This window comes from Triticum aestivum, chromosome 1A, assembly GCF_018294505.1.
Source record: "Triticum aestivum cultivar Chinese Spring chromosome 1A, IWGSC CS RefSeq v2.1, whole genome shotgun sequence".
Lineage (NCBI taxonomy): Eukaryota > Viridiplantae > Streptophyta > Magnoliopsida > Poales > Poaceae > Triticum > Triticum aestivum.
In genome coordinates this window covers 155359045-155431133 of record NC_057794.1, presented here as the reverse complement: position 1 = coordinate 155431133, position 72089 = coordinate 155359045, and the positions used below count along the sequence as shown (strand labels likewise).

Sequence of the window (72089 nt, the reverse complement as noted above, 5' to 3'; positions counted from 1 at the left end):
CGCTCGGGCACGTAGCCGGAAGGTACGATAACGAAAGCAAAACGATGATTAACAGCAATAACCCAAACACGCCCCCGCGGGGCTCCACACTACTGTCTTTGTTATGCAGGAAAAAGGAAAAGAAAGAACAAATCTGGTGCAGCTCGCCTCACACCGGCCCGCAGGGAAGGCCCGAGCTGCCTCTGGAGCTCAAGCGGACTCCCTCTCGCGCTTCACCAGGGAGCGACGGCGGGCAGACACGTTGCCACCGCCCAAGCAGATACGGTGGCATGGAGGCTGACCGCGGCCACCGCTAGAAGAGTCGCCGCCCGAAGAAGAACCGGAGAAGCTTGAGGAACCTTGAGCGCCGCCAGCCGCGCGCGCGTTGCCCTCTCCATCATCGCGGGAGCTGGGTTCCCAGCCGCGGTCGTCATCCTTGGGGCAACACCCTGCGCGGCGACCATCTTCCCCAAACACCCTCACGTAGAGGGTGGCATCACCATCGAACTTGAAGTGCAGGGTGAACCGACGGCTCAGGCCACGTGCGCGGGCAAACGTCTGCCAACCGCGGGCCAGGGACAGGCTCCCGCCCGCGGAGACCTCTAGTGAGACCCATGAGGCCCGGCTGCAGCAGCCGTCGGCCTGGAGCCAGAGGCCGCCCGGGGCGCCGGCCGGGAGCTCGCCAAGGAGGAAGCGAGGAAGTGGAAGCCGGGTGCTAGTCGGCTCCGCCGACCACACGACGAACTCCGGCAGCACTTCAGCAGCGCGAAAGCGCGGCCTAGGGGGACGCGCAGCCGGAGCGCGCCCCCGGCCGCAGCAATCCGCCCGTCGCTGTGCTGAAGATCGCCTCCACGGCCACGGGGAGCCACCATGGTGGCCACAGGATGTTTGCGAGGGCGCCCTCGGCCGCGCTTGGGTGGGGGAGAGGCGGGCTCAACCTGGCGAGCCTTCCCCTTCTCTGCGGCCGAGAACCTCCTCGACGGGGCCATGAAGAAAAAGGAGAAGCAAGGGGGGATGAACCGAAAGGGCGCGCGCCAGTCCGTGCTTATAGCTGGCGATGGCCAACCAACGGCCCCCACGATCGCAGGTAATTATGACCCACTTTGCATGCAGGGACTTGTCCAATCCGTGCAGTTGCCGAGGCGCCATGGGGAAGTGGAGACACCCACGTCCCATCAACCGCCATGCGGCTCCCAAGGCCGCAGGCTGTTAGGGCCCGCAGCGCTTCGCTCTTGCCCTTCTGCCTCCCTGCACGGCCAAGCCCAGGCGCGCCTTGGGCCCGGGGCTACTGTCGGCGTGCTGGGAACGGGGGTCCCCAAACTTGCCTGCCTGTGGCCTGCGGCGTGGCTCAAAGGGGGGCCCAGCGCGGCCCATCTTCACCAACACAAATCCAAGACCCTCGCGAGGGGCCAAGCCTCGCGGGGCGGACGACGCGGAGCTTCCTCAGGCACGGCCTCGTCATGCTGGCTCACGAGGAGGCGAAGAGATCAAGGCGGGGTACCTCACGAGGTGCCCGTGACGCAAGCCATGATGACCGAGGGCGTCAGGCGGGTGCCAGCCCGCGTAGTGTCCTCCTTTCCTCTTTGGTGCAAAGGGGGCAAGCGCAGCCACGGAGTACCGAGGCATCAGGCAAAGGTTGCCATTTCGGTGCAATGAGACCAAGACTAGGAGGACTACGAGACGGAGGTCACCGTGGAGCCCAAGACGACGTCATCACCAGAGCTTTGCGCAGGCAAAGACTACTTTTGTCAGGGTAGCTAGTACTAGCCGTCCCCCTTCAAATTAGCCCGCCATTGTTGGCTCCCTTCCCGCTCGATATTTGGGAAGAGGACCAGGGCCTCTATAAACAGGATCAGCCACTCGCTAGAGAAAGAAAGAGAGAGAAAGGTGACTGAGCTCCTCCCAACAGTTCATCGCCCCAGCCAAGAACAGACCCTCGCGAGGTTGTTCTTCCTTATATTGTTCATCATCGTCAGCCCAAGAGGCAATCCACCACACCACACACTGGAGTAGGGTATTACACCACAACAGTGGCCCGAACCAGTATAAACCATGTGTCTCTTGTGTTGTTCTTGCCATAGTTAGATCCTTGCAAGGCGGGGGGTGTAGGTAGGCAGGAGGCGAAATCTCCGCGCGCACCCCAGTGTTCGAACCTCAAGGGTCTACCAGAACCTGAAATCCGACAGCAACAACAGCAACAACAACAACAACAACATCAACAGCAACAGCACCACTAGCAGCACCAGCAGCAGCAGCAGCAGCAACACCAACAACAGCACCAACAACAGCACCAACAACAGCAACAACAACATTAACAACAACAACAACAACAACAACAACAACCTGTTTGGATACTCAACTTAGCTAGAGGTTAGAGTTAGTGTCTAGCTCATTATTAACCTTGAACTAACTCCATCCAAAGAGTTGTTTGGATGGCAGGGTTAGATTGACAATAAATGCACTAGGAGAACTAGCTCCAATTAGCACCTCTTGGGTTGGATAGTTTTTTTTGGTGGGTTATAGATGCAACTAGCTCAAACTATCCCTCATGTTTCGATATACTTTAGGGCTATTTGAGCCCGAACTAGCTCAAACTAACTGTAACCCCTAGATACAGCAGCAGTTAATCATCCGATAATTTGTAAGAATGCACTAAACTCCTTCCGGCCCATAATATAAGATGTTAATTCATCTAATACGTGAGTATATTGGATGTTATAAGATACTCCCTTCGTTCCTAAATATTTGTTTTTTTAGAGATTTCAAATGGACTACCACATATGGATGTATATAGACATATTATAAAAGAGTGTTGTACTACATCATTGTGCAATTTTTGTTTAGCTTCTAATATTAACTTGGTGCTTTTAGGTACATATGTTATTGGTAAAGATCCGTACTTCGACCCTTTCTGCGTATGGAGCAATGAGATATCGATGAACCAGCATCAAGTGAGGAAGCTGATAAAGATTGTTAGTAAAATGGGTCCAAAGATGGCAAATAAACTATTTGTTTACACTTTATCCAAGACAACACTGAACTGCAAGATGGTAAGTAAGAACTCAACATCCTTCTTTTTACTGCCCATAATGAGTTGTGTTAGATGACAATGTCTGAATCTTTTTCCTTTGCAGTGGTTGCCAAAGTAGTTTACTCAAGATTACCTCTCAAACTACATGATTGGTGGGTATGCAAAGGTTAAAGTATTTCTACCAGAACATGATGATTATCTAGATGTTCTCATAAAGACCGTGAAGGATGGGCGGTCGGCCAACACAAGGGGTTGGACTAGAGTCGTGCATGCCTTCTGCATGGAGGACGGCACAATATGGGCATTCCGCTTCACCTTGTTCAACAACCATAATATATTTTGCCTCTTTCTTTACCGTCTTTAATAGTACAAGTATACAACTGTGGTTCATCATTCTTTATTTGGTTCTTATGTACTTCTTGAACATATGTACCTATGAATCGAGAAATGCATTAGTTGTTTGAACCTGATTGATAGGAATAAAGTTGTAGCATACATTCAAATTCAAATTCAAATCCGGTACAATTTGAAATAGCAGCAATTAAATTACAGTGAAATTACACTCTCCAGGTTGTTACAGCACACACGGTTGGTAAAACACAAACGTTTGTGATATACACCATAATTCGAGACGGTTCACAAAGAGGAAACTTGTGCAAGCATGCATACAGTTGCCATTTCCGAAGCGTGTGCGATGTCAGACAATATCACAAATGGTGCAGGCAAACTAAATGTTTGTGTTAGTTTCCTTATCGTACACGATTCGCAACCATGACTGTTTCTGATGAAGTATGCATCGTAAACGTTGCACCACAGAATAGTGTGTGCGATAGTTGTCATGTACGACGATGTTACGACGGTCCGACATTTCGTAATCTTGTCTGACACTCGTATGATGATTAGCTAATCTTCTTAACAGTGAACCGTTTGTGATGGGCCGCGCATCATAGACGTTCTATAATAGTGAGTCGTTTGTGATGGGCCACACATCATACATGTTCTATATTAATGAGACGTTTGTGATGGGCCGCGCAGCGTAAACGTAGCACCACAGAATAACGACTGTGATGGCAATGCGAGCAAAAACGAGTAGGAGTATTGTAGGGTCCCTATCCCCGACGTTTTCTGGGTCGTGTGGGAAGGACCCCCCTATCGCCCACACTCACTTGGTGACGGTTCGAAATGCCGTCGTGGAAAGGGGTTAAAAATGTTTGTTTAGCACCGATGCGAACCAATGTAGGTAGCATTTCACATCAAAATTATCTTTTTTATCATTTTCCTGCTCGAGGACGAGTGTAACACCCCGGGAATCATGGTACAGTAACCTCACCCTAATGTGCCATCTCATCATGTTTTATTAAGCCAATTTGCCACCTAATAAAAATCAAACAATAATTCAAATTTGAATTGCAAGTCAACATATTATTTCTTCAAACGATAAAACTAAAATGTTCGCACTATTATATAGGTTCCCCTAATCATTTCTCATATTGAAACCACATCATTTGACTCAACGAATAATCGCTAGTAAATTATGAAGTGGGCCAACAACATCGTAATGGACCATTTAAATACAAACATTTAAAAAAACATTACAAAATGGCCTCACGCTTTATGTGCCATTCTAGAATAATGTGCTTGATTTATATGCCAAGTTTCAACTATAGCAAAAATCACTCGCTGCATAAACTAAAGGCAAAATGGTGGTAAAAACAAATAATAAGACAGATAGGAATAAAACAAAAGGACACTTATGTGCAATTGTAGCCTACTGCTACAGTGGTTGGCCCAGCCCACCATGGGCCTTTCCCCTTCTGTACAGGGAAGGAGGCACAGGCCATGGCGTGGCAACCATCCAACGGCGCCATGGCCGGATGGCCACCACGTCGCCTCCCTCGGCCTATAAAGACGTCCATCGAAACCCTAGATCCCGTCTCAATCATTCCCCCTCGATCCCCATCGGCCCCCTTCCCCTCTGGATTGAATCGAGCTCGTGAGATCCTGCGGTGACCGTTGCCCCGTCGTCGTTGTCATGGCCACTGGCCTCTCCGGCGTGTGGGAGGACGTCTAGGAGTTGCACCGCGCTCGACTTCATCGGTTCCGGGCGCCGCATGAAGCCGGGGCACTGCGTTGCCGATGCCATCATCTTCTTCTTCGTACAACCGTCTCTATGTCGCCGTCGCCGTCGTCCCTCCGATCCACCGCAACCTCCCGCGAGCTTTCCTGCGGCCTCCCCGTGAGTCCCTCCTCTGAATCCCCTCTGTTCCCTCTCAATGCCGTGTCGTACGTCTCCTCCCTCAAGTTTGGTCGTCATGGCAGGGAGCCCGAGCTCCTCGCCGCGCACTGACCGGCGGCCTGAGCCCGCCGCTAGCCAACGCTCGCAGTTGAGCCCGCCTCGCCTGGCCGCGCCCCTGTGCCTGCAGTCGTCTGCCGCGCTGCACGCGTCTCCTCTTGCCGCTGCTCCTGCTCTATGCGGCTGCTTGCTGCTGCTCTTTTGCTACTGCTGCTTAGCGCCACTGCTTCTGCTGCCGCCGTTGCCTACTGCGCTGCTGCTATGCACTTGCCGCTGCTACTGCTGCCCCTCTTGCCGTTGCTACCCATCGTTGCTTTCACTGCCATCATAACTGATGCTGCTATTGGTTGAGGCCGCTGGCACATTCAGGCCTCATGTGCCGTGCGTAGCCATGGCCCAGTGCCTTTGTGCATGGCCGAGTGGTGGCCAGCCTGTTACTTTAGTTTAGTTGGACTACTAATTAGTGATTAGATATAGCCAGATGACACGTGGCCCCTGCTGACAATTAAAGGTTAAATCAAATAAAAATATATGTAAGCCTATGACATGCGAGACCCACTTGTATTGTTCACATGTTGACCAGTCAAATGTTGACTGGGTCAACTTAGCCACTACACCCTACTTGCAAGCCACTGTAGCTAAATTGTTGTTTTGTGCACTTAGCCTATCTTTTTTAAAATCGAATTAAAACAAATTCTGAAAATGCAATAAACTTTGATAATTTGTAGAAAATAAACCGTAGCTTGGATGAAAATAATTTATATATGCAAAACGATCAGAAAAATAAGGCAAATCCGTTTGCGACATCCACATACATGTCACATGTCTCTAACACAGCGAACGTGGAACCATCCCCTCTGTATCGCCTGTCCAATAATTGCCCGGAGCCGAGGAATATTCCCGGATATTTTCCGCTCCGTCTGTAACGCGTAGCACTGCGTTAGGTTGCCCCTAGCACAATGTTTTCCATGTCTTTCTTTGTGATGCAATTGTTTGCTTTGTTATTTATTTTGTTCCTCCTCCGTTACTTCCTTTCCGGTAGAGCCCGAGACCGATGTTGAACCGGTGATCAACTACTTCATCGTCGAGGATTCGAGTCTTTCTAAAGAGCTTCCAGGCAAGCCCCCCCCCCCCCCCCACTTGATCACCAGATATCGCCTATTCATTCTCTCCATTGCTTGCATTAGAGTAATGTAGCATGTTACTGCTTTCGATTAATGGTATTCGGCTGCATAGCCTGTCATTGTTGCTATAGTTGTTACCCTTATCTGCAATCCTAAATGCTTAGTATAGGATGCTAGTATTCCATCAGTGGCCCTATATTCTTGTCTGTCTGCCATGCTATACTACCGGGCCATGATCAGTCGGGAGGTGATCACGGGTATATACGTACATACATATTATATGATACATGTGGTGAATAAAGTCGGGTCGGCTTGTAGAGTACCCGCAAATGATTCCGATGTGGGAGGCTGAAAGGACAGGTGGCTCCATCCCGGTAGAGGTGGGCCTGGGTTCCCTGCAGCCCCCGACTGTTACTTTGAGGCGGAGTGACAGAGCAGGTTGAGACCACCTAGGTGAGAGGTGGACCTAGCCCTGGTCGGTGTCCGCGGCTACTTTAAAATAACACGCTTAACGAGATCTTGGTATTTGATCTGAGTCTAGCCACTAGCCTATACGCATTAACCAACTACGCGGGAACAGTTATGGGCACTCGATGTCATGGTATCAGCCGAAGCCTTCTTGACGTCAGCGACTGAGTGGCGTTCGCCGGATTGGACTGGAACGCCTACTCTTGTGACCGCGTTCACAATGTGCATGTGTGCAATGGGCGATGGGCTCAGACCCCTGCGCATATAGGATTTAAACTGGCGTGCTGACCTCTCTGTTGTGCCTAGGTGGGACCGCGACGTTTTGATCTTTCGAGACCGGGCATGACTCAGGAAAGTGTGTCCGGTCAAAGGGGATCGAGCGTGTTGGGTAATGTTGTGCACCCCTGCAGGGAAGTTGATCTATTCGAATAGTCGTGTCCCTCGGTAAAAGGACGAACCGGAGTTGTACTTCCACCTTATGACAACTAGAACGGATACTTAATAAAACACACCCTTTCAAGTGCCAGATACAACCCAGTGATCACTCTCTCACACGGCGACGAAGAGAGGATCGCTGGATAGGATTATGCGATGCGATGCTACTTGGTGTTGTACTTGCTACTCTCTTCTACATGCTTCAAGATGGAGGTTGTCAGAAGCATAGTCTTCGATATGACTAGCTATCCCCCTCTTATTCTGGCATTCTGCAGTTCAGTCCACAGATACTACCCATTTCATTGATACCGATGCATATGTAGTGTAGATCCTTGCTTGCGAATACTTTGGATGAGTACTCATAGTTGCTTTGCTTTTTCTTTTTTCCCCTTTCCCGGTTATTGTGATCATATGATGGAGTCCAGGAGCCAAAGGATCCCGATGATGATTCTACATGGAGTTCGACTTTGAGGAGTAGTTAGGAGGTCTCAGGCAGGAGGCCTTGCCTTTTCAATCGTTGCTACTTTTGTGCTAGCCTTCTTAAGGCAAACTTGTTTAACTTATGTCTGTACTCAGATATTTTTGCTTCCGCTGACTCTTGTGTTTTCAAGCTTATGTATTCGATCCCTCGAGGCCCCTGGCTTGTAATATAAAGCTTGTATTATTTTTATTTGTGTCTAGAGTTGTGTTGTGATATCTTTCTATGAGTCCTTGATCTTGATCGTACACATTTGAGTGTATGATTAGTGTATGGTCAGATCGGGGGCCTCACAAGTTGGTATTAGAGCCGACTACATGTAGGAATCCCCCTTTCACACTCCTTGACGAAAGTCGAGTCTATTCACTACAAAACTTTTAATAACATGGATGTGTGCCTTACGGGTCCACGTCGCCATTTGGGTGGTATTAGGATCTTTTATTCCTCGTCTATACTCTGGGACTCTAATCTCTCGTCTGTTCGGATTAAATGGTTTTTCTAACTCTAACTTTAGGTTCACGTAAATACTTCCTCCCGGAGATCCGCTCATTCCTAATGATGGCTTGAATCGCTAGAGAATTCTGAAGATACTCTCTGATGTTCTCCCGATACTTTGTGCCATCGCTTTTGCAATTCCTTTCCATCGATAAACCCCAATGGATAACCAACTACACTTGCCATTCATACAACCATTCCCCGTTGATCTTGTTATTACAAGATACCCCAAAATTCTCTCTATTGTTCCGAGAATACTTTGTGCCTACTGCCTTATTGTTCTTTGCCACATGAATACCCCTACGGATAATTTCTCGCACTTACTGAGTATCCACTCATTCATGTATGTGACCAATCTTTGAAATACCATTCGATCTTCCGAAAATCCTCAGCAGACTATTGCTCTTGAAATTCTTGATTGCTTACATTATGGTTAATCCCATAAGTATAGTAATCTTATTGGCATCCTTTGTCACTGTCATTTTTGAGTCCATTGATTCAGTAAGTTATGAATGTTCACAATCATCAGTCGAATCCTAGGATTTTCCTTCCGGCTCGGACGTAATTTTAAACATGAGCTGGATCTCGACCAATCAACTTGCCATCGATGGTACCCCTAAGCCTACTCAACTTATCAATCCTTAATCAGAGCGTTTGCTTCTGACCCCTTGATTTGGAAATCGTAAATTCCTTTGCATTTGAGCTTTGAATTAGTCGGTTGTTTCTATAATCTTATCTCCTTGCATTCTTTCTTCTTTTGGTTGAGTACCGATGCTCACATCAGATCCCTCATGGACAACCATATCCTTTATTGGATTTTATCCGACAACATCCTTCATATTCAATAACCTTGTGAGCCTTTCCTCGGATACATAATGCCTTTAGTAAATTGTATCCTCTACTTCCTCAACCATGCTCTACTTCCGAGCTTGAGTTATTTACTCCTAAAGTTTGTGGTATATGTTTCTAAGAATCCCTTATGGGTTGAACCTATGCCTTCTCTAAACCGTGTGAACCCGAAAGTTTTCACGAGTCATACTCTTCTGGTGCTTCGCTAGATAAAATTTCAACACTACAACTTTTTTGAAGACAAGAAATGAATGAAAGGTTATGCATTAAAGAAGTGAGAGTTGACCTTGAACTTTGTGTTCATGCCCATGGACCCGATGTGGAACTTATCATGAAAGCTTCTTGAAAAATATTTAATCATTTGGGTAATTCTTTCGATGTCATTAAATTGGATCCCTTGCAGCTATGGTTCCGATCATATTGTTCTTCTTTGATCCCATTTCTTGGGAAAGTTTAAGCATTTGTCTTATGCGGATCGATACCCCAGTCCAACCTTGACTTTGATCTATACCCGAGTATTACACTCTGGTATCTCGAGAATATCATCGAACTGCATAACTTCTTATGGGTTCTTCATCAACTGTTATTTGTCACCGGCTCCAATTTTCCTGGGTTCTGGGTTGTCGTCAACCAAGAACACAAAATAGTGAATCGAGTCCACACTCCAATTCAATAACTTTAAGTATTTTTTGTTGCTTACGAGTTAATAATCCTCCAAGTCATCCCAAGCCTGATCGTCTATATCATTATCGTGCTAAATTTTAACTGTACTACCTGGTCCTTATTCCCGGAGCATAATTTTTGATGATGAGCTAAGCTTACGTCGATCTTCCTTATCATATCATTTTGCTTTGGACAGCAAGCTTGGTTTGGAGTTTGTGTCGTACCCTTGGTTCCATTAACCTTTCACTTCATCATTCCTTTGACTTGATGTCATCGCTGATCTATTACATCTTCCTCGAGCCTCTCGACAAAATTTGTCGTGATCATCATCAACATTTTGACTCCTTCGAGGATATCAATTGAATTCATGAAGGTAAGTGCCATCCTCGTCCCTTAGTAATTTGAGTTACCATCGACAACATCTTTACCTTCCTTTCATCACAAACTTGTTCATGTTATGGATGCAACTTGCTATCCAGTTTGTATTATGTTCTACCTTGAAGTATTACTGTCCTTTATGTCAAGGATGTTGCAAGGATTGCTTCACCTCTTAAGAATTCTTGGTACAGTGATACTTCTCACAAGCACCACTCTTTTTTGGTCCCCGTATTGACTAACCGGGAATATCAAAAAGTGAACGGTGTTGTTTGGATTCTGCCCTTCTAGCAACCGTATTGCTTTGAAGCTAATGGTCCACCGTTCATTCTTAGGCTATTGGTTATTGAATCACCATTCTAACATTTATCATGTTACATGAGCCCATATTTCGGGTGCACCTTTCAACCAATGTCTAATTGTGTATGTTTTCCTCGAGCATACCTCATTATATCATTTTGATCTAACAAATGTTATCTCCTTGTTCACATACTTGTGGAAATCCATATTTTGGAAATCTCGATGAATTGTCGCTGAGTTCATCAACCACTCCACATTCTTTCCTTGGTTTAATGATGTGATTGGAACTTGCTTCCATAGTTCATTTACGAAGAATCTTACAATGTCATCTCGTCAATTTGTGTTGCACATTTTCTTCTCAGGCATCCTGAGTCCGAGGTATCCTGACACCAATCAGATCTGAATCTCGGTCAGATATGATGGTTGGAACATATTTCCAAGAGTTATAGCATTGGTCTTTATATGACCCGGTGTAACACCCTCGATGCGGCTATATCTCCCACGTGTTGAAGCACGACTTAGAGGCATAACCGCATTGAAAGCAATGTCGAAAGTGAGGTAATCTTCGCAAACAACCCATGTAATACAATAAGGGGAAAGAATACATAGTTGGCTTACAATCGCGACTTCACACAATTACATGAATAAAGCATTACATCAACCAGATACAATCAAGGTCCGACTACGGAACCCAAAATAAAAGAAGACTACCCCAAAAGCTACACAGATCCCCGATCGTCCCGACTCGGCTCCGCTACTGATCAACTAGTATGAAACAACATAAAGGACAAGATCTTCAACGAGCTCCTCCTTGAGCTTGGTTGCATCACCTGCTCGGTTCAACGGCACCTGCAAGCTGGTTTTGGAAGTATCTGTGAGTCACGGGGACTCAGCAATCTCACACCCTTGCGATCAAGACTAATTAAGCTTATAGGTAAGGTAAAAGGTATGAGGTGGAGCTGCAGCAAGCAACTAGCATATATGGTGGCTAACATACGCAAATGAGAGCGAGAAGAGAAGGCAAAAGCACAGTCGAGAAACTATGATCAAGAAGTGATCCTAGAACAACCTATGTCAAGCATAACTCCAACACCGTGTTCACTTCCCGGACTCCGCCGGAAAGAGACCATCACGGTTACACACGCGGTTGATGTATTTTAATTAAGGTCAACTTCAGGTTTTCTACAACCGGACATTAACAAAATCCCATCTTCCCATAACCGCGGTCACGGCTTTCGAAAGTTCAAATCCCTGCAGGGGTGTCCCAACTTAGCCCATCACAAGCTCTCACGGTCAACGAAGGATATTCCTTCTAGCGGGAAGACCCGATCAGACTCAGAATCCCGGTTACAAGACATTTCGACAATGGTAAAATAAGACCAGCAAAGCCACCCGGATGTGCCGACAAATCCCGATAGGAGCTGCACATATCTCGTTTTCAGGGCACACCGGATTGTTCAAACTTCCAGTAGGCCAGCCCATAGTTGCCCCTGGTGGCCACCGGCGGCTGACAGGTTGGACCAACACTCAGAGGAGCACTGGCCTGGGGGTTTAAATAAAGATGACCCTTGAGTCTGCAGAACCCAAGGGAAAGAAAAGGCTAGGTGGCAAATGGTAAAACCAAGGTTGGGCCTTGCTGGAGGAGCTTTATTCAAGGCGAACTGTCAAGGGTTTCCCATTATAACCCAACCGCGTAAGGAATGCAAAATTCGGGAACATAACACCGATATGACGGAAACTAGGGCAGCAAGAGTGGAACAAAACACCAGGCATAAGGCCGAGCCTTCCACCCTTTACCAAGTATATAGATGCATTAATTGAATAAGAGATATTGTGATATCCCAACAAGTAAACATGTTCTAACAAGGAACAACATCTCCATGTTCCAACAAGGAACAAACTTCAAACTTCACCTACAACTAACAACGCTATAAGAGGGGCTGAGCAAAGCGGTAACATAGCCAAACAACGGTTTGCTAGGATAAGGTGGGTTAGAGGCTTGGTTCAACAATATGGGAGGCATGACAAGCAAGTGGTAGGTATCGCAGCATAGGCATAGCAAAAGAGCGAGCAACTAGCAAGCAAAGATAGAAGTGATTTTGAGGGTATGGTCATCTTGCCTGAGATCCCGCAAGGAAGAAGAACGAGTCCATGAAGAAGACAAACGGACGTAGTCGAACGGTTCCTCACAAACGCGGTATCAAAACTAGCCCGAAGAAACAACACCGGAAAGAAGCAAACAATGTAGTAAACAACCAAGCATAACATGGCATGATGCACAACCAAGTATGATGCATGTCCGGTTTAATGAAGCATGGCATGTCAAAGTGCACAAGCAATCCTACAAATTAAGTGGAGCTCAATATGCAATGAGTTGCATATTGAGGAACACCACATCAATTATTTAGTTCTCTCTCGGTTATGAACCCAGCAATATTAAATGTAGTTAAACATGGCAAGATGGTGAAGCACAACAAAACTATACTATCTAAACAATTTAAATGGGGCCGGATATAACAAACAACGCATCTGGTAAATCCCCATATGCATTAGTAATTTAATGTAAACAACAATTTTAAGCATTCTTGATGTTGTTATCATGATGCGGATGACATTGCAAGTTTATATGCAAAATTTATGAAAAAGTTGACATGATAAGATATGAGGCATTTGTCATCGTGGCGGAAAGAAAGGGGTGCCACGGCAACGATACCAAAAATGGTGCCACGGCAACGTCCCGGTTCCGGTAACTCGATTAAGATACCAATGCAAAGGAGAAGTGTGCGGATGCGTGCAAACGATGGTGGGGCACTCCCGGATACCGGGTGTCCCATGAGTCGACGATGGTGACAAGGCAAAAGAGGGGCAACATGCAATGACAATTCGAGCATGGAGCAAGCACGAGCAACTCATACATCACACATGCATTCGTTCACGGACGTCGTTCCGGCGGTTATACCTTCGAAGCGTGCGTTATCGGAGGGGTTCGAGTTTGATGCGGTGTAGGGGAAGTAGACGTTCCGCGACGGTAGTCGAAGTAGTTGTTCTCATTTCGTAGTTGTTCAGGGTCGCGACCTGGAACTTGACGTCCACGGGGTCTTGCGGGTCGACGATCGTGGTTCACGTTTTGTAACAGTTCGAGTCATCGGTGGAGGAACTTGGCGGTCCATGTAGTCGAACTTGGCGCATCCGAACGGTACTTGGGGTCTTCGGACATGCCGGACTCGGTTCTTGTGACGATAATGGTACAAGGAACTTGTGTTCCGGTCGTGTAGTCGTACTCGAGGTGGTCTTGACGAAACCAAGTCCGACGGTGTACTTGGCGTAATCCGAGTCGACAGTAGTTGTACACGCCAATCTTGGTCGAACTTGGAGGGACCTCGGTAGTCGTTCCCGTTTGTCTTGGTACTTTTGGCGCCATCTTGGCCTAGGCGACGGTAGTGGTACTTCCATGTAGACAGCTGCGGAACTTGATGCATCATCCAACGTAGTCGTACTCGGTGTCCTCGGGGTATCGGCGGTAGTCGTACTCGAACCGGGGTCTCGCGGCGGGGCTTGAGGACGGGCATGATGCGGGAGGAAAGCACGTGAGCAGGGGATCACGGGTAGACACAGGCACTGCCGTCTGCCTCGTCACTTCCTCCAGGAGACGATCGACGAAGGCAGCGGGACGGTTAAACGGGCAGCAAGGAGCGGCAGACCTCCGGATCTGGCCGGGCGAGCACGGTAGGGAAAAGCACGGGGGCCCTGCGTGCGGCGGAGGTGCAGGAGAGGTCCGGCGGCATGGGACCTCGAGGGACCCGGGCGCAAGGCTCCTGTGGCGGCGAACGACCGCATCAATTCGTCAGGGTCGCGCGTAGGGTGGCCTTTGGGAGTGAGGCAGGGGTTGCAGGCGCGCAAGGAGAGGAGCCCAATAGGGTTGGAGGGTTCGACGCGCTGGGAGCAGGTCCATGGCGAGGACTCGAGGGAGAGTGGTGGCGCAAGGTGAGGAGAAGCGGACGGAGTCCGGGAGGAAGGCTGACCATGGGTCGGGAGAGCGCCCATGCGAGAGGAGGGAGGAGCGGGGGCATCGCTAGGTGGAAGGAGGGGAAGGGAGATCGAGGAGAGACGAGCGAGACAGCAACGCTCGGTGTCTCCTGGCGGCGTGAGGGAGATCGAGGGGAGACGAGGTCGAGGGAGCTTCTGGCAGCGCGAGGGAAAAGGGACGAAGGAGGAGGAGGGGATCGATAGGGATGGGGTCTCGCTCGGGCCTAGGGTTACCGGGGCGCGGTTGGGCCTTGGAGGCCGGCCCAAAAGAGAGGAGGAGTCAGCTGGGCTTGCTGGATTGGGCTCTCCCTCTCCTCTCTTTATTCTTTAAACGAAAAGAAAATAGCGAGAGAGAGGAAAAAGAAGGGGGGGTTAGGGAAAAGAGTTTGAGCAGGAGGACAATTTTCCTAGACTCATAAAAATAAACATGACCATAGAAAAATAGAAGTGGCAAGATGCAGGAATTAAATTCAAATTCATTTGAATATACTTCAAATGGTTTTGAATTGGGACTAGGTTCGGTGTGGCCAAAATGTTCGGGTTTTTGGTGGAGCTCCGGAATATGATGAAAGAATATATGGCAATGTTGGAGACCAAGACTTAAGATAACAACGGCATTGGGATATTTGCAAGTGTGTTTATGGGTGAATCCAAATTATTGGAATATTTAATATAGCTCCCTAATATCGGGAGGATATGTTATAAAGAGAATCACCACGTGAATTCCCTCGGTTTAAATGGATCGAAGATCCATATGGTTTATTTAGTTGAGTTAAGAAAAGAAATGACATGATGGCATGATGACATGATGCAATGCACACGATGCAAAGATGAATGCAACAGACGAAACAAATCACACAACAAAACTCGGAAACCCCGGAAGGCATCTGAAGCTCCGGTCTTGGGGCGTTACAACACCCCACCCCTACGAGAGGATCTCGTCCCGAGATCTAGAATGGCACCGGAGGGAAAATAGAAGAGAAAGAGAAGAGGTAAGACTAAGTTGCTTCTTTGACAAACGAGTGAAACCAAAGAACCTTGAAAAGGTTAAGCCATCTCGAGAAAACAATACAATGGAGATGAATGAAGTTGAAAGCACTCTGTTAGGAAAGAGGAACAAGGAAGAACAAATTCGGACATCACTCCGATTGAAAAGAAAAGGAATTGAATAAGAACTTGATAAGATGAGAAGATACTTGAAGAAATCACAACACACTGTCTCCGGAACTATTGAATGAATGGAGCAAGGGGTAAGAAAGATCTCAGACAGCACTCCGGTTAAAAAGAGATGCAAGGCTTGATAAGGCGAAAAAGAACTTGAGCAAAAGGGCACAACACTCCGGTTAAATGGATAGGCATGAAAAGAACATGATGTTTGACAAAACGAGATGATGGGTTGAAAAGAGCAACATGACAATGCCTCCGGAACAAAAGAATAGAAGATAGATAATTGAAATAGGATAATGGAGAAGAAAAGCCAACTTCTGCCACAAAAGAGTTTGACAAGGCATCTTTTAGGAGAAGGGTCGAACGGAATTGTTGGAAAACCAACAACGGAAGGACAAGCTTGAAGTGGGCTTATAGAAGGCATCTCAACATTATGAGGTGACAACTTGCCACTCACGGAAAAGATTTGATTGGATTGATATGACCAAGGAGAGGAGAAAATATTTCACCGGAAGGATAGATGAAGAACTTGGGTCACTTATAAGCACCATAATTAGCAACAATCCTTAGGGAAGGCTTTAGGTGGAATATAACCCAAGATAACTCCAATGAAGAGGTTGATGGATTTAAAATACCCCATTCTTAACAACATGTGAATCATGAGCCATGAACTCAAATTATCAAGAATGACATAATACCACCTCCAATAATATGGTAAAAGAATTGCACTCCGGACTGCACGAAGAAGAATACTTGAGCTCCTTAGAAAAGAATGTTGATGAAAAACTTAGAGAAGGAATTAAATCCTTGATGAACCATCATGTAGAACCTTCATGAAGAACTCCGGTAACAAAAGGATAACGAGAAAAAAAAGAAGTTGAAAAACACAACGTGAAGCCTTGCGATGATTTAAATGGATCTTCGCGATGAAATAATTGGGAGAACTCGGAACTCCGGTAAAAGAAAGATGAATAATTGAGATCAAGAATTTTATGAGCCTCCGGAATAAGGAATTGAGTTCACTCGATGAAACAAGAATAAGAGTTACATTATGCTTCTCCTTCACCAATTAAATTGATGACAAACAATGGATTTGACATATTACTTATTCTCATAGAAAGATTAAGAGAGATATAACATAAACTTGGGAAGATCTTCAATGAATCACCGGTCGGGATCGAAAAGAACGAATGAATTGATATGATAACGAAGGAAGAGAAATCTTGAACAAACCACCGTAAGAATGGAAAATGAACGAAGATAACATAAAGAAACAACATGAAGAATTAGCAAATGAACAAAGATACATGAGAGAGTCTAGATACATGAGAATGAAGGGATCACGAACTAATTATAGATCACTTGAACGATGCACCGGTAAGATTTGGATAACGGGAGCTGAAAGCTGGAATGAATAATCCTGAGATGATGGGCTCTGGATAATCAAACTGAGAAGAATCTTGAATTACTCTGGATGGGTGAAAAGAATTCTCGCAATCAAAACAATTATGAGAAGATGGCAGCAAGCTAGAATCACGAACCTTGAGAGAACGGATAAGATATGAAGGAAAAATCTTCTTCGGTCTTCAAAACCTGAGAATGGCGACGAGAAACACCAACAATAAATGTTGAGACACTCCGGAATGATTAAAAGAGGAGAGGTTGAGCCAACGATGAAAAGATTTTGACATATCTTGGAGAAGACATTTGACTAATGATAAATCATTCTTACGTCAAACTTCGAAAGGAATTTGAGAATACCTCTGGGAAAATAAGAAGAGTCAGGTAAGACCCTGGAAAAAGATCTGTGGGTTAGGGCCCACTCAAAAGAAACACCGTAGAACGATTACTTGAAAAGGAGAATTCACCGGTTGAATTAAATGGTTTGAATGAGATAACACCCTCGAAAATAGGTTGGACGGATCTTGAATGAGAATACGAGCCTTCTGAGATATCTTTAGCACTCCGGAACAATGAACATCCAACGGGAAATGATTAAGAGGCGCACCGGCATGAGAAGGTAATTGAAACGAGGAAAAAGGATATGATCAACACCAAAGCTTGATTTGAATCCACCGGGGAAGAAAAAGAATGAATAATGATGAACTTGAGGCTTCGTTAAAATCTTCTTGAGAATCACCGGATAAGAATATTGACGGAAAAGGATGGAGAGACTACACAAGAATAAAAAGATACTTGATTAATACATCGGATTCCTTGAAGAAAAAGGGTGGGAGGGCGGGAAAAGCAAAGGCAGCTTGGGACGAATGGAACAAACACCGTTGAGAAGAACTGATAATTGATCTTGCTGATATTGAAATGATCGGATCCACTTGACGAGAGACACACCGATTGAGAAGGATTGACATGACAATCTCAATTATCAAGAAGGATTGGTATTCACATCGAAGTATGAGAACACCGTTTAGGAAAAGGTATGGAATCAACATTTGACTTCGAAGCAACTCGAATACCACAATCCAAAACAAAACAAAGGATTGGCTTGCAAAATAAGCCGGAACAAACATATGATAGAGATTTCGTCCGAAGTTTTCATGGTGGGGCCTACACGGGCTCGATCGTACAGCACCATCATGTACAAGGCAGTGCACATGACATACGAAGAGTCCCCGAGTCGGCATAGCCAAGGACTCTTTAAGACACAACGAGACCACTGTAAAACCAACCGTGAATAGGCGGACCACTAGACGTCGAACCCCAATTTCGTATCATACATCTGTTGAAAAGATATCCTAAGAGCTACTTGAATTCCCACTTATACACTCCTGAAATTTTCCGGTTATGCAATCAGGTGTTGGGGATACAGGGGAAGCATAATATCTCACCCCAAAACTAGCAAATCCTACATCCAGCTATATCCATCCTTCAACACATAACCAAGAAACCTTCTAAAATCGTCTACCTCAACCTTCGAAAAGCATCCGTTATACGAGTTATGGCAATACTCCCGAACACCCGCCCCAGTACTGGGTGGCGTCAAGGTTATCTCACCAACAACAGCATAAAAGAGATTTTCGATGTCGGCAAAACTAAACTCAGGTATTCCAGAACTGCAACGATAAAATTGTGACGACAACACCTCGGAGCTCAACTCCCCGGGACATTGCCACAACCCCTAAATGTCAGGAGGCACCAAGAACAATGTTCTCGTCACAAAACCATCGGAACGATTTCAAGATACCCGCGTGATCCTAAATTTTTTTAGTGAAATTTGAGAAGAGAAGAGTTAAAACTCTACGTCAGGATGCCTTACCAGAGCGATGAAGGGACTGGGGAGTAAAAAGAATTCCTAAACTCTCCGATATATAATTCTTAAATGACTCAAAACTTTTTTTCTAGACTCAACAATGCCAGCTATTCGATCAAGCAGGGGGCTCCTAAGGTCGGGGAAAGCTCTGATACCAACTTGTAACACCCTCAATGCGGCTATATCTCCCACGTGTCGAAGCACGACTTAGAGGCATAACTGCATTGAAAGCAATGTCGCAAGTGAGGTAATCTTCGCAAACAACCCATGTAATACAATAAGGGAAAAGAATACATAGTTGGCTTACAATCGCCACTTCACACAATTACATGAATAAAGCATTACATCAACCAGATACAATCAAGGTCCGACTACGGAACCCAAAATAAAAGAAGACTACCCCAAAAGCTACACAGATCCCCGATCGTCCCGACTGGGCTCCGCTACTGATCAACTAGTATGAAACAACATAAGGGACAAGATCTTCAACGAGCTCCTCCTTGAGCTTGGTTGCATCACCTGCTCGGTTCAACGGCACATGCAAGCTGGTTTTGGAAGTATCTGTGAGTCACAGGGACTCAGCAATCTCACACCCTCGCGATCAAGACTATTTAAGCATATAGGTAAGGTAAAAGGTATGAGGTGGAGCTGCAGCAAGCGACTAGCATATATGGTGGCTAACATACGCAAATGAGAGCGAGAAGAGAAGGCAAAAGCACGGTCGAGAAACTATGATCAAGAAGTGATCCTAGAACAACCTACGTCAAGCATAACTCCAACACCGTGTTCACTTCCCGGACTCCGCCGGAAAGAGACCATCACGGTTACACACGCGGTTGATGTATTTTAATTAAGGTCAACTTCAGGTTTTCTACAACCGGACATTAACAAAATCCCATCTTCCCATAACCGCGGGCACGGCTTTGGAAAGTTCAAATCCCTGCAGGGGTGTCCCAACTTAGCCCATCACAAGCTCTCACGGTCAACGAAGGATATTCCTTCTAGCGGGAAGACTCGATCAGACTCAGAATCCCGGTTACAAGACATTTCGACAATGGTAAAACAAGACCAGCAAAGCCACCTGGATGTGCCGACAAATCCCGATAGGAGCTGCACATATCTCGTTCTCAGGGCACACCAGATTGTTCAAACTTCCGGTAGGCCAGCCCAGAGTTGCCCCTGGTGGCCACCGGCGGCTGACAGGTTTGACCAACACTCAGAGGATCACTGGCCTGGGGGTTTAAATAATGATGACCCTTGAGTCTGCAGAACCCAAGGGAAAGAAAAGGCTAGGTGGCAAATGGTAAAACCAAGGTTGGGCCTTGCTGGAGGAGTTTTATTCAAGGCGAATTGTCAAGGGTTTCTCATTATAACCCAACCGCGTAAGGAACGCAAAATCCGGGAACATAACACTGATATAACGGAAACTAGGGCAGCAAGAGTGGAACCAAACACCAGACATAAGGTCGAGCCTTCCACCCTTTACCAAGTATATAGATGCATTAATTGAATAAGAGATATTGTGATATCCCAACAAGTAAACATGTTCCAACAAGGAACAACATCTCCATGTTCCAACAAGGAACAAACTTCAAACTTCACCTGCAACTAACAACGCTATAAGAGGGGCTGAGCAAAGTGGTAACATAGCCAAACAACGGTTTGCTAGGATAAGGTGGGTTAGAGGCTTGGTTCAACAATATGGGAGGCATGACAAGCAAGTGGTAGGTATCGCAGCATAGGCATAGCAAAAGAGCGAGCAACTAGCAAGCAAAGATAGAAGTGATTTCGAGGGTATGGTCATCTTGCATGAGATCCCGCAAGGAAGAAGAAAGAGTCCATGAAGAAGACAAACGGACGTAGTCGAACGGTTCCTCACAAACGCGGCGTTATCGAAACTAGCCCGAAGAAACAACACCGAAAAGAAGCAAACAACATAGTAAACAACCAAGCATAACATGGCATGATGCACAACCAAGTATGATGCATGTCCGGTTTAATGAAGCATGGCATGTCAAAGTCCACAAGCAATCCTACAAATTAAGTGGAGCTCAATATGCAATGAGTTGCATATTGAGGAACACCACATCAATTATTTAGTTCTCTCTCAGTTATGAACCCAGCAATATTAAATGTAGTTAAACATGGCAAGATGGTGAAGCATAACAAAACTATACTATCTAAACAATTTAAATGGGGCCGGATATAACAAACAACGCATCCGGTAAATCCCCATATGCATTAGTAATTTAATGTAAACAACAATTTTAAACATTCTTGATGTTGTTATCATGATGCGGATGACATTGCAAGTTTATATGCAAAATTTATGAAAAAGTTGACATGATAAGATATGAGGCATTTGTCATTGTGGCGGAAAGAAAGGGATGCCACGGCAACGATACCAAAAACGGTGCCACGGCAACGTCCCGGTTCCGGTAACTCGATTAAGATACCGATGCAAAGGAGAAGTGTGCGGATGCGTGCAAAATATGGTGGGGCACTCCCGGATACCGGGTGTCCCATGAGTCGATGATGGTGACAAGGCAAAAGAGGGGCAACGTGCACCGACAATTCGAGCACGGAGCAAGCACGAGCAACTCATACATCACACATGCATTCATTCACGGACGTCGTTCCGGCGGTTATACCTTCGAAGCTTGCGTTATCGGAAGGGTTCGAGTTTGATGCGGTGTAGGGGAAGTAGACATTCCGCGACGGTAGTCGAAGTAGTTGTTGTCGTTTCGTAGTTGTTCGAGGTCGCAACCTAGAACTTGACGTCCACGGGGTCTTGCGGGTCGACGATCGTGGTTCACGTTTTGTAGCAGTTCGAGTCATCGGTGGAGGGACTTGGTGGTCCATGTAGTCGAACTTGGTGCATCCGAATGGTACTTGGGGTCTTCGGACATGCCGGACTCGGTTCTTGTGACGATAGTGGTACAAGGAACTTGTGTTCCGGTCGTGTAGTCGTACTCGAGGTGGTCTTGATGAAACCAAGTCCGACGGTGTACTTAGCGTAATCCGAGTCGACAGTAGTTGTACACGTCAATCTTGGTCAAACTTGGAGGGACCTCGGTTGTCGTTCCCGTTCGTCTTGGTACTTTTGGCGCTATCTTGGCCTAGGCGACGGTAGTGGTACTTCCATGTAGACAGCCGCGGAACTTGATGCATCATCCTACGTAGTCGTACTCGGTGTCCTCGGGGTATCGGCGGTAGTCGTACTCGAACCGGGGTCTCGCGGCGGGGCTTGAGGACGGGCGTGATGCGGGAGGAAAGCATGCGAGCAGGGGATCGCGGGTAGACACAAGCGCTGCCGGCTGCCTCGTCACTTCCTCCAGGAGACGATCAACGAACGCAGCGGGACGGTTGAACGGGCAGCAAGGAGCGGCAGACCTCCGGATCTGGCCGGGCGAGCACGGTAGGGAAAATCACGGGGGCCCTGCGTGCGGCAGAGGTGTAGGAGAGGTCCGGCGGCATGGGACCTCGAGGGAACCGGGCGCGAGGCTCCTGTGGCAGCGAACGACTACAGCAAGTCGTCAGGGTCGCGCGTAGGGTGGCCTTCGGGAGTGAGGCAGGGGTTGCAGGCGCGCAAGGAGAGGTGCCCTATAGGGTTGGAGGGTTCGACGCGCTGGGAGCAGGTCCATGGCGAGGACTCGAGGGAGAGGGGTGGCGCAAGGTGAGGAGAAGCGGACGGAGTTCGGGAGGAAGGCTGGCCATTGGTCGGGCGAGCGCCCATGCGAGAGGAGGGAGGAGCGGGGGCATCGCTAGGTGGAAGGAGGGGAAGGAGATCGAGGAGAGACGAGCGAGATAGCAGCGCTCGCTGTCTCCTGGCGGCGTGAGGGAGATCGAGGGGAGACGAGGTCGAGGGAGCTTCTGGCGGCGCGAGGGAAAAGGGACGAAGGAGGAGGAGGGGATCGATAGGGATGGGGTCTCGCTCGGGCCTAGGGTTACCGGGGCGCGGTTGGGCCTTGGAGGCCGGCCCAAAAGAGAGGAGGAGTCAGCTGGGCTTGCTCGATTGGGCTCTCCCTCTCCTCTCTTTATTCTTTAAACGAAAAGAAAATAGCGAGAGAGAGGAAAAAGAAGGGGGGGTTAGGGAAAAGAGTTTGAGCAGGAGAACAATTTTCCTAGACTCATAAAAATAAACATGACCACAGAAAAATAGAAGTGGCAAGATGCAGGAATTAAATTCAAATTCATTTGAATATGCTTCAAATGGTTTTGAATTGGGACTAGGTTCGGTGTGGCCAAAATGTTCGGGTTTTTGGTGGAGCTCCGGAATATCATGAAAGAATATATGGCAATGTTGGAGACCAAGACTTAAGATAACAACGGCATTGGGATATTTGCAAGTGTGTTTATGGGTGAATCCAAATTATTGGAATATTTAATATAGCTCCCTAATATCAGGAGGATATATTATAAAGAGAATCACCACGTGAATTCCCTCGGTTTAAATGGATCGAAGATCCATACGGTTTATTTAGTTGAGTTAAGAAAAGAAATGACATGATGGCATGATGACATGATGTAATGCACAGGATGCAAAGATGAATGCAACAGACGAAACAAATCACACAATGAAACCCGGAAACCCCGGAAGGCATCTGAAGCTCCGGTCTTGGGGCGTTACACCCGGTAAGGTGATGTCATGCCTAGCACACCTGGCCGGAGGACCTATTGTTATAGTTTCCATTTTAGCAAGGTTAGCCATTCTGCCATGAGGAAATTGTACGACTTATTCTATGAGTTGTTCCTGATGGATCCTTTGGGTATCCAAAGTATGACCTTTGCTTGAAGACCATGTCAATGCTATCTCGAAGCATGTCTGTGGTACTCCGATTTTCAATAACAACATTTGAAGCACAATGCTAAATTTTCTTTATCAATTATCCAAACACCGTTGTATGCGTAATGTCATGAAATTTCTCTCCCCTTCCCTAAAGGGTTTTCTACGTTATATCCTATCATGAATATCATGCTCTGTTTGTCCTTGGGAAGGATATACTCCTATTACTTGTGCAAACAAATTTTTCTTTCCATTGGTTTGTTTAAACTTATAATCATTTTTTTTCTTTCCGTTGGTTTGTTTAACCTTTCTTGTGATCTACATATAATCTAAGCAGTAATAACCCCTGCTTATGTAACACCTTGGTGAACCCTCTATCAGTATGATCTTGTTACTATTGTTGATGACATTCCGGTAACTGTCGATGGATGAGAACTTTACCTATCGTTCCGCCTCGTCCAACAGGAAAATGGTTCTCTTCGTCCCTCGCCCTTGGTACCGACGTTTTTGCCGACATAACTGACATGCTATTCTCTGACATGCCTTGCTATCATGACCGTGCAAGATGTCAGTGCCCTTTCTGCTTTTAACCCACATGGTGGGACCATAACCCATAGTTCCACAGGATCGAAACCTGACTCTCCTATACAACCCTGATTCTAAAGTATCCTTTGCACTTGGCTTCGTATGAAATCCACGAGCCTCCCTCCTATGGATCACCTAGTTTGGTATCAGACGCAATATTTCTTTCGTTCCTCTGAACCCCTTTCGTCTTCTGATTTGGCATCAAACAATTGCCTACCCGCTCAAAACTTCTTATGGTACCTTCTTATTTTTCTCTCGGTGTTTTCTTAAGATCAATTCAAGAGTTACTTTCTACCACATTTCCCGAGTCATCTACCAGTTAATCAACCTTGTAGATGTCCGTTCCTCCAAAGTTACCCCTTATCCTTTTGGTAAGGACGATGGAGTTTCCAAAGAAAGTATGACAACTTCATCACGATGACGTGAAGCAGAGAAATGAAGACATGAACAAAAGGGAATCAACTTCTTCGAGAAGGGCAACCAAGAATGGGAAGATCTATTAGAATTTCGTAACCAAAACTATCCCCCTTACTCCACCTCTTAAATCTCGAGACGAGATTTCTTGTAGTGGAGGAGAATTGTAACACCCCAGGAATCATGCTACAGTAACCTCACCCTAATGTGCCATCTCATCATGTTTTATTAAGCCAATCTGCCACCTAATAAAAATCAAACAATAGTTCAAATTTGAATTGCAAGTCAACTTATTATTTCTTCAAATGATAAAACTAAAATGTTCGCACTTTTCTATAAATTCCCCTGATCATTTTTCATGTTGAAACCACATCATTTGACTCAACAAATAATCGCTTGTAAATTATGAAGTGGGCCAACAACATCGTAATGGACCATTTAAATACAAACATTTTTTTAAAAACATTACAAAATGGCCTCAAGCTTTATGTGCAATTCCAGAATAATGTGCTTGATTTATATGCCAAGTTTCAACTATAGCAAAAATCACTTGCTGCATAAACTAAAGGCAAAACGGTGGTGAAAACAAATAATAAGACAGATAGGAATAAAACAAAAGGGCACTTATGTGCAATTGTAGCCTACTGCTACAGTCGTTGGCCCAGCCCACCATGGCCTTTCCCCTTCTGTACAAGGAAGGAGGCAGAGGCCATGGCGTGGCAACCATCCGATGGTGCCATGGCCGGATGGCCACCACGTCGCCTTCCCGGGCCTATAAAGACGTCCACCGAAACCCTAGACCCCGTCTCAATCATTCCCCCCTCTATCCCCATCGGCCCCCTTCCCCTCTGGATCGAATCGAGCTCGTGAGATCTTGCGGTGATCGTTGCCCCGTCGTCGTTGTCATGGCCATGTGATAGCCTGGCTTATTAGGAATGATAGACTACTCATATCAATAAGGAATTCCTTCTTTTCGGGGAGCCCATTCGGACCGAACTCCAAAGTTAAGCGTGCTCAGCTTGAAGTAGTTTCAGGATGGGTGACCAACCAGGAAGTTGCTCCCGGGTGCGCACGAGTGAGGACAAAGTGCGCAAAAAAGACTAGTATTGATCTGTGGGGCCAGTCTAGATCCCGCCAGGAGTAACGACCACTGGCAGGTGTGTCCGGGGCGTTACAAGTTGGTATCAGAGCCGACCCTCGCGGTTACACGGATGTTTGCGGATAGGTGCGCGGTCGTGTTGTTCATGATGTTTGTGACCCGTCGTGGCACACGGCATGGCACATGTACTGGACTGGAAGCACAGACGTGTGTGCCAAGAGGGAACGTTCATGTGGCCCAACGAGGACGTCGGTTCCTCTGAGTGTGGGTGTATGTGATAGCCTGGCTTATTAGGGATGATAGACTACTCATATCAATAAGGAATTCCTTCTTTTCTGGAAGCCCATTTGGACAGAACTTCAAAGTTAAGCGTGCTCAGCTTGGAGTAGTTTCAGGATGGGTGACCGACCGGGAAGTTGCTCCCGGGTGCGCACGAGTGAGGACAGAGTGCGCAGAAAAGACTAGTATTGATCTGTGGGGCCAGTCTAGATCCCGCCAGGAGTAACGACCACCGGCGAGTGTGTCCGGGGCGTTACAGGCCACTGGTGTCTCCAGCGTGTGGGAGGACGTCTAGGAACTCCATCGCGCTCGACTTCATCGGTTTTGGGCGCCGCATCAAGCCGGGGCACTGCGTTGCCGATGCCATCATCTTCTTCTTCATACAACCGTCTATATGTCGCCGTCGCCGCCGTCCCTCCGATCCACCCCGACCTCCCCCGAGCTTTCCTGCGGCCTCCCCATGAGTCCCTCCTCCGAATCCCCTCGGTTCCCTCTCAATCCCGTGTCGTACGTCTCCTCCCTCAAGTTTGGCCGTCATGCCAGGGAGCCCGAGCTCCTCGCCGCGCGCCACTGACCGTCGGCCTGAGCCTGCCGCTAGCCAACGCTCGCAGCTGAGCCCGCCCCACCTGGCCGCGCCCTTGTGCCTGCAGTCGTCTATCGCGCTGCACGCGACTCCTCTTGCCGCTGCTCTTGCTCCATGCGGCTGATTGCTGCTGCTCTTTTTGCTACTGCTGCTTAGCGCCACTGCTTCTGCTGCCGCGGTTGCCTACTGCGCTGCTATGCACTTGCCGCTGCTATTGCTGCCCCTCTTGCTGTTGCTACCCATTGTTGGTTTCGTTGCCATCATAGCTGATGTTGCTGTTGGTTGAGGCTGCTTGCACATTCAGGCCTCATGTGCCCTGTGTGTCCATGGCCCAGTGCCTTTGTGCATGGTCGTGTGGTGGCCGGCCTGTTAGTTTAGTTAACTGATCCGGCAAGTATGAGGAGAAGAAAGAATATGATAAACGCCCTTCAAAACTCTCTAGGGGTGGAGACAACTGATCCGACGGAGCTACGGCAACTGTGAATGATTTTTATCAAAATCTATATGAATCAGAAGGAGTTCAGAATATGAATGGTGTGCTTGACCATGTTCCTAGAAAGGTGACAGATGGGATGAATGCTTCTTTGTGTGCACCTTATACCAGCAATGAAGTAAAGAAGGCCCTATTTGAAATATTCCCCACAAAGGCACCTAGTCCAAACGGTTTTCCTGCTCATTTTTACCAGCGTCACTGGGACATATGTGGGGAGGAGGTCACAAAGATTGTTCAGAGGATTGTTAGAGGAGAGGAGAGCCCAGAATGTATTAATGACACAATTCTAGTTCTGATCCCCAAGGTAACTAATCCCACAACTATATCTCAGTTCAAACCCATCAGTTTGTGTAACGTCCTTTATAATATTGCTTCAAAGGTGATAGCTAATAGGTTGAAGGTTATTTTACCGGAGATCATATCTGAAGAACAGTCTGCTTTTGTTCCGAGAAGATTAATCACATACAACATTATCTATGCCTATGAGTGTTTGCATTTCATGAAGCGGATGAAATAAAAAACAAACAGCTTTTGTACATTAAAACTTGATATGATGAAGGCCTATGACAGATTGGAGTGGTCGTATCTGAGAGAAATTATGGCCAAGATGGGTTTCGCATGACAATGGATTGAGGTTGTTATGAGTATGGTGTGCTCAGTTTCTTTTTCTATGCTGTTTAATGGAGAGAAGCTCCAGGGCTTTAAACCGTCAAGAGGAATCCGACAGGGAGACCCAATTTCCCCTTACTTGTTTTTTATTGCAGCAGAGGGCCTTTCATGCCTCCTGAAACGTCATCAGATTTAGCAGGTATTAAGGTGGCACCCACGGCGCCCACCATTAACCACCTTTTATTTGCAGATGACAGCATGTTGATTTTCAAGGCGAGTGTAGCGGGATCAGTTGCAGTGTCAAACCTGTTGGAGACTTATTGCTTAGCCTCGGGACAGAGGGAAAATCTTGAGAAATCATCGATCTTTTCAGCAAAGGATGTCTGGTACCGGTAAGAGAAGAGGTAAAAGGGTCCTTGAATGTTCATAATGAATCCCTCAGTGACCGCTATCTTGGTATGCCGACTGGCGTTGGTCACTCCAAGAATGGGACCTTTAAGTATTTGAGAGACCGAGTATGAGAGAAGATAAAGGGGTGGATGGAAAAGCTCTTGTCTGCTGCAGGAAAGGAAGTGTTGATCAAATCAGTTGCGCAAGCCATCCCGGTCTTTTCTATGTCTTGCTTTAGGTTACTGCGAGGCCTTTGTGACAATACCACTTCAATTATCAGGCAGTTCTGGTGGGGTTCAAAGCAAGGAAAAAGGAAACCAAGTTGGGTGGCATGGGAAGTAATGACGAGGCCAAAACATCTTGGAGGCCTCGGATTTCGAGATTTGGAGATTTTCAACTTGGCACTTCTTGCGAGACAAGCATGGCGGATAATCACTGATGAAACTTCACTGAGTTCCTGAGTGCTAACAGCTATATATTTTCCCGCATGCGAGTTGTTATATGCAGAACTTGGGTCTCATCCTTCTCAGATATGGCGCGCGATACTGGATGGGCGCGATATTCTGGCATAGGGCTTAATTCGTAGAATTGGTGATGGCGAGAGCACGGGCATATGGACACATAACTGGATACCAAGGGACAGTTTCAAACGGCCTATTACGTCCCTAGTTCCACACCCGCCGGCCAGAGTTTCGCAGCTCATCGATGCAACATCAGCGAGCTGGAAGGCGGACTTGGTCAGATCAGTGTTTACACATTTTGATGCGGAGGAGATACTTAAGATTCCACTGTGCATGAGGAGAGTGGCTGACTTTTGGGCGTGGCACGAGGAGAGCAAGGGTATTTTTACGGTACATTCTGCTTATCGTATGATAATGCGTACCAAACTTAGCAGGGAAAATTGGCTAGATGAAGAAGTTGGCACTTCAGTTGCACAAGCCGAGCACAACCATTGGTCGTCCATTTGGCACATTGAGGTTCCATCAAAACTACGTGTATTTGTCCGGAGATTAGCAAGACAATCTACTCCATGTGGTGTTTTATTACATCATCGGAACATGGCAATGACGGAAACATGCATGATATGTGGGGCGAGGGATACGTGGAGGCATGCCCTTCTTTCCTGTCCAATGGCTGGGAGCGTGTGGGCTCTCGCTCCAGAACATATTGTCGAGCTGATGAGCATCCATTCAGAGGAAAGCATGAAGGACTGGCTGTTCGAAATTCATGAGCCTTTAGCAAGCAGTGATTTTATCCGAGTTGTGGTAACTCTATGGGCGATCTGGGGGGGCGAGAAGAAAGGCCATTCATGAAGGAATTTTCCAATCACCATATACAGTGCACGGGTTCATCAACTCATTTTTGTCGGAGTTGCAGGCGATCAAGTCGATTCGATCGGGAACGCCCATTAAGCCAGTGTCTTCAAACTCAGCTCGATGGATCCCTCTAGTGGTGGATTACTCCAAGTTAATGCGGATGCATCAGTGTCTCGTCGTGGCTATGGAGCGATAGGAGTAATTTGCAAGTATCATGGAGGATCTTTCTTAGGAGCATCAACAATGGTGTTCAGGCACATTACAGACCCAACAACACTTGAGGCGTTTGCCGTCAGGGAGGCATTGGCTCTAGCGGACGACCTGTATATTCAGAGGATTCATGTTGCATCAGATTGCAAGGTGGTTGTTGATGACATTCAGAAGCATCACCGATCAAGTTATGGAGAGGTAGTCCAGGAGATCATTACTCATTCTTCTTCTTTTACGTCGTGTAAAATAATTTATGAAATTAGGAGCTCAAATTTTGAGGCTCACAATTTAGCGAAGCATGCTCTTACCCTGGGAGGTGGCCGCCATGTTTGGTTAGGTCACCTGGGGAATCTTTCGTCCATTCCTATAAACATTGTGACGAGTTAACAAAGCTTTGGTGAATTGTCTCAAAAAAAACAAATTAGTGATTAGGTATAGCCACATGACATGTGGCCCCTGCTAACAATTAACGGTTAAATCAAATAAAAATATATGTAAGCCTATGACATGCGGGGCCCACTTGTACTGTTCACATGTTGACCAGTCAAATGTTGACTGGGTCAACTTAGCCACTGAACCCCACTTGCAAACCACTGTAGCTAAACTGTTGTTGTGTGCACTTAGCCTTTTTCTTTTAAAATCGAATTAAAACAAATTCTGAAAATGCAACAAACTTCGATAATTCGTAGAAAATAAATCGTAGCTCGGATGAAAATAATTTATATATGCAAAACGATCAGAAAAATAAGACAAATTCGTTTACGCCATCCACATAGCTGTCACATGTCTCTAACACAGCGAACATGGAACCTTCCCCTCTGGATTGCTTGTCCAATAATTGTCCGGAGCCGGGGAAATGTTCCCGGATATTTTCCGCTCTGTCTATAACGCGTAGCACTGCGTTAGGTTGGCCCTAGCACAATGTTTTGCCATGTCTTTCTTTGTGATGCAATTGTTTGCTCTGTTATTTATTGTGTTCCTCCTCCGTTACTTCCTTTCCGATAGACCCCGAGACCGCTGTTGAACCGGTGATCAACTACTTCATCGTCGAGGATTCGAGTTTTTCTACAGAGCTTCCAGGCAAGCCCCCCCCCCCTAATCACTAGATATCGCCTATTCCTTCTCTCCACTGCTTGCATTAGAGTAGTGTAGCATGTTACTGCTTTCGATAAATCCTATTCTGCTGCATACCATGTCATTGTTGCTATAGTTGTTACCCTTACCTGCAATCCTAAATGCTTAGTATAGGATACTAGTATTCCATCAATGGCACTACATTCTTGTCCGTCTGCCATGCTATACTACCGGGTCGTGATCACTCAGGAGGTGATCACGCGTATATACTTACATACATATTATATGATACATGTGGTTACTAAAGTCGGGTCGGCTCGCAGAGTACCCGCAAGTGATTCTGATGTGGGGGCTGAAAGGACAGGTGGCTCCATCCCGGTAGAGGTGAGTCTGGGTTCCCGGCAGCCCCTGATTGTTACTTTGAGGTGGAGCGACAGGGCAGGTTGAGACCACCTAGGTGAGAGGGGATCTGGCCCTGGTTGGCGTCCGCGGCTACTTTAAAATAACACGCTTAACGAGATCTTGGTATTTGATTTGAGTCTGGCCACTGGCCTATACGCACTAACCAACTACGCGGGAACAGTTATGGGCACTCAATGTCGTGGTATCACCCAAAGCCTTCTTGACGTTAGCGACTGAGCGGCGCGCGCCGGATTGAACTGGAACGCCTGCTCTTGTATTAGGGAGGCTAGGTCTGCTTCCGGCCGCGTTCGCAACGTGCAGGTGTGCAATGGGCGATGGGCCCAGACCCCTGCGCACGTAGGATTTAGACCGGCGTGCTGACCTCTCTGTTGTGCCTAGGTGGGGCTGCGACGTGTTGATCTTTCAAGGCCGGGCATGACCCATGAAAGTATGTCCGGCCAAAGGGGATCGAGCGTGTTGGGTAATGTTGTACACCCTTGCGGGGAAGTTGATCTATTCGAATAGTTGTGTCCCTCGGTAAAAGAACGACTCGGAGTTGTACTTCGACCTTATGACAACTAGAACCAGATACTTAGTAAAACAAACCCTTTCAAGTGACAGATATAACCCGATGATCGCTCTCTCACAGGGCGACAAGGAGAGGATCGTCGGGTAAGATTATGCTATGCGATGCTACTTGATGTTGTACTTGCTACTCTCTTCTACATGCTTCAAGATGGAGGCTGCCAGAAGCATAATATTTGATAGGACTAGTTATCCCCCTCTTATTCTGGCATTCTGCAGTTCAGTCCACAGATACTACCAATTTCATTGATACTGATGCATATGTAGTGTAGATCCTTGCTTGCGAGTACTTTGGATGAGTACTCATGGTTGCTTTGCTTTTTCTTTTTTTCCCTTTCACGGTTATTGCGATCATATGATGGAGTCGAGGAGCCAGAGGATCCCGAGGATGATTCAACGTGGATTTCGACTTTGAGGAGTAGTTAGGAGGTCTCAGGCAGGAGGCCTTGCCTTTTCGATCATTGCTACTTTTGTGCTAGCCTTCTTAAGACAAAATTGTTTAACTCATGTCTGTACTCAGATATTTTTGCTTCCGCTGACTCTTGTGTTTTCAAGCTTATGTATTCGAGCCCTCGAGGCCACTAGCTTGTAATATAAAGCTTGTATTATTTTTATTTGTGTCTAGAGTTGTGTTGTGATATCTTTCCACGAGTCCTTGATCTTGATCGTACACATTTGTGTGTATGATTAGTGTATGGCCAGATCGGGGGCATCACAACGAGCAGGAATTAAGCTTGGGGATGCTGATACGTCTCCGTTGTATCTATAATTTTTGATTGTTCCATGCCAACATTATACAACTTTCACATATTTTTGGCAACTTTTTATATTATTTATTGGACTAACCTATTGATCCAGTGCCAGTTCTTGTTTTTTTACATGTTTTTGTCTCATGGAAAATCCATATCAAACGAAGTCCAAATACAATAAAGTTTTACGGAGAATTATTTTGGAATATATGTGATTTTTGGGAGTTGGAATCACCGCAAACGGAGGCCCACACAGCCCACAAGACACCACGGCGCGACCAAGGAGCCAGGCGAGTGGTGGTGGGTTGTGCTCACCTCGAACGTCGGTTGGAGATCTACTTCGGGCGCAAGGAAGCTTATATCTGGAAAAAAGTCATGTTAAAATCTCAGCACAGTCGGAGTTGCGGATCTCCCGGAATATAAGAAATGGTTTTCGGCCAGATCTGGAAAAATGCGAAACAGAAGAGAACAGAGAGGGAGATCCAATCTCGGAGGGGTCCCACCCCTCTGCCACCACAGAGACCATGGACCAGAGGGGGAAATCTCCTCCCATCTAGGGGGGAGGCCAAGGAAGAAGAAGGAAGGGGGCTTTCTCCCCCTCTCTCCCGATGGCGCCGGAACGCCGTCGGGGCAAGGATCGGGACGACGATCTACATCAAAAATCTTGCTACTGTCACCATCAACTATCTCCCCCTCTATGCAGCGGTGTAGCACCTCTTCTCCGTTGTAATATCTACTTAAACATGGTGCTCAACTCCATATATTATTTCCCAATGATCTATGGTTGTCCTATGATGTTTGAGTAGATCCGTTTTGTCATGTGGGTTAATCATGACCTTGGTTGGTATGATTGTATATTTTATTTATGGTGTTGTCCTACGGTGCCCTCCATCTTGCCAAACATGGGGGATACCCACTGTAGGGTGTTGCAATATGTTCATGGTTTGCTTATTGTCAGTGTTGCAGGGGTGACAGCAGCCTAAACGCGGATAAGTGGGTTATGGCGTATGGAAGTAAAGAGGATTTTATACTTAATGCTATGGTTGGGTTTCACGACCTTAATGATCTTTAGTAGTTCTGGATGCTTGCTAGAGTTCCAATCATAAGTGCATATGATCCAAGTACAGAAATTATATTAGCTCATGCCTCTCCCTCATATAAAATTGCAAAAATGATTACCGGTACTTGTTATCGATTGCCTAGGGACAAATGACTTTCTTGTTGACAAAAGCTATCCACTTTTATTACCTTCAAATTTATTCATAGTTTTATTCTCGCAAAGTACTCGTAGATTTATTCTTGCAAAATAGTTTCATACTTGTTTTAGGTAAAGCAGATGTCAAGTGTGTGTAGAGTTGTATCGGTGGTCAATAGAACTTGAGGGAATATTCTCGTTGGGTTCGACACTCTTATTTTATCGAAGAAGGCTACAAGCAAGCCCCTATACTTGTGGGTGATCAGAACACCACAGCCAAATGGTGTGTCCAAACATTGCAACCGTACTTTATTGGATATGGTGCGATCTATGATGTCTCTTACCGATTTCCACTATCGTTTTGGGGTTATGCATTAGAGACAGACACATTCACATTAAATAGGGCACCATCGACACTGTATGAACTATGGTTTGGTAAGAAACCTAAGTTGTCGTTTCTTAAAGTTTGGGGGTTGCGACACTTATGTAAAAAGGCTCCAGCCTGATAAGCTCGAACCCAAATTGGAGAAGTGCGTCTTCATAGAATACCCTAGGGAAACAATTGGGTACACCTTCTACCATATATTTGAAGGCAAGATCTTTGTTGCCAAGAATGGAACATTTCTAGAGAAGGAGTTTCTCTCAAAAGAAGTGGGTGGGAGGAAAGTAGAACTTGATGAGGTAATTGTACCTTCTCTCAATTTGGAAAGTAGCACATTAGATAAATTCGTTCCCGTGATGCCTACATCAACTAGAGAGAAAGCTAATGATGATGATCATGAAACTTCAGATCAAGTTACTACTGGACCTCGTAGGTCAAACAGAGCATGTTCTGCACCAGAGTGGTACGGTAATCATGTCCTGAAAGTCATGTTACTAGACCATGGCGAACCTACGAACTATGAAGAAGCTATGATGAGCCTAGATTTCGATAGATGGCTTGAGGCCATGAAATCTGAGATAGAATCCATGTATGAGACCAAAGTGTGGACTTTGGTGGACTTGCCTGATGATCCGCAAGCCATTGAGAATAAATGGATCTTCAAGAAGAAGACAGACGCTGATGGTAATGTCATCATCTACAAAGATCGACTTGTCGCGAAAGGTTTTTTCGACAAGTTCAAGGGGTTGACTATGATGAGACCTTCTCACCCGTAGCGATGCTTAAGTTAGTCCCTTAGCAATTGCCGCATTTTATAATTATGAAATTTGGCAAATGGACGTCAAAACCGCGTTCCTTAATGGATTTCTTAAAGAAGAGTTGTATATGATGCAACCAGAAGGTTTTGTCGATCCTCAAGGTGCTAACAAAGTGTGCAAGCTCCAGCGATCCATCTATGGACTAGTGCAAGCATCTCAGATTTGGAATATACGCTTTGATGAGGTGATCAAAGCATATGGTTTTATACATACTTATGATGAAGCCTCTATTTACAAGAAAGTGAGTGGGAGCTCTGTAGCATTTCTGATATTATATGTGAATGACATATTATTGATTGGATATGATATAGATTTTCTGTATAGCATAAAAGGATGCTTGAATAAGAATTTTTCAATGAAAGACCTCGATGAAGCTGCTTATATATTGGGCATCAAGATCTATAGGGATAGATCGAGATGCTTAATAGACTTTCACAAAGTACATACCTTGATAAAGTTTTGAAGAAGTTCAAAAATGGATCAGTCGAAGAAAGAGTTATTGCCTGTGTTACAAGGTGTGAAGTTGAGTAAGACTCAAAACCCGACCATGACAGAAGATAGAGAGAGAATGAAAGTCATTCCCTATGCCTCAGCCATATGTTCTATAAAGTATGCCATGTCGTGTACCAGACCTGTTGTGTGCCTTGCCATGAGTTTGGCAAGGGGGTACAGTAGTGATCTGGGAGTAGATCACTGGACAACAGTCAAGATTATCCTTAGGTACCTAAAGAGGACTAAGGAAATGTTTCTCGGTTATGGAGGTGATAAAGAGTTCGTCATAAAGAGTTACATCAATGCAAGCTTTAAACACCGATTTAGATGACTCTGGGTCTCAATCTGGATACATATTGAAAGTGGGAGCAATTAGCAAGTAGCTCCATGCAGAGCATTGTAGTCATAGAAACTTGCAAATACATACGGATCTGAATGTGGCAGACCCGTTGACTAAACCTCTCTCACAAGCAAAACATGATCATACCTTAGCACTCTTTGGGTGTTAATCACATGGCGATGTTAACTCAATTGTTGACTCTAGTAAAAACTCTCTAGGTGTTAGTCACATGGTGATGTGAACTATGGGTGTTAATCACATGGCGATGTGATCAAGATTATTGACTCTAGTGCAAGTGGGAGACTGAAGGAAATATGCCCTAGAGGCAATAATAAAGTTGTTATTTTATATTTATTATTCATGATAAAGGTTTGTTATTCATGCTAGAATTGTATTGATCGGAAACTTAAATACATTTGTGAATACATAAGCAAATACCGTGTCCCTAGTAAGCCTCTACTTGACTAGCTCGTTGATCAAAGATGGTTAAGGTTTCCTAACCATAGACATGTGTTGTCATTTGATAACGGGGTCACGTCATTAGTAGAATGATGTGATGGACAAGACCCGTCTGTTAGCTTACCATATTGATCGTTTAGTTTATTGCTATTGCTTTCTTCATGTCAAATACATATTCCTTCGACCATGAGATTATGCAACTCCTGGATACCGGAGGAATACCTTGTGTGCTATCAAACTCACAACCTAACTGGGTGATCATAAAGATGCTCTACAGGTATCTCCGAAGGTGTTTGTTGAGTTGGCATAGATCGAGATTAGGATTTGTCACTCCGAGTATCGAAGCCGTATCTCTGGGCCCTCACGGTAATACACATCATAAGCTTGCAAGCAAATGACTAAGGAGTAAGTCACAAGGTGATGTATTACAGAACGAGTAAAGATACTTGTTTATAACGAGATTGAACTAGGTATGAAGATACCGATGATCGAATCTCGGGCAAGTAACATACCGATGGACAAAGGGAATTACGTATGTTGTCATAACGGTTCGACCGATAAAGATCTTCGTAGAATATGTAGGAGCCAATATGGGCATCCAGGTTCCGCTATTGGTTATTGACCGAAGAGGTGTCTCGTTCATGTCTACATAGTTCTCGAACCCGTCGGATCCGCACGCTTAGCGTTCTTTGATGATATAGTGTTATATGAGTTATACGTTCTGGTGATAGAATATTGTTCGGAGTCCCAGATGAGATCACAGACATGATGAGGAGTCTCGAAATGGTTGAGAGGTAAAGATTGATATATAGGACGATGGTATTTGGAAACTAGAAGTGTTTCGGGACGTACCGGGAAGGAATCGGGTCATCGGAAGGGGGTTCGGGCACCACCCCCGACAAGATATGGGCCTTAAGGGCCAAAGGAGGGGACAGAACAGCCCACAAGGGGACTGGTGCGCCCCCTAACTTGTTTGGCCAGCCATGGGAAGGAAAGGGGGAGGGCTAGCCCCTCCTGCCTTTCCCTGTCATAGGTGAAAGGAAAGGGGCGCCACCCTCCCCTGCCTTTCCCTGCACTCCAAATAAGGAAAGGGGCGCGGCTTGGGAGGGTCCCCAAGTAGGATTCCTCCTACTTGGGCGCCTTCTTTGGCTGCTCCTCCCTCCCTTCCACCTATATATATGTGGGAGGGGGCGCCTAGCATACAACAGACAATTGCCTAACCATGTGCGGCGCCCCCCCCCCCACCGTTTACACCCCTGGTCATATTTTCATAGTGCTTAGGCGAAGCCCTACGGATATCACTTCACCATCACTGTCACCATGTCGTCGTGCTGCCGAAACTCATCTACTACCTCGCCGTCTTGCTGGATCAAGAAGGCGGAGGACGTCATCGAGCTGAACATGTGGAGAAACGCTGAGGTGTTGTGTGTTCGGTACTAGATCGGTTGGAGCACGAAGAAAGTTCGACTACATCAACCGCGTTGTGAAACACTCTCCCCCTCGCTGCTATACATCTCCATGGATAGATCATTGCATGTGCGTAGAATTTTTTTTGTTTTCCATGCAACAATTCCCAACAATCATCCCATCAACCTAGGGTTTAGCTCGCCTGATCTCAGGGTAGATCGACTCTGTAACCATATCATACACATCAAATACAATCAAGCAGGACGTAGGGTTTTACCTCTTCGAGAGGGCCCGAACCTGGGTAAACACTGTGTTCTTCGTTCCTTGTTCCCCATTGATCCTAGATCCATAGCTCGGGACCCCTACCTGAGATCTACCGGTTTTGACACCCACAATGAGGCCTCGCCGCTGCCCCTCGCCCCGAGCGGTCCCCTGCACCGCAGTCGCCCCGCGCTTGACTCCCCGGCGCGCGCCCTGGCCGCGACCACGCCAGTACCCCGCGCCCCTCCTCTTGCTAGTTGCTGCTCCCGCTGGTTGTTGCCCGCCGCCGTCATTGCCTTCTCCCGCGCTCGCGCACGCAGCCGCCATGCCCGGGCCGCACCTCACCCGCAGTCGCCAAGCACATTTGCGCCGGCCAGCGTTTCTGCCGCCGCCATCACCCGCTGCTTGCCGCCCTGGCCCTGTGTCGTGTGCACTACGTTGCCCTATTGGTCACCGACGTGCCCTAGGCGCCATCGCCATTTAAGCCGCCCCTGGGCCACTTCCAGGTGGGCCTAGGGTCATTAGCCTAAGGCCAATTAGCCACTAATCTAAAAGCTGCCCTAAAGAGACACCGCCACTAGGCCCCGCGTCTAATTAACCTAATATAGATTAGTTAAAATGTTTTGTTATCAGTGTGTGTATGACACATGGGACCCACGCGCATTGTTCCAGTGGATAAGGTTGGCCCAGTCAGCTTGCTGACTGGGCAACTGGTGACTGGGCTGTTGAGCCAGTCAACAGGCCCACTGTCAGCCCTATTGCAATTGTTGGGTACACTTCTGGGTGTATCTAGCACTTATCCATTTATTTTCGAATTAATAACAATTCCAGTAAATTCCAGAAATTCTTTAAAACTTCAAAAAATCATATAAATTCAACCGTAGCTTAGTTGAAAATAATTTATATATGAAAAATGATCAGAAAAAGACGAATCCGAATATGCCATCCACATGCCTGCCACATGCCTCTAATACTACAAACATGGAACCTTTCCCTCCGGTTAATTTGTCCGATAACTACCTAAAGCCGGGAAAATACTCCCGGATATTTTCCCGCTCCGTCTGTAACGCTTAGCCCTGCATTAGGTCACCCCTAGCACAGGATATTGTCATGTCATGCATCATGATGCATTTGATTGCTTTATATTTATTGTCCCCCCCCTCTTCTCTCCGGTAGATACCGAGACCGACACTGCTCCCAAGTATGACTACACTCCTGACGACCAGCCCCTTTTAGTAGAGCTTCCTAGCAAGCAAAACCCCCTCAATCATTCCTATCTCGCCCATTCTTTCTCTCTCATGCTTGCATTAGATTTTGCTACTATTGTTCGATAGCTCCTATTCTAATGCATAGCCTGCTTTCGTAACCTGCTGTAGTTACCGTGCACGTTATCCTATATGCTTAGTATAGGTTGGTTAGTGATCCATCGGTGACCCCTCACCCTTGTCCTTGTTGCCCCGCTTTGTTACTAGAAGATTAGATCTGGGGTGATCGACGTGCTGAGGCCGACACATCACCGCACACCCACCTTTAGTTGTACGACTCTACAGAGCTACTATCGAGTGTCGAGGATGATACCTCCTACCTCGCTCCTGATGATACCTCTGTAGCGTAGTTGTGGGTTACCGAGGGTGATTCCTCTTTCACCACCTTCATGATGCCTCTGTTGTGCATCCCCTCAAGTGTGAACCTATCAAGGTTGATTCCTCCAAGTTCACCTTGACGGTTACATCGAGTGGGAATCCATCGAGGGTGATTCCTTGGATTTCCCCCTTGATGACACGGACATGCTGTTACCTTTACATGTTGCCCCTCTTACTGGTGCTGTGGGACTGAAGGGACATGCGGTACCATCCCGGTAGAGGTGGAGACCTGAGTTCCCGACAATATCTTGTGAGTCGGGTTGACCTAGAGGGTACCCGCGAGATAATTACGAGGCATGGCCGGGTAAGCAAACCGCCCTAGAGAGGGATGGGCCTGACCCTCGTCGTAAGTCCTCGAGACGGGGCGACAAGGTCACTGATCGTCCCCGCGTGCTCCCAAAACACTAACGGGCTTGGATATGTGATCTGAGCAGGTCTTTGGCCTTTTCGCACTAACCACCACGCGAGAATAATTATGGGCACTCGACGGCGTACGATTCTTCCGAAAGCTCACAAACATCAGCAATTGAGCGCCGCGCGCCCAGTTGGACGGTAATCACCTGCGCTTGTATAAGGGGGTGGGTCTGCTCCAGGCCGCGTTCATAACGCGCAGGATTGCAAAGGGTGATTGGTCCATTACCCCTTCGCATTTAGGATGTAGATCGGCATGCTGGCCTCTCTGTTGAGTCTAGGTAGGACTACGGTGTGTCGATCAACCAAGGTCGGGCATGACCCAAAAAGTGTGTCCACCCATAGTTAATCGAGCGTGTTGGGTAAGTTGGTGCACCCATGCAGGGAAGTATATCTATTCGAATAGCCGTGTCCAAGGTAATGAACGCTCGGAGTTGTATCCTGATCTATTACAACAAGAACTGGATATTGGAGAGCCTAAATGCATATGATGGCTCCGAGATTGTTTTCTCGCAGGGAGTCGAGGTAGGATCTCTGGGCATGGCTAATATATACTTGTTACTATATGATATGTTACTCTACTCTCTTTCTAATGCTGCAAGACGCTGCAAGATGCTAGTCTTCGATAGGCTAGGCCTTCCCTTCTGTTCTGGCATTTCTGTAGTATAGTCCAAAGATATAGCCCCATTCCTTTGATATCGATGCATACTTAGCATAGATCTGATGTAAGTCTTGCGGGTACTTTGGATGAGTACTCACGGTTGCTTTGCTACCTTTTTCTTCTCTACGCGATTGCTGTGATCAGATGACGGAGCTCAGGAGCTAGTTGATCCCGTTGATGACTATTACTACACCAATAGAGCCTACTACTACGTGGAGACCACCGACGAGCAGGAGTAGTTAGGAGACTCTTAGGCAGGAGGCATGTGCCTTTTTGATGTAGATGTCATTGTTTTGCTCAGCCTTCTTAAGCCAAACTTGTCTATTCACGTCTGTACTCAGATATTGTTGCTTCCTCTGACTTATGTATTTGAGCCTTCGTGGCCCTGGCTTGTAATATAAAGCTTTATGTTTGAATTTGTGTCTAGAGTTGTGTTGTGATATCTTCCCGTGAGTCTCTGATCTTGATCGTGTGCATTTGCGTGTATGATTAGTGCACGATTAAGTCGGGGGTGTCACACAACCGCCGCCAAGCAACCAAAGCATCACATCCACCCCAAGCTCACCACGAACGACGCCCGGAGCGCCGATGTCGCTCGATCCAGCAAGGATTGGGGCTTTCACCCGGCATACGACCTGGGGGAGGAAGAGTGGAAGAAGTCAACCTGGACAGCGCCTACAAGAAGGGTACGACGCCCTTGGGCATCACCACCGTCGTGGCCAACAGTGTCGGCCTCGGATTTCTCCGGAGCCACCTCCCACCTCCAGCCTCCAAACTGGCCCAACTCCAGCGACTGATGGCCGCCCAAGGGAGGACCATCGGAGGCAGCCTTGGCTGAAGCAAACGGAAGCCTCCAGATCTACATCGGGCACCAAGGAGCCGCCCGCATCACAGCCACCACCCGCCGCTACCTTGCCACCCCCGCGGCCGAGAAAGAATGGCCAGCACCAACGAGCGCCGGACCCCGCAGGCCCGACGTCGATCCACCAGCCGAGGCCGCCGCCACGAATCCAGAGCTCCCCGAGGAAGAGCAGCCAAATCCTCGCCGCCACCTTCACTAGCGGCCCTGCGGCGAGCCGGCAACCACCTTCGGGAGAGGAGAGGCAGGGGGAGAGGGCCGGCGGCAGGAGCCTAGGAACGTTTTTGACAAAGGCGAGCACAAGGGGTAAGCAACCTCAAAACAAACAATGTCAACAAAATAGAGGAAAGAGGGTTGGTGGTAGGCCCGTCCTGATGTGGCAACAAACATGAGACAAAATGGAGCTACCCTGCTTTGTCCCCAAAATTGTAGGAAGAAATAGGGGATGAGTGGATAAATGGACATATTTCGGTGATCCAGGGGTGTCGACTTGTGGTTACATCGTCCAAATCCGTTGTATGAATAAACGGGGTGATTTGGAGGAGACCTTGGAGATGCTCACAATTTCTTGAAGATCTTTTTCTTGCAAAACTGACATCCATCGGGGTAGGAATAAGTCGCTGTCAACGTCTCCCTCAACCACACAAAATTACAAGCAGACGCAAACAGTTCCCGCATTGTTTTGCCCAGCAGACTTTTTTTTCTTTTCTTTCTAGAAGTCATTTCAGGAGCTTCTAGTATTGAAAGTGATGCCTTGGCTTATCTACACGTGCTTAGAAAGGTACTTACAAGTTACAACAAGAGGATTAGAACGACGAGACTTTAATTGTTTGACTTCAAATCAATGTATCAATGTGAATCGAGCCTAGCCAAGCAAGCATGAAAGAGAGGCATAGAAGGATGATCTTCTTTCCTCGTCCTCGTGACTTTCTATTGGCATTCAAACGGTTGGCAACCTAACTTTACACAGGAAAACTCAGACATTTCTCTCACCAATCATGTCAATTACAACCCCAAGAACCCATGATTAACCAAAAATTGCTGAAACGGATATACCCTCATATCCTTTGACTACGGTGCTACAGAGATAAATTATCCATTTACTTCCATCTCAATAACAGCGAGGAGAACTCTTCCACCAATGTATATATTACAGCGCCATTCCAAAATCTACAAGTCAAAATCCTCAACCCCAAGCGTTAGTGGAATGTTATCCAAGAACATACAGTAGTAGAATAGGCATCTAGTTGTCTCAAATGCACCAAAGAGGCAAAACCACTCCATATGCTTCCCTGTTACATACACATACTAGGTATGCATACATAACCATGAGGTAGCTAGGTGCAGTTGCTAAGATCTAAAGCATCACTAGCAACTAGTACAAGCACACAAGTCTACATACTAATCCTTACGAGAGACATATATATATGGAAGAAAATGGAGAATCTACCGGTCTGTAAAAGATAGAAATTTCCTGCTAGCCTTTGAAGCTTCTTTCTTATTCATGCTGATTCACAAGTCCGTGCCCGTGAGGATGCTATTGTTCAAGCGGCGATGTAGGTGACTGAACTGCTAGCCGCTCCGATACCTCAGCGAGAGATGTGAGGTTGCACTTGATCACGGCCTCAACGAAGTAGCAAGTCTCATCCTTTGTGTTGCCGTCTGGCACATCAACCACGAAGGACTCGATCACAAGTGTCCCTGGCCGCCCATCAATACTCTGTGGGTGGACTGTTATGATGGATGAGTAGTTCTGAAGAAGTGGAAACACATCAGATCAGTATGGATCAAACAGAAGCTTAAAGATCATCGGTGCAGGCATGTCCATCAACAAAAATTTAACTTTTCAACTTCTTGCAAGGTTCAAGATACAGTAAAACCACATGCACATCATGTTCCTTCTAGAGAAGGTAGACAACGCAAGAAAATCACACTGCAAACTATTATGACCGTGTTCCTTCCTTGGTGGGTAAAATACCTGATTTTGTAAAACTGCAGGACAAGCACTAGTGATCTCTTCAAAAGCTAAATGCTTCCTTTCCAATTAGTAATTACAAATGTACACAAAGTGAGTAAAATGCTATCATTTGTCACAAGTTGCCCCGGTGACCTTCGTCACGAAAGCGTCACAACAGTTTCCAAGACCCCTCATATAATAGGGGTTTTCTTCTTGATCCAATCGGTACTCTTCTCTTGAATTGAGGGGTGGCCATTCTGAGTTTTATTCTCAGATTCTATCTGAGGGGTTTGCGATCGCTGTGGAAATCCCAACACTCTCAATGAGACCATTATTAGTTCTAATGAAGGGCGTACCCATGCTCAAAGCACCCACACAAGGTGGGGTCTGGAGAAGGGAATTTCTAGACAGCCTTTACCCGTGCATAATAATTCTGCAAGGGGGCTGGTTCATTCTAATATGGCAGACAAAGTTATTGCATTCAATTTTATATTATCTATGACTATGTTAGCATCAGACTTGTAATGGAGCATCTAGGCACTAGACTTGTAATGGAGCATTTAGGCACTAGTAAGAAGTAGCGCAAGAAACGGCTAGTGAAAGCACGAACCCTGAGCCGGTGATCGCCTCCAACGAACTTGACACTGAGGATATGCTCGTCGTCATCCAGCTGCTCGAGCCTCTCGGTGCTAGTTGTGGCCGGCAGGCCGGTCTTGACGTTGACCTCCCGCACGCTGCCGATCTCGAGGTCGCCACCGCGCACCACGCAGCGGCTGACGAACGGCTTGTACCGCTGCGGCTGGTCGAAGCTCCGCACTAGCGACCAAACCTGCAAACACAGTAGTACATGAATCAAACAGTCCGCGCGATGAAACAGCTATCCATCTGCCCGGGAGATTTGGGTCATTGATTGAATTCTATCACAAACACGTCAACAAGCCAATAGCCGAACAAGATCGCCAAACCAAGCGCAGCAAAACGAGAATCCCAGATCCAGGAAATACCCACCAACCGAGGCAAGCACGGCATCAGAATCCATTAACCACGCAACAGTGAAAGGTACAGCAAAGGAGGGGGAGGGGCAGGGAGAGAAAGGATGGGGGTCTCACGAGGTGGACGGGGGCCTTGATGTGCTTGACGAGTGCGGAGGTGCACTGGTTCTCGCCGGGCGCGTGGCCGTGCAGCCGCCGCATGTAGTCCGCCTCCGTCGCCGCCCCTCCTCCACCTGCGCCGTTAGCCGCCTCGTCGCTGAGCCTCCAGGCCCGCGCGCCGCCACCTACGAGGCCCACCATGCCAGTAACTCAGATACCCACCGCCGCCGCCGCTCCGACCGGTGGCTGGCCTGGCCTCCCCTCCTCTGCCGCTGGCTGTCTTTTTCTCCGCCTCTGCTGCTTGGGGAATGGCTGGGTTGGGCTAATCGGTTTGGTGGGTTCCTTGCACGGGCGGGTACAAAAATCTGCGGGGTGAGGGGAGCGGCGGGCCCACCCACGAGTTATCCATGCGCAGACCCCGAGGGCAGGGAACGCCAACAAGCTTCGATGGAGCGTGCGCCTGGTCTATGGACTAGAGCGTTGTTTATTAGAACGACGGTGACGACCACCCAGTCGGCATGTGTAGGCAAAAATATCTTCGGTCATGTGACACATGACCCCCCAAAAGGCATTTACATGTCATCGCCAGCTAGGACAATAAACGGCGGACAGGGCTATCTTCAAAATTTTGAGGTTCCGAGGCAAAAAATAATCCTAAATTCTAAAAAGTGCGCGCGCACTATTCGGAGGAGTCGAGCGGCCGGCTCCTGGCGCACGATCTCACTCCTATCATCTCGCGCGTTGGTCAGGTGGTACCTGGTCGGGGCGGTTTCTCGAGCCGACGCCGCTCGATGACCACAACTGTTTCTATCCCTTCGCCCCGTCCAACCATAGCGCTCGCCGCCCTCGAGAGCTTCTTCCGCGCCGTCTCGCCCGAGGCTGTAGGTGCCGTCGTCGACTACGTGCTCGCCTCCTCCCCCTCCTCCACCCCGCCCTCCGAGCTCTTCCGCTCCCTCCGCCGCTCCTTCCCCAAGGCACTGCTCTCCGGCCACCGTATCCCTCCCTTCTCTCTCCACCAGCTCCACTCTACCTTCTTTCTTGCAGGTGCAGGACGACGGCCACGGCCATGTCACAGCTTTCTACCATCTGCTCCCCCGCCTCGGCTACCCCAAGGACGCCATGTGCGCGATGCTTGTGAGGACCTTCCCGCCGCTAGCTCCTCCACCGGTAGGATGCCCAGCCTAGCCGGCTGCAGCAACAGGCGGCATGTCACTGGCCCAACCATGCACCATCTTCTTGATTGATAGAAGATTTGATCGAGATCCCATCACTGTTTTATGTATGCAGCTGCTGCTACGAGCTGTGTAGATTCTCATGGATGAAGTGCATGGTTTTCATGGGCAGAAGAAAGCATGTGAACGAGGGGCGCTCCGGCGAACTCGTTGGAGATGTTGGGGTGCAGCGACCGCCCGTACGGTGCAGATCAAGATGATTCGACCTCGCCGCGATATAGTCTATTTGCACATAAATTGATGTTTAGTTGACTTGTAATGTAGTCTAGTTGCACACACATTGATGTTTAGTTGGCAGTAAGACTAATTGCACACACATTGATATTTAGTTGGCTTGTAATGTAGTCTAGTTGCACACACATTGATGTTTAGGGCATCTCCAGCCGTTGGCCCCCCAAGAGGGGCAAAAAATCGCCCCCTGAGGGTGCACCGGCGCTAAACCGCGCACTGGGGCCGTGATGCCCCCCAGTCGCGCCCCCCACGGGTTTTTAAAATGATTAAATTTGGCGCAAACACAACGCAAACACGTTCGAATTCGTTCAAATTTAAACATATTTTACAAAAAAGGGAAAACTACCGCGGGCTACCCCCGCCGTCTCCCTCGCCGCCCGCCTCGCCGCCCGCCCACGCGGTTCTACATGCCGAGGAGGCGGTAGAACCGCGTGTAGTCACCGCCGCCGTCGTCGTCGTCGTCGTCGCCCCCGCCGACGCCTCCGCCGTCCCTGCTGCATCCCTCCCCCGGTTGGCGCGGCGGGTTGGACGGTCCGGGGGCGTCGTCGTCGTCGTCGTTGTCGAGGACCACGACGCCGTGCTCGTCCTCGCGCCCACGCTTGCGGGCGGCGATCTCCTCCAGGGCCCGGCGCTGCCGGACCATCTCGTCGCGGAGGTAGTCGTCCCGCGCCCACCGCAGGGCGTCCTCGTCGGAGATGCCACGCCGGGCTACCTTCTCATACTCCGCGGGGAGGCCGGGCTCCGGCTTGGGCTCGACGAGGACGAAGCGGCCGATGGGGGAGGCGTTGTCGCCGATGCGGACGCCGGAGCTGCGGGTGCGCGCGCTGACAAGCGCGCCCTGAGGCTCCGGCTTGACGGAGCGGAGGTGGACGCAGGGGGAGCCGCCGAACGAGGAGGAGGCCCCCCGGTCTCCATGCGCCTCGGGGTCCAGGAGCTTCCCTGGCGGCGTGTGAAGGACGGGGAAGCGGGGTACTCGAGGCGCGGCGTGTTGCCGCCCTCGATGTACTCGAGGACGGCCTCCAACGTGCGCCCGGGCACGCCTCACCATCGATGCCGGCCGACGGCGTTGAGCCTGCCAGAGGGCTCGACGCTGTTGGTGGCCTCGAGCTGCTCGGCGTGATGGCGGCAGAAGTAGGGCTCCCAGAGCGGGCTGTCGGGGACGTACCGTGGCCCCTCCCTCGCCGCACGCGGCAGGGACGAGCGGATGCATGCGATCTCCGCACGCCGCACCGCGCCGGTGGGTATCGAGGGCACCGGCACGCCGCCGGCGCTGATCCTCCACGCACCGGGCACCCGCATGTCCGGCGAGACCGGGTACTCGACCTCGAAAAGGAGGCGAGCCTCACTCTCGTGAAGATGGCGGCGACCGAAGCCGTTCGCCGCCGCGCCGTCGTCTGGGAAGCGCTCGGCCATGGGAGACGGCGAGAGAGAGAAGAGGGAGGAACGACGAGGGCGAGAGAGAGAAGAAGGAGGAACGACGATGGCAAGAGAGAGTGCGGGTCGCCGAGTGCGCTGGGGCGCGTTTATATAGGCCGAGGCGCCGCCCGTGCGCGAGCCGCCGTGAGTACGCGTGGCGGGCGAGGGACGAGCGTCATCCGGTCTTCATTGCGCCGCCCGTGAGGCATCAATGGCGCAGGCTGACCAGCGCGGCAGCGCGGCAGCTTTGGCATTGATTCGCCGCGGGAAACGAGGCGATGAGGACGACGAAGGGGCGAGAAGAGGGTAGAGTCGCTGACGCGGCGGGCCCGCGGCTGTTTCGCGCCAAAATAGTTCGCCCCGGCGCCCCTGGGCGCCCCCCAGCGCGCCGGGTTCGGCCTGGGTCCGCCGGCGCTGTTTTCGGCCCAAGCCGGCAAAAATCGGGCTCCTAGGGGCGCAACTGGGCCGATTTTTCGGCGCTGGCGCAAAAAAAACGCCTGGGGAGGCCTTCCTGGAGGCGCGGCTGGAGATGCCCTTAGTTGGCAGGAAGACTAGTTGCACACACATTGATGTTTAGTTGGCTTGTAATATAGTCTAACTACACACACATTGATGTTTAGTTAACAGGAAGACTAGTTGCACACACATATGCTCAGTTGGTTTGTAATTTAGTCTAGTTGCGCACACATTGATGCTTAGTTGATAGGACACTAGTTGCACACACATATGCGCAATTGACGCGGCAATGTAGTCTAGTTGCACACACATTGATGTTTAGTTGGCAGGACTATTGGCACACACACATATACTCAGTTGGCGCGACAATGTAGTCTAGCATACACATCGATGTTTAGTTGGCAGGACTGTTGGCACACACATATGCTCAGTTGACGCAGCAATGTAGTCTAGTTGCACATACATTGATATTTAGTTGGCAGAAATACTAGTTCGTCGAAACATCACCATGAGGGGTCTACTTTTGAAGAGCACGTCACGAGGGTTTTAACGGTGAAAACGGATCTGAATTTCGACACGTGATTCAGAAGATATGTCTTTTATAATTTTGAAAACCAAAAATTAATGCACAAGGAAAGGAATATTAATGCAGCAGCATGCAGACATTCATTACGTAAGAAGAGACCACATAAGGTGATCAATTAACAATGTCCTTTTCTAAGACCAGGGGGACATGCGCTTGCTTTTTTTGGCCGGTCGCTCACAAGCGCTAGCGAGCCTTCGGCCGCTAGCTAAACGCGCCCAAAAATAATAAGGGCGACGTGACGAGTACATGGTGCTGGCGTTCAAAGTAACATGGGCAGGTGACAGCTCGACGGGGGAGCTCGGTCACTCTGGTTGCACGCCTTGCAACGGGAACGAGATCCTCTAACATCATGAAGAGATGTCATGGAAGCTATAGTACCCTGATATCCCATCTTCACATCCATATGGTTAAGGTTAAAATGACTTGAATTAATTTACAAATTACAAATCTACTATATACATTTACAAAAATCACATACAAACAAAATTATGATACAATAAAATCAATTTCAGATTTATTTTCTATGAACAGTAACTGTCTATATTACATATCGCTACAATAACCGTGACATCCCTTCTCTGTTTTGCACTGGATTTGTATTGTAGCTTTGTGACATCCCTTCGTGATGTTAGAGGATCCGTTCCCCTTGCAACGGGGTGCGGCTCTCCAGAGAAGCTTGTCGGCATGCTAGTCAGTGGCAAGCACCGGTGGCGGCAGTCGGAACAGCATAGGGAGGCGGCAACTCAACGGGAACTCGAAGCAGCGCGGGGAGGCGACGCACTCGACTAGAGCTAGGGAGGAGCACGAGAAGCGACTTCTCTCAAGGATCTAGATCCTGCAAATGGAGCCGTTGTTGCGATAAGAGCATCTACAATCATACTTGGCAAATCCGACCCCTCAAATGCCCGCGGACGCGCCCGGACGCGTTCGCGGACAGTGGTCGGTCACACCTCAAAAAATGCATTCCACATATGGATACCTCAAATCCATATTATTACATGCAACACATCGATCTTTGAGTGGAGCTTCGTCCGGTTTCGCTCCCCGTCCGCCCGGCTCCGCCATGGCCATGTCCGGCGGCTGGCTGTGCCCCTTAGAGTGTTGGTCCGGTCACCGGCAAGGTAGAGTAGGATATGGGACACGAGGCGGCTCACAGGACTCAAGGCGCCGCTGTCTCCCATACCCTACTCTTCCTCGTCGAAACCCGGAACCCGTCGGGTGCTAGTGGACGTTAGATCGATGACGGATCCATCCTGGGATGAGCCGCCGACATCCACCATGATGCGGTTGCGGTGCCCGGACTGATGCGTGTACGGGGCATCGGAGAATGCGACTCCACCTCGCCGACCTCCACCGCCGCGAGGGTTGCCGCCGCCTCCCGCGCCCGATGCCTTGCACGGCGGGCACGCCATGCCATGTTCTCGTCGGATGAGGCCCATGGTGTGTCCCGATGCTCGGCGCACCAACGGAGAGGTTGCGCGTCCGCCAGCGCATTCGAACGCCAGACAGACGACACGACCTCCAGCGAGGCAGGTACGACTGGCCTAGCGCCGGATCCATGCGCCATTTGGGCGGACGCAATGGATTCCCGACGGAAGGAGTCCAAGCGCTGTCGTGCACAGACCTCCTCCCAGGCACGGCGGAGCACAAGCCAGACAAGCATCTCTTCCTTGGGGCCGCGTGGGATGAGCTCGGGGTCGACGGATCTGGAGGTGAAGGACTCGGATCCGCTGCCCGCCATGTCGGAGATGAGTTTGGGTGGCGAAGGTGAGTGGAGGGGAGTGGAGTGAAGTGGGTAGGGTTTGGTCCGGCGAGCGGATGGGAAGGAATATATGTGGGGTCAGGTGGGCCAGCGTGGGCCGGGTCCAACGTGGCAGGCGTGCCCGGGCGCCCCTATATTCGTCTCATTTTTGGGCTGGATATGAGGGGTGCCAGTAAGCCCGGGCGTTCGAGGGTCGTTTAAGGGGGCTGTCTGGGTCAAAAATCATGATAGGACAGTCACTGGGCGGTCCGCCCGGGCGAATGAGGCGGCTTTGAGGCGCCCGGCTGCAGATGCTCTAAGATAGATTGCAACAACGAGCTAATTGCAAAAACTAGTGGTGGTGGTCATGGGACACGTGGTGTGCAAAGAAGACGGCGGACGCGAGGCTGCAATATGCCGGGTGATATATAGTGTTTTCGAAATAATAAATAAGGAGTGTGGCGTTCTGGATCTCGGCTTCTATGGAGGCCAAATTTTTTAAAACTTCAAAATTTTCGGTTTCAAAAAACGCTGAAACAAGTTGTACAAGTAAACAAGGATGTTTTTTAGAGCACGCAACACATGTGCCATATTTTTATAAAAGGCAGAGATAATGTACAAGAGCATACAAGTAGGATGAAGACACCCAAACTCGTAGGCCAAAAAGAGGAACAAAGACGCTCCCTCATCGACACCTAGCTCTAGTCTAACTACTCACAAAACGACATAATCCTCTAGCACCCGGTGTCCGCCATTCCCTCAACTACGCAAGGATGACACCCACCAACTTCGGTTAAGTGCATTGATGTCGAATACCCGGGCATTTCTTTGTTTCCAGAGGTTCCAGCAAATTAGGATCACCAGCGAGTCCAAAGCCTTCCGAACTCTTGTAGGGGCTCCATGTCTAATCATGGACCACCATTCCACCAAGTGTCCTCACTGCTTGGTGCAGTAATGGTCAATCACAAAGCTGCAAAGCATGTATGCCACGTTTCCCTCACCGCGACACATTGTGTAACACCCACAATGCGGCTATATCTCCCACGTGTTGGGGCACGACTTAGAGGCATAGCCGCATGGTAGGCATGTCGCAAGAGGGGTAATCTTTACACACCCCATGTACTGAATAAGAAAGGGATAAAGAGTTGGCTTACAATCGCCACTTCACAAAATACATAAATAATCGTCATCCAAAATACAATCAAAGGTCTGACTACGGAACCAAAATAAAGAAAGACAACCCCAAATGCTAGATCCCCGATCATCCCAACTGGGCTCCACTACTGATCAACGGGAAACGAAACAACACAACGAACAAGATCTTCATTGAGCTCCCACTTGAGCTCGGTTGCGTCACCTGCCCTGGCATCATCGGGACCTGCAACTGTTTGGAAGTATCTGTGAGTCACGAGGACTCAGCAATCTCACACCCGCGAGATCAAGACTATTTAAGCTTATGGGTAGGAAAGGGTAGTGAGGTGGAGCTGCAGCAAGCACTAAGCATATAAGGTGGCTAACCTACGCAAATAAGAGCGAGAAGAGAAGCAACACAACGGTCGAGACGCTAGAAGTGATCTAGAAGTGATCCTGAAACTACTTACGTTCAAACATAACACAAGAACCATGTTCACTTCCTAGACTCCGCCGAGAAGAGACCATCACGGCTACACACACAATTGATGCATTTTAATTAAGTTAAGTGTCAAGTTCTCTACAACCGGACATTAACAAATTCCCATCTGCCCATAACCACGGGCATGGCTTTCGAAAGTTCAAACCCTGCAGGGGTGTCCCAACTTAGCCCATCACAAGCTCTCACGGTCAACGAAGGATATTCCTTCTCCCAGGAAGACCCGATCAGACTCAGAATCCCGGTTACAAGACATTTCGACAATGGTAAAACAAGACCAACAAGCAAAGCCGCCCGGATGTGCTGACAAATCCCGATAGGAGCTGCACATATCTCGTTCTCAGGGCACACCGGATGATCCAGACGTCGGGTTGGCATAGAACCTAGTTGCCCAGGGGGCGCCGGACATCGCTTAGGTTGGACCAACACTTAGAGAAGCACGGGCCCGGGGGGGTTAAAATAAAGATGACCCTTGGGCTCCGGAAACCCAAGGGAAAAAGGCTAGGTGAGGCAAATGTAAAACCAAGGTTGGGCCTTGCTGGAGGAGTTTTATTCAAAGCGAACTGTCAAGGGGTTCCCATAACACCCAGCCGCGTAAGGAACGCAAAATCAAGGAACATAACACCAGTATGACGAAAACTAGGGCGGCAAGAGTGGAACAAAACACCAGGCATAAGGCCGAGCCTTCCACCCTTTACCAAGTATATAGGTGCATTAAAGTAAATAAGATATAATAATGATATCCCAACAAATCCATGTTCCAAACATGGAACAAACTTCAACTTCACCTGCAACTAGCAACACTATAAGAGGGGCTGAGCAAAGCGGTAACATAGCCAAACAACGGTTTGCTAGGAAAGGTAGGTTAGAGGCTTGACATGGCAATATGGGAGGCATGATATAGCAAGTGGTAGGTATCGCGGCATAGCAATAGAGCGAACAACTATCAAGCAAAGATAGAAGTGATTTCGAGTGTATGGTCATCTTGCCTGAAATTCCGCAAGGAAGAAGAACGAGTCCATGAAGAAGACAACCGGACATAGTCGAATGAATCCTCACAAACGCGACATTATCAGAACCAACCCAAAGAAGCAACACCGGAAAGAAGCAAACAACATGGTAAACAACCATCACATAAGCATGGCATGATGCACAACTAAGTATGATGCATATCCGGTTTAATGATACATGGCATGGCAAAGTGGACAAACAATCCTACAAATTAAGTGGAGCTCAATATGCAACGAGTTGCATATTGACGGAACACTACATGACTTATTTAGTTCACCCCTGGTTAGGTACTCAACAATATTAAATGTTGTTAAACATGGCAAGAGGTGAAGCATATGAAAACTACCTATCTAGGCAAGTTTAAATGAGGCCGGAAATAACAAACAACAATTTCGGTAAATCCCCACATGAAATATTTGAATTTGGTAATGATCTTCCCTAAACACAATTTTAGAGTTATTAAACATGCAAAGTAATGCCACCATGTAAAACTATGCATTTTCTACCCCATTTACATATAAAGTTTGTTAGGTTTGGAGCTACAGTTATTTAGTTATCAATTAAATCATTTTAGCATGGCATTGGAGCAAATTAAAGCAAACAACAATTTAAACATGTCACACATGCATGAAAGTTTGATATTGTGAAACTATATGAAATTCTAGTCAATTTTCATATATAAATCATTTTAATCCGATGCACGGTTGTGGCGTTGTTAAATGCATGATCATGAAGGGGTTTTCTATAAAACTGGTGGTCTCTGAATAATGCTAAAATCATAGAGAGAAAAAAACAGATCTGGGCCAAAACTAGCTGGCCCAACAGGTAGAAAAACAAGAGGGGGCGTTGGGGTGTGGCCTCACCATGGGCCTTGGCTCGGCCGGATCTTGGGCTGGCGGAGGCACACGGAGCTGGGCCTCGGGTCGTGTCGCGGCCCACCTGGACGCCGACGCGGAAGGAGACGGGACCGGGGCTCCTCCCGATCTGAACGGCGCACGGTGGCGCTCGCTGGTGAGGGCGACGGGGACGACAAGGTCGGAGGCGGATCCGACGGGGGAAAGCAGAAGAGGCGGCGGACGACGCGAAGAGGCCAGATCTGGGTCAAGGAGCTCGGATCCGGGGCGGAGCAGAGCGGATCGAGGCTCCGGCGACGCCCTCCGGTGGCGGCGCTGCAAGGAACAGAGGGAGTGAGGCAGGAAGGAAGAGAGGAGAGAGGAAGGAGCAGGGCGTGGGCAATAGGACCTTGGTCCGGCAGGGTTGCCGCGGTCGCCGGCGGCGTGGTAGAAGTCCGGCGGGGTCGAGGTCCTGCGGTGTGCGGCTCCTGCGAGGAACCGGCCAGCGGCGGCGCTGCACGCTGGAGAGAGAGGCGCGGGAGCCAGGGGCGCTGGGCGGGCGGTTGCGGGCCGCGGCGGGTCACGGCGTTGGAAGCAGGCAGGGGGGCGCATGGCAGGTGTGGATAGGGTGAGGAGGCCGCTGGCGGCGGCGTTGGCATGTGGGACGGCACCAAGTGGTGGCGGGGAGGTGGCCGGGCGCGGAAATGGTGGTGGGTGGCGGCACTGATGATTGGGTGGCGCGGAAAATGAGGAGGAGGATGGCTGTGGCCCAAAATGGCAAGGGGAGAGGTTTAAATAGGAAAGGGGGGTTAGGATTAGGGTTAGGAGGAGTTTCTGGAGCGTTTCGGAGCCTCCGATCATGATCGTGCGGCTCCGGACAGAGGGGGAACTAGGTGGGATTTGTGGGCTGTGTAGGAGAGGTCTCAGGCCGAGAAGAGCGAGACGGAAATACAGCCCGGCAAGGTTTCCGGAGACCGAAAACGTCCGACGTTAGACCAGCTATATTGCCGCTATAGTTTAACGGTTGGTCTATTAAACGAGCTCCGAATGCGATGAAACTTGGCAGGCGGCCTACTGACAACAAAACAACACCACACGCCAACTTTCATCCCATTCCAAGAACAATTTCCGGTCACTTATAAAATACTATTTCAGAGGGGCCGCGGGCTTGTGCAAGTGTGGTTGAGCTCAGAACGGACAACGAAGGGAACGAGGAGACCGGGACGGATGCAAGTTTGAAAACATGATGATGCAATGCGGATGATGACATGGTAAGATGCAACACGCAAGCGAATAGCAAGGCAACAACAACGAATAACTGGAAGACACCTGGCGCAACGGTCTCGGGGCGTCACAACACTCCACCACTACAAGAGGATCTCGTCCCGAGATCTAGGATGGCACCGGAGAGAAAACAGAAGAGGAAGAGGTAAAACAAAGTTGCTTATTTGACAAACAAGTGAAACCAAAGAACCTTGTGAGGTTGAACAAATTGAAAGAAAGAATACAACAAAGATGACCAAAGTTCAAAACACTCCGATAGAAAAGAGGAACACGGAACATTACGAGAACCTTGTAGGTTGAAAGACATAAGAAAAGGGTTGGAATGGACAAGAGTACATGCAAGCACTCCGGTTGAAACGAGATATACAAGGAACGATAAAGGTCAATTAGGACAACACTCCGGTTGAAACAAGATAGAGAAGGAATAAGAATGATATAATTTGGACAACACTCCGACTGTAAATGGAAGGAATTGAACATGAACTTGACAAGATGAGAGGATGATTGCTGAAATCAACAACACATTGCCTCTGGAACTACTGAAAGAATGGCACAATGGGCAAGAAAGATTTCAGGCAGCACTCCGGTTGAGAAGGGAGGTAAAACTTGATAAGATGAGAGAACTTGAATGGAGGACACGACACTCCGCTTGAATGGATAAGCACGAAAAGAACACGGTCCTCACAATTTGGGATGATGAGTGAAGAGAGTAACATCACAAAGCCTCCGGAACAAAAGAATAGAAGCTAGATTGTTTGAATAAAAGAATGGAGTTGCAAATGTCAACTTCTGCCACAAATGAGCTTGGAAGGCACCCTTACAAGAAGGTTATAACGGAGTTGTTGGAAAACCAACAACGAAAAGAGTAAGCTTGTTGTGGGCTTATGGAAAACATCTCGAAATCTTGAGGCGAAATTCTGCCACATACGAAAAACGAAAGGTTGGGTTGATATGAACAAGGAGACGAGAAACTTATTTTGCCGGGAGGATAAATGAAGAACTTGGTTCATTTATGTAACGCCCTCGATGCGGCTATATCTCCCACGTGTCGAAGCACGACTTAGAGGCATAACCGCATTGAAAGAAATGTCGCAAGTGAGGTAATCTTCACACAACCCGTGTAATACATAAGGGAAAGAGATACATAGTTGGCTTACAATCGCCACTTCACACAATACATGAATAAAACATTACATCATCCAAATACAATCAAGGTCCGACTACGGAACCAAAATGAAAGAAGAACCCCAAGTGCGACAAAGGTCCCTGATCGACCCCAACTGGGCTCCACTACTGATCAACTAGAACGAAACAAAACAAAGGTCAAGATCTTCATCGAGCTCCTCCTGAGCTTGGTTGCGTCATCTGCACGAACTCATCGGCACCTGCAAGCTGGTTTTGGAAGTATTTATGAGCCACGGGGACTCAGCAATCTCGCACCCTCGTGATCAAGACTATTTAAGCTTATGGGTAAGGTAAAGGTATGAGGTGGAGCTGCAGCAAGCGACTAGCATATATGGTGGCTAACATACACAAAAGAGAGCGAGAAGAGAAGGCAAAGCACGATCGAGAAAATATGATCAAGAAGTGATCCTAGAACAACCTACGTCAAGCATAACTCCAACACCGTGTTCACTTCTTGGACCCCGCCGAGAAGAGACCATCACGGCTACACACGCTGTTGATCCGTTTTAATTAAGTTAAGTTTCAGGTTTTCTACAACCGGACATTAACAAATTCCCATCTGCCCATAACCGCGGGCACGGCTTTCGAAAGTTCAAATCCCTGCAGGGGTGTCCCAACTTAGCCCATCACAAGCTCTCACGGTCAACGAAGGAATAGACCTCCTCCTGAGACATTCCGATCAGACTGGATATCCCGGTTCTACAAGACATCCTCGATAATGGTAAAACAAGTCCAGCAAGACCACCCGCTGTGCCGACAAATCCCGATAGGAGCTGCACATATCTCGTTCTCAGGGCACACCGGATAAGCTAACCGTACAGGAGCCGACGTAACCCAAGTTGCCAAGGGATGGCCCTGCACGGTGCTCTGGGTTGGACCAACACTCAGAGGAGCACTGGCCCGGGGGAGGGGGGTTAAAATAAGATGACCCTTGGGCTGGCCTAACCCAAGGGAAAAAGAGGCTAGGTGGCAAATGGTAAAACCAATGTTGGGCCTTGCTGGAAGAGTTTTATTCAAAGCGAACTGTCAAGGGGTTCCCATTATAACCCAACCGCGTAAGGAACGCAAAATCCGGGAACATAACACCGATATGACGGAAACTATGGCGGCAAGAGTGGAACAAAACACCAGGCATAAGGCCGAGCCTTCCACCCTTTACCAAGTATATAGATGCATTAATTAAATAAGATATATTATGATATCCCAACAAGTAAACATGTTCCAACAAGGAACAACATCTCCATGTTCCAACAAGGAACAAACTTCAATCTTCACCTGCAACTAACAACGCTATAAGAGAGGCTGAGCAAAGCGGTAACATATCCAAACAACGGTTTGCTAGGACAAGGTGGGTTAGAGGCTTGGTTCAACAATATAGGAGGCATGATAAGCAAGTGGTAGGTATCGCAGCATAGGCATAGCAAAAGAGCGAGCAACTAGCAAGCAAAGATAGAAGTGATTTCAAGGGTATGGTCATCTTGCCTGAGATCCCGCAAGGAAGAAGAATGAGTCCATGAAGAAGACAAACGGACGTAGACGAACGGGTCCTCACAACATGATGTTACCGGAACCAACCCAAAGAAGCAAACACCGGAAAGAAGCACACAACATAGTAAACAATCATCACATAACATGGCATGATGCGCAAACAAGTATGATGCATGTCCGGTTTAAATATGCATGGCATCGAAAAGTGCACAAACAATACTACAAATTAAGTGGATCTCAATATGCAACGAGTTGCATATTGACGGAACACCACATGACTTATTTAGTTCTCTCTCGGTTATGTACCCAACAATATTAAATGTTATTAAGAATGGCAAGAGGTGAAGCATAAAAGAAACTATCTAACTAAGCAATTTAAATGGGGCCGGATATAACAAACAACAAATCCAGTAAGTCCCCATATGCATTAGCAATTTAATGCAACAACAATTTAAACATTTTAATTGTTGTTACTATGATGCGGATGACATGGGCAAGTTTTATGCAAGTTTTAAAGAAAATGTTGATAAGAGCATAATATGGAGCATATGTCATCGTGGCGGAAAGAAAGGATGCCACGGCGACGATAACGGAAACGGTACCACGGCAAGTACTCGATTGAGATACCGATGTAAAGGGGAAGTGCGCGGAACGTGACATGCAGGGATGGTGGGGTGATCTCGGATACCGAGTTCCCACATGTGGGTGCCAAGGCAAAAGAGGGGCGACGTGCATCAACAATTCGAGCACGGAGCAAGCACGAGCATCTCATACATCACATGCAAGCGTTCTAGGACGGTCGTCTCGGGGTTATACCTTCAAAGCGTGCAAAAGGGATGGTTCTCGTTCGGTGCAAAGTAGAGGAAGTAGACGTTCTCGGGACGTTCGTCGTGGAGGTAGTCGTACACGGCGACGGTAGTTGTACACGGGTTTTCAGCCACGGAAGTAGTCATACAACATTTTCGTAGAGGTTCGGGATCACGAGACGGAACTTGACGTCCACGGGGTCTTCGAGGGTCGACGGTAGTGGTACTCGATGAATCCCGAGATGGTCTTAGGCGTCTTCGCGCGTGGGGGTACTTGGCGTTTCCGCGTCGTCGGTCTTGTCAAATTCGAAGTCTTCAGGGGTCGTCGTGTTACTTGGCGCTTGCAGTATTGTTAGGTCGAATGGGTACTTGACGGGTCCGAGGTCTCCGACCGTAGTGGTTCTTGATGATACGGGTAGTCGAACTTGACGAAAAACGGGTCTTCTCGGGGACTTGATGCATCCGAATTCCTCGGGTTTGTAGTGGTACTTGGTGCTCGCGGTTCCGATCCAGTGGTGCATGCGTCCATGGTGACACTGCATGGTGCAAGGAGGCGACGACTTGGGCGGTTTTTGTCCAGGACTTGGACAACTTTTGAAGGAGCTCGATGGGGCTTGCTGCTGCTCATTTCCTTCACCATGTGACAGGTCGAAGGCGCATCGGCTTTCAACGGCGAAGTGGACGAGCTACTGGTGCCTTGTGGAGGCAGCGAGGCCAGGGAGGTGGAGTAGCGAAGCAAGGCTCGCGAGCATAGGAGGGAGTCGCGGCGCTGGCGCATAGGGGCCCGGCTCCCTAGTGGTACTCCGGTGAAAGCGGCCGGAGCATCGCTAGTCGACTGGCACGACACAGCTGCGGGCACCGGGAGGCGGGGCTCCGACGGGTAGGGCCGGAGACGAGGTGCAGAAGGGCGGCGAGGGGCTCGGAGACGGGGATGCCTGAACTGCTGCTGGTGGCGCTCGTGGCCATGGGGCGCAGAATCCGAGGTCGAGGGCGGGGCGCGGTGGAGGTGCTTGGTGGTGCGGCGGTCGGACAAAGCAGGGAGGCGCACAAGGAGACTCAGGAGTAGCAGGGCAGCGGTGCTGGCGACAGGGAGATCTCGCGGCGCGGGTGAGGGCGCCATGGGAGGCGGCTGGAGGAGCTTACGAGCAGGGGAAGGGAGGTCGGGCGCTGCAGCGCACGAGCGGGGGATGCGGGATCGGGATCGAGCATGGTGCTCTTGCGTGTGCGAGAGAGAATGTGAGGGAGAGAGCGAGGGGGATCGAGGAGATGGGGATTGGGGTGCGGGCCTATGGCGGCACCAGGGAATGAGGAGGACGGGCGCAAGGGATCGATCACGGGAGGTCTCCCCTGGCGCTAGGGTTCGGGAGGGAGTGGGCCGGCTGGAAGTAGATGGGCCGGTGGATGGCATTAGAGGCCGGCCCCGTGGAGAGGGAAAAGGCCTGGCTGGGCTCCTCTCTCCTTACTAAAAGAAAAAAAAAGAAAAAAAAACAGAGATTAAGAAAGAAAAGGAAGAGGGGTTAGGGGAAGAAGTTGGACACGCAAATAATTTTTCCGGACTCACAAAAATACGCTTGTTTCGAGAAAATAGAAAAGGCCAAGATTGGAAGATGTAAATTCAAACTCATTTGAATTTAATTCAAACTCATTTGAATTTAATTCAAATGGGTTTGAACTAGGACTAGGTTCTAGGAGTTTCCAAAAATGTTGAGAATTTTGGTAGAGCTCCGGAAAATGATGAAAGAATAAATGGCAAGGTTCGAGGTCAAGCAGCGAGATAACAAAGGCATGGGGAAATTTGTAAGTGTGTTTTAGGTGATTCCATAAGAATGGATTATTTTATAATAGCTCCACTAGTATCGGGAGGATATATTATAAAGAGAAGTCATCCTTCCCTATATTTAAATGGATCGAAGATCCATACGATTTATTTAGTTGAGATGCAAAAGATTTATGAGATGATGGCATGATGACAAGATGCAATGCAAAAAATAAAAGGGCAAGCACAAATGAAACACACGGCGAAACCCGGAATATAAGGAAGTCTTCTCGAGCATCGGTCTCGGGGCGTCACAATTTATGAGCACCATAAATAGCAACAATCCTTAGGGAAAGCTTTAGGTGAAATATAACCCAATATAACTCCAATGAAGAGATTTATGGATTGAAAAGATGTCTTGAGCGAAGAGAAAATGATGGATTTAGATATGTCACTCTAGAAAACTTGTGAATCATGAAACACGAAGGAAAAAATTGTCAAGGGTGACATAACACCACCTCAAAAGATAAGGTAGAACGAATTGCACTTCGGAATGCAAGATGAAGAGAGCTTGAACTCCTCAAAACAAGACATGTGTTGAACACCATGTTTATTTTAGAGAATATCTTGGCAGATCAAAACTTCGAGGGAAATTTAGACGAACAACTGAAGAATGAAAGGAATCCTTGATGAACCCCATGTAGAGCCTCCATGAAGAACTCCGGTACCAAAATGATGATAAAAAGAAAGATAAGTTGACAACACAAGGTGAAGCCTATAATGATTTAGATGGATCTCCGTGGTGATATAATCGCGAGAGCTTGGAACTCCAGGAAAGAAAAGATGAAACAATTGAAAGCCGAGAACTTGATGAGCCTCCGTAATATGGAATTGAATTTACTCGATGAAACAAGAATAAGAATTACATTGTGCTTATCCTTCACCAATTTAAATTGATGACAAGCAATGGATTTTTGCATACTACTTATTCTCGTAGAAAGGATTAAGATAGATATAGCGCCAACTTGAAGAGGCCTTCAATGAACAACCGGTAGAATTTGGAAACAACGAATGAATTGATATGAAAACGAAGGAAGAAGAAACTTGAACAAACCACCGTAAGAATTGAAAAAGAACAAAGAAAAAATAAAGAAACACCGGGAAGAATTAGAGAACGAATGAAGATACTTGAGGGGATTTAGATACAAGTGAATGAAGAGATCCCGAGCTTATTAGAGAAATTTGAATGATGCACCGGTAAGATTTGGAGAACGAGAGCTGAAAGCTAGAATGAATAGTCCCAAAATGATGGCCTTCGGAGAATCAAACTGAAAGACTCTTGAATTGCTCCAAATGGGCGAAAAGAATTCTCACAATCGAAAACAACTATGAAAGGATGGCATCAAGCTTGAACTATGCATCTTCAAGAGAACGAAGCAAGATTTAAGAGAAAATCTTCTTCGGTCTTCAAATGTTGAGAATGATGATGAGAACCACCACTAAGAATTGTTTAGACACTCCGGGAGAATCAAAAGTGAAGAGGTTGAGCCAACGATGAAAGAATTTGAAAGATCTTGGAGGAAGACATATGGCTGATGATAATTCATTCTTACGTCAAACTTGGAGAAGAATTTGAGAGTAACTCTGGAGACATGTGGGTTAGGGCCCACTCAAAAGAAACACCGTTGAACGATTTAAAAGATAGATTGCGCCGGTTGAATTAAATGGCTTGAATGAGATAACAACCTCGAGATAGCTTAAACGAATTAGCAATGGAAACGCGAATCTCCTGAGATATCTTCAGCAGTACGGATATGAATAGAGAGAGATGCGCGATTAAGAGGTGCCCTGATGTGAGAAAGCATTGTGAAATGAGGAAAGGGATAAGATTAACACCGAAATCTTGGATTGAATCCACCGGAGAAGACAAAGAACGAAGAATGATGAACTTGTAGAGCATCTTCATGAGAACCACCGGGTAAGAACATTGATTGAAAATAACGAAGAGACTTCACATGAATAAAATGGATACTTGATTAATACATCTAATTCCTTGAAAAAAAAGGGGTGGGTGGGCGGGAAAACAAAGGCAACTTGGGCACAGATGAAATGAACAACATTGGAAAAACCGATAGGTGATCTCGCGGATGTTGAAATGATCGGATCCACTTGAATAGAAACACGTCAGCTGAAAAGGATTGACATGGCAATCTCAATTATCATGAAGGATTAGTATTCACATAGAAATCTGAGAACACCGCTTAGGAAAAGGTATGGATTCAATACTTGACATCGAAGCAACTCGAATACCACAACTAAAAAAAAACAAAGGATTGGCTTGCAAAATAAGCCAGAAGCAAACATATGATAGATCCCATATCGTATCATATGTCTGTTGGAAAGATATCCTACGATATACTTGAATTCCCACTTATAAACTCCCGAAACTTTCTGGTTATGCAATCAGGTGTTGGGGATACAGGGGAAGCATAATATCTCACCCAAAACTAACAATTCCTACATCCAGCTATATCCATCCTTTCAACACATAACCAAGAAACCTTCGGAAATCATTTACCTCAACCTTTGAAAAGCATATGTTACACGAGTTATGGCAATACTCCCGAACTCCCGCCCCATTACTGGGTGGCGTCGAGGTTATCTCACCAACAACTGCATAAAAGAGATTTTCGATGTCGGCGAACTCAGGTATTCCAGAACTGCAACGATAAAATTGTGACGACAACACCTCGGAGCTCAACTCCCTGGGACACTGCCACAACCCCTAAATGTCAGGAGGCACCAAGAACAATGTTCTCATAACAAAACCATCAGAACAATTCCAAGATACCCGCATGATCCTAAAAAAATTCATGAAATTTGAGAAGAGAAGAGTCAAAACTCTACGTCAGGAGGCCTCACCAGAGCGACGAAGGGATTGAGGAGTAAAAGAATCCTACTCTCTGATATATATAATCCTAAGACTCAAAACATTTTGTTCTAGACTCAACAACGTCAGCAATTCGATCAAGCAGGGGGCTCCTAAGTCGGGGAAGGCTATGATTACCAACTTGTAACACCCACAATGCGGCTATATCTCCCACGTGTCGGGGCATGACTTAGAGGCATAGCCGTGATACGTCTCCAACGTATCTAAAATTTTTGGTTGCTCCATGCTATGTTATCTACTGTTTTGGGCAATATTGGGCTTTATTATCCACTTTTATATTATTTTTGGGACTAACCTATTAACTGGAGGCCCAGCCCAGAATTGCTATTTTTTGCCTATTTCAGTGTTTCGAAGAAAAGGAATATCAAACGGAGTCGAAACGGAACGAAATCAACTGGAGAAGTTATTTTTGGAAGGAAAGCTACCGGATGGACTTGGACCCCACATCAGGAGCCAAGGGAGGTGCTCACGAGGGTGGGGGCACCCCCTGCCTCGTGGGGCCCTCGAAGCTCCAACGATGTACTTCCTGCACTCATATATACTCACATACCCTAAAACTTCCAGAACAGACAATAGATCGAGAGTTCCGCCGCCAGAAGCCTTCGTAGCCATCGAAAGCCAATCTAGACCCGTTCCGGCACCCTGCCGGTGGGGCAATCCTTCTCCGGTGGCCATCTTCATCATCTTGGTGCTCTCCATGACGAGGAGGGAGTAGTTCTCCCTCGGGGCTAAGGGTATGTACCAGTAGCTATGTGGTTGATCTCTCTCTCTCTCTCATGTTCTCGAGGTGATACGATCTTGATGTATCGCGAGCTTTGCTATTATAGTTGGATCCTATGATGTTTTCTCCCCCTCTACTCTCTTGTAATGGATCGAGTTTCCCCTTTGAAGTTAGCTTATCGGATTGAGTCTTTAAAGATTTGAGAACACTTTATGTATGTCTTGCCGTGCGTATCTGTGGTGACAATGGGATACCACATGATTCACTTGATGTATGTTTTGGTGATCAACTTGCGGGTTCTGCCCATGAACCTATGCATATGGGTTGGCACACGTTTTCTTCGTGATTCTCCGGTAGAAACTTTGGGGCACTCTTTGAGGTCCTTTGTGTTGGTTGAATAGATGAATCTGAGATTGTGTGATGCATATTGTATAATCATACCCACGGATACTTGAGGTGACATTGGAGTATCTAGGTGACATTAGGGTTTTGGTTGATTTGTGTCTTAAGGTGTTATTCTAGTACGAACTCTAGGGCTGTTTGTGACACTTATAGGAATAGCCCAACGGATTGATTGGAAAGAATAACTTTGAGGTGGTTTCGTACCCTACCATAATCTCTTCGTTCGTTCTCCGCTATTAGTGACTTTGGAGTGACTCTTTGTTGCATGTTGAGGGATAGTTATGTGATCCAATTATGTTAGTATTGTTGAGAGGACTTGCACTAGTGAAAGTATGAACCCTAGGCCTTATTTCCAAGCATTGTAATACCGTTTGTGCTCACTTTTATCATTAGTTACCTTGCTGTTTTTATATTTTCATATTACAAATACCTTTATCTACCATCCATATTGCACTTGTATCACCATCTCTTCGCCGAACTAGTGCACCTATACAATTTACCATTGTATTGGGTGTGTTGGGGACACAAGAGACTCTTTGTTATTTGGTTGCAGGGTTGCTTGAGAAAGACCATCTTCATCCTACACCTCCTATGGATTGATAAACCTTAGGCCATCCACTTGAGGGAAATTTTCTACTTTCCTACAAACCTCTGCACTTGGAGGCCCAACAACGTCTACAAGAAGAAGGTTGTGTAGTAGACATCAAGCTCTTTTCTGGCGCCGCTGCCGGGGAGGTGAGTGCTTGAAGGTATATCTTTAGATCTTGCAATCGAGTCTTTTAGTTTTTGTTTTATCACTAGTTTAGTTTATAAAAGAAAACTAGAAAAAAATGGAATTGAGTTTGTCTCATACGCTTCACCTTTTTAATATCTTTTGTAGTATGATGGAAAGGATAATTGTTCTCAAGTGCTAGAAGAAGAAATCTATAAAATGTTTGGCACTAAATATTTGAATGATGAGCATGATTGCAATGTTGTTAGTATGAATTCCTTGAATATCCATGATGCTAATGATATGCAAAGCCACAAGCTTGGGGAAGCTATGTTTGATGAAGATGATATTTTTTGTTCCCAAGTTTTTGTGAGAAAATTTATTATGATGAAAGAATGCCTCCTATTTATGATGATTATTGATGAAAGTGGATTTGGAGAGGTCATGACTTTATTTTGTGATAAATCCACTATTCCGGAAGAGGTTCCAATTGATTATGAGAACAAAGTTGCTATCTATGATGATTGTTGTGATGACTTGTATGCTATAAAGAATAATGATATCCATGAAACTTGTCATCATGATTTTAGTTTTCAATTGGATTATGCCTCGCATGATAATTATTTTGTTGAGTTTGCTCCCACTATTATTCATGAGAAGAATTTTGCTTGTGTGGAGAGTTGTAAATTTTCTATGCTTATAGATCATGAAAATAATGCTTTAGGTGCTGGTTATATTGTTGAATTCATTCATGATGCTACTGAAAATTATTATGAGGGGGGAATATATGCTTGTAGGAATTTCAATAATATCAAGTTTCCTCTCTATGTGCTTAACATTTTGAAGTTATGCTTGTTTTACCTTCCTATGCAAGATGATTCTTGTTCCCACAAGTTGTTTTCTCACAAAATCCCTATGCATAGGAAGTGGGTTAGACTTAAATGTGTTAGTCATATTCTTTATGATGCTCTCTTTATGTTCCAATTCTTATCCTTTATGTGAGCATCATTGAAATCATCATGCTTAGCTAGGGGCGTTAAACGATAGCGCTTGTTGGGAGGCAACCCAATTTTATATTTCTTCCTTGATTTTTGCTCCTGTTTAGTAATGAATAATTCATCTAGCCTCTGTTTAGATGTGGTTTTATGCTTTTAATTAGTGTTTGTGCCAAGTAGAACCTTTGGGAAGACTTGGGTGAAGTCTTGTTGATCATGCTGTAAAAAACAGAAACTTTAGCGCTCACGAGAATTGCTGCCATTTTTATTTGGAGAGTGATATTTAGTTAATTATCTTTGAAGATGATTGATAGATAAATTCCTCAGGTCCAGCAATTTATTTGAGAATTTTATGAGTTCCAGAAGTATACGTTTGATTCAGATTACTACAGACTGTTCTGTTTTTGACAGATTCTGTTTTTTCGTGTGTTGTTTGCTTATTTTGATGAATCTATGGCTAGTAAAATAGTTTATAAACCATAGAGAAGTTGGAATACAGTAGGTTTAACACCAATATAAATAAAGAATGAGTTCATTACAGTACCTTGAAGTAGTGATTTATTTTCTTATGCTAACGGAGCTTACGAGTTTTCTGTTAAGTTTTGTGTTGTGAAATTTTCAAGTTTTGGGTAAGGATTCGATGGACTATGGAATAAGGAGTGGCGAGAGCCTAAGCGTGGGGATTCCCGAGGCACTCCAAGGTAATATTCAAAGATAGCCAAGAGCCTAAGCTTGGGGATGCCCCGGAAGGCATCCCCTCTTTCGTCTTCATTCATTGGTAACTTTACTTGGAGCTATATTTTTATTCGCCACATGATATGTGTTTTGCTTGGAGCGTCAATTTATTTTGTTAGAATTTTCTTACTGTTATTTAGAACAATGTTTTGCATATTTTATAACAATAAAAGTGGCATTGATAGCCTTTACTATGCCTATTTTAGAAGTCCACATGTTGCTGTTTGAAAACAGAAAGTTTACCGCTATTGCAATAATTCCCTAGAAAATTCAGAATGTGATAAAATGTTGAAACCTTTTTGATATTACGCTCTGATAAATTTACCACAGTGGGAATTTTCTTTCATAATTTTTGGAGTTAGGGAAGTATGGATGTTGCAGCATTCTTTACAGACTATCCTGTTTAGGCAGATTGCTGTTATGTTTGCATTGTTTGCATATGTTTGCTTCTTTAATGATTCTATTTGAGGATAGGACTATTAAATATGCAGAGGCATTTAGTATGCAATGTTGAATAATAATTTTAGTGATTTGCTACAGTAGAGTATGGTAGGTTTTTGCAATGGTGTATACTAACTTATCTCACGAGTCCTTGTGAGTTTTGTGTGGATGAAGCTTTTGAGATTTAGTGAGACCGTGATATGAGATGAATTAAGGAGACACAAAAGCTCAAGCTTGGGGATGCCCAAGGCATCCCAATATAATATTTCAAGAAGTCTCAATCGTCTAAGCTTGGGGATGCCCCGTTTGGCATCCCACCTTTTTTCTTCAACAACTATCGGTTAGTATCGGTTGATCCTAAGTTTTTGCTTCTTCACATGATGTTTGCCATTATTAGAATGTTATTTTATTTTGCTTTGCTTGCTGTTTGAATAAAGTATAAAGATCTTAAATTCTTAAATGTTAGAGAGTCTTCACATAGTTGCATAATTATTCGACTACTCATTGATCTTCACTTATATCTTTTGGAGTAGTTAGTCATTTGCTCTAGTGCTTCACTTATATATTTTAGAGCATGGTGGTAGTTTTATTTTGAAGAAATAGATGATCTCTCATGCTTCACTTAGATTATTTTGAGAGTCTAAATAGCATTGTAATTTGCTTAAAATCCTAATATGCTTGGTATGCAAGATTAATAATAAAACTTCCGTATAAGTGTGTTGAATACTATGAAAAGTTTGATGCTTGATGATTGTTTTGAGATATGGAGGTAATAATATCAAAGTCATGCTAGTTGAGTAGTTGTGAAATTTAGAAATACTTGTGTTGAGGTTTGCAAGTCCCGTAGCATGCACGTATGGTAAACGTTATGCAACAAATTTGAAACATGAGGTGTTATTTGATTGTCTTCCATATGAGTGGCGGTCGGGGACGAGCGATGGTCTTTTCCTACCAATCTATCCCCCTAGGAGCATGCACGTAGTGCCGAGGTTTTTGATGACTTGTAGATTTTTGCAATAAGTATGTGAGTTCTTTATGACTAATGTTGAGTCCATGGATTATACACACTCTCACCCTTCCATCCTTGCTAGCCTCTTCGGTACCGCGCATTGCCCTTTCTCACATTGAGAGTTGGTGCAAACTTCGCCGATGCATCCAAACCCCGTGATATGATACGCTCTATCACACATAAACCTCCTTATATCTTCCTCAAAACAGCCACCATACCTACCTATTATGGCATTTCCATAGCCATTCCGAGATATATTGCCATGCAACTTTCCACCGTTCCGTTTATCATGACACATTCATCATTGTCATATTGCTTAGCATGATCATGTAGTTGACATAGTATTTGTGGCAAAGCCACCATTCATAATTCTTTCATACATGTCACTCTTGGTTCATTGCATATCCCGGTACACCGCCGAAGGCATTCATATAGAGTCATCTTTGTTCTAGTATCGAGTTGTAATCATTGAGTTGTAAATAAATAGAAGTGTGGTGATCATCATTATTAGAGCATTATCCCAAGTGAGGAAAAAAAGAGAGAAAGGCCATAAAAAAGAGAAGGCCCAAATAAAAAGAAGGAGAAAGGCCATAAAAAAGAGAAGGCCCAAAAAATGAGAGAAAAAGAGAGAAGGGACAATATTACTATCCTTTTACCACACTTGTGCTTCAAAGTAGCACCATGATCTTCATAGTAGAGAGTCTCTCATGTTATCACTTTCATATACTAGTGGGAATTTTTCATTATAGAACTTGGCTTGTATATTCCAACAATGGGCCTCCTCAAGTGCCCTAGGTCTTCGTGAGCAAGCAAGTTGGATGCACACCCACTAGTTTCTTTTGTTGAGATTTCATACATTTATAGCTCTAGTGCATCCGTTGCATGGCAATCCCTACTCCTTGCATTAACATCAATCGATGGGAATCTCCATAGCCCATTGATTAGCCTCATTGATGTGAGACTTTCTCCTTTTTTCTTCTCCACATAACCCCCCTCATTATATTCTATTCCACCCATAGTGCTATATCCATGGCTCGCGCTCATGTATTGCGTGAAAGTTTATAGGTTTGAGATTACTAAAGTATGAAACAATTGCTTGACTTGTCATCGGGGTTGTGCATGATGAGAGCATTCTTGTGTGACGAAAATGAAACATGACTAAACTATATGATTTGTAGGGATGAACTTTCTTTCGCCATGTTATTTTGAGAAGACATAATTGCTTAGTTAGTATGCTTGAAGTATTATTATTTTTATGTCAATATGAACTTTTGTCTTGAATCTTTCGGATATGAATATTCATACCACAATTAAGAAGAATTGCATTTAAATTTTGCCAACTAGCATTCCACATCAAAAATTCTTTCTATTATCATTTACCTACTTGAGGACGAGCAGGAATTAAGCTTGGGGATGCTTGATACGTCTCCAACGTATCTACAATTTTTGATTGCTCCATGCTATGTTATCTACTGCTTTGGGCAATATTGGGCTTTATTATCCACTTTTATATTATTTTTGGGACTAACCTATTAACTGGAGGCCCAGCCCAGAATTGCTGTTTTTTTTTGCCTATTTCAGTGTTTCGAAGAAAAGGAATATCAAACGGAGTCGAAACGGAACGAAATCAACTAGAGAAGTTATTTTTGGAAGGAAAGCTGCCAGATGGACTTGGACCCCACGTCAGGAGCCAAGGGAGGTGCTCACGAGGGTGGGGGGCATGCTCCCTGCCTCGTGGGGCCCCCGAAGCTCCACGACGTACTTCCTGCACCCATATATACTCACGTAGCCTAAAACTTCCAGAACAGACAATAGATCGGGAGTTCTGCCGCCAGAAGCCTCTGTAGCCACCAGAAACCAATCTAGACCCGTTCCGGCACCCTGCTGGAGAGGCAATCCTTCTACAGTGGCCATCTTCATCATCCCGGTGCTCTCCATGATGAGGAGGGAGTAGTTCTCCCTCGGGGCTGAGGGTATGTACTAGTAGCTATGTGTTTGATCTCTCTCTCGCTCTCGTGTTCTTGAGGTGATACGATCTTGATGTATCATGAGCTTTGCTATTATAGTTGGATCCTATGATGTTTTCTCCCCCCTCTACTCTCTTGTAATGGATTGAGTTTCCCCTTTGAAGTTATCTTATCGGATTGAGTCTTTAAATATTTGAGAACACTTTATGTATGTCTTGTCGTGCGTATCTGTGGTGACAATGGGATACCACGTGATTCACTTGATGTATGTTTTGGTGATCAACTTGCGGGTTCCGCCCATGAACCTATGCATAGGGGTTGGCACACGTTTTCGTCGTGATTCTCCGGTAGAACCTTTGAGGCACTCTTTGAGGTCCTTTGTGTTGGTTGAATAGATGAATCTGAGATTGTGTGATGCATATCGTATAATCATACCCACGGATACTTGAGGTGACATTGGAGTATCTAGGTGACATTAGGGTTTTGGTTGATTTGTGTCTTAAGGTGTTATTCTAGTACGAACTCGAGGGCTGTTTGTGACACTTATAGGAATAGCCCAACAGATTGATTGGAAAGAATAACTTTGAGGTGGTTTCGTACCCTACCATAATCTCTTCGTTCATTCGCCGCTATTAGTGACTTTGGAGTGACTCTTTGTTGCATGTTGAGGGATAGTTATGTGATCCAATTATGTTAGTATTGTTGAGAGGACTTGCACTAGTGAAAGTATGAACCCTAGGCCTTATTTCCAAGCATTGTAATACCGTTTGTGCTCACTTTTATCATTAGTTACCTTGCCGTTTTTATATTTTCAGATTACAAATACCTTTATCTACCATCCATATTGCACTTCTATCACCATCTCTTCGCCGAACTAGTGCACCTATACAATTTACCATTGTATTGGGTGTGTTGGGGACACAAGAGACTCTTTGTTATTTGGTTGTAGGGTTGCTTGAGAGAGACCATCTTCATCGTATGCCTCCTATGGATTGATAAACCTTAGGTCATCCACTTGAGGGAAATTTGCTACTGTCCTACAAACCTCTGCACTTGGAGGCCCAACAACGTCTACAAGAAGAAGGTTGTGTAGTAGACATCAAGCCGCATGGTAGGCATGTCGCAAGAGGGGTAATCTTTACACATCCCATGTACTGAATAAGAAATGGATAAAGAGTTGGCTTACAATCACCACTTCACACAATACATAAATAATCGATACATCATCCAAAATACAATCAAAGGTCCGACTACGGAACCAAAATAAAGAAAGACAACCCCAAATGCTAGATCCCCGATCGTCCCAACTGGGCTCCACTACTGATCAACGGGAAACGAAACAACACAATGAACAAGATCTTCATCGAGCTCCCACTTGAGCTCGGTTGCGTCACCTGCTCTGGCATCATCAGGACCTGCAACTGTTTGGAAGTATCTGTGAGTCAGGAGGACTCAGCAGTCTCACACCCGTGAGATCAAGACTATTTCAGCTTATGGGTAGGAAATGGTAGTGAGGTGGAGCTGCAGCAAGCACTAAGCATATAAGGTGGCTAACTTACGCAAATAAGAGTGAGAAAAGAAGCAACACAATGGTCAAGACGCAAGAAGTGATCAAGAAGTGATCCTGAAACTACTTACGTTCAAACATAACACAAGAACCGTGTTCACTTCCCAGACTCCGCCGAGAAGAGACCATCACGGCTACACACGCAATTGATGCATTTTAATTAAGTTAAGTGTCAAGTTCTCTACAACCGGACATTAACAAATTCACATCTGCCCATAACCGCGGGCACGACTTTCGAAAGTTCAAACCCTGCAGGGGTGTCCCAACTTAGCCCATCACAAGCTCTCACGGGCAACGAAGGATATTCATTCTCCCAGGAAGACCCGATCAGACTCGGAATCCCGGTTACAAGACATTTCAACAATGGTAAAACAAGACCAGCAAAGCCGCCCGGATGTGCCGACAAATCCCGATAGGAGCTGCACATATCTCGT

The 72089-nt window shown here is 46.8% G+C and overlaps 1 protein-coding gene across 1 annotated transcript; it reads right to left on the bottom strand.

The window, feature by feature from the left end:
• Nucleotides 1–42533: 42533 nt before the first annotated feature.
• Nucleotides 42534–44858, bottom strand: LOC123041956 (abscisic acid receptor PYL5). Its single transcript, XM_044464504.1, has 3 exons — nucleotides 44520–44858; nucleotides 44021–44239; nucleotides 42534–43206 (listed from the first exon to the last, which is right to left on the bottom strand). Exons 1-3 carry the CDS (start codon nucleotides 44700–44702, stop codon nucleotides 42991–42993), a joined length of 618 nt encoding a protein of 205 aa, XP_044320439.1. The 5' UTR covers nucleotides 44703–44858; the 3' UTR covers nucleotides 42534–42990.
• Nucleotides 44859–72089: the final 27231 nt, after the last annotated feature.

Excerpts from the sequence above, each read along its gene's own strand:
- LOC123041956 (XM_044464504.1), bottom strand. The coding sequence starts at position 44,702 with ATGGTGGGCCTCGTAGGTGGCGGCGCGCGGGCCTGGAGGCTCAGCGAC. Across the intron at positions 44,240-44,519 it reads TCAAGGCCCCCGTCCACCTC|GTTTGGTCGCTAGTGCGGAG; the intron begins GTGAGACCCCCA and ends CTGTGTTTGCAG. Across the intron at positions 43,207-44,020 it reads GAGGCGATCACCGGCTCAGG|AACTACTCATCCATCATAAC; the intron begins GTTCGTGCTTTC and ends CCACTTCTTCAG.